The sequence below is a fragment of the Muntiacus reevesi genome, chromosome 1 (genome assembly GCF_963930625.1).
Source record: "Muntiacus reevesi chromosome 1, mMunRee1.1, whole genome shotgun sequence".
Lineage (NCBI taxonomy): Eukaryota > Metazoa > Chordata > Mammalia > Artiodactyla > Cervidae > Muntiacus > Muntiacus reevesi.
Window position 1 is genome coordinate 182023616 of NC_089249.1, and position 69642 is coordinate 182093257.

The 69642-nt window shown below is 56.2% G+C and overlaps 1 protein-coding gene and 1 pseudogene across 1 annotated transcript; both read left to right on the plus strand.

Moving 5' to 3' along the window:
• Positions 1 to 6852: 6852 nt before the first annotated feature.
• WNT9A (Wnt family member 9A) lies at positions 6853 to 32857 on the plus strand. Its single transcript, XM_065917307.1, has 4 exons — positions 6853 to 7014; positions 26381 to 26637; positions 27404 to 27666; positions 29859 to 32857. The coding sequence occupies exons 1-4, from the start codon at positions 6920 to 6922 to the stop codon at positions 30339 to 30341; spliced, it is 1098 nt and encodes a 365-aa protein (XP_065773379.1). The 5' UTR covers positions 6853 to 6919; the 3' UTR covers positions 30342 to 32857.
• Positions 32858 to 37651: 4794 nt separating this feature from the next.
• On the plus strand, positions 37652 to 38462 carry LOC136153504 (protein ripply3 pseudogene; annotated as a pseudogene).
• Positions 38463 to 69642: the final 31180 nt, after the last annotated feature.

Genomic DNA, 69642 nt, shown 5'->3' on the forward strand with positions numbered 1-69642 from the left:
GTCCCCCAATGAACCTTTTAAAAGAAAAAAATCCAAACCTTCCAGCACTAAGTATACTCTGTATGATTGTGTGTAAGATCAGCACACAAAAATCAATTGCATTTCCATATACTTAAAACGAACATGTGGAAATGGAAATGTAAAATACAATACCATTTATAATCACTCTGAAGAAAATGAAATATTCAGTTATGAACTTGACAAAATGTGCAGAATCTTTACGTTGAAGTTACAAAATGATTTTAAAAAGTCAAAGAAAACCTAAATATATAGAGACATTTTGTGTTCATGAATTGGAAGACCTAACACAGCAAAAATGTCAGTTCTCTCTGAATTGATCTATAGGTTTAACATAATTCTTACCAGAATCCCAGTAAGGTTTTTTTTGGGGGGGTTAGGCACAGACAAGTTTATTATAAAACCATGGAAAGGTACAAGACTTTGAATAGCTAAAATGATCTTGCAAAAAGAAGACTAAAGTGAAAGAATAACCCTATGCAATGTTGACTTCTTATATAGTTCCAGAAATCAGTGTGATCCAGATATCAGACAGTGTGGTATCGGCAGAGGGATACACACATACACGAACAGAACACCACAGTGAATCCAGAAATAGCTCCACTCAAATATACACAACTGATTTCTAAGAATAAGGCACAGAAGCAACCGAGTGGAGGAAAAAGCCTTTATAACAAGTGGTACTAAAGCAATTGGACATCCATAGACAGAAAAATGAACCTCAACCTAAACCTTACACTTTATATAAAAATTAGCTCAAAATGTATCATAAACTTAAAGCTGTAAGACTATAAAACTTTTATTTAAAAAAAAAATAGGAAAAATCTTCAGAATCTTGGCCTAGGCAAAGAACTCAGGCATAACCCCAAAAGCATGATAATAAAAGGAAATATTAAGAAGTTTTGCTTTGCAAAAACCCAGGTGAGGAGGATGAAATGACAGATTATAGACTGGGAGAAAATATTTGCAAACTAGCATCTGACAAAAGAATCATACTTATAATATATAAAGAGCATTCAAGGCTCAACATTAAAAAATTCAGTTAGAAAATGAGCAAAAGGTGAACAGACATTTTATCAAAGAGGCAATAAAATCCATTAATGTTCAACATTGTTAGCCATTAGGGAGATGCAAATTAAAACCACAATGAGATACCACTGCATGCTTATAAGAATGACTAAAATAAAAAAATAGTGACAACCCCAAATATTGACAAGGATGTAAAAAAACTAGATTTCCTGTACATTGCTGGTGGGAATGTAAAACAGTGCAGCCACTCTGGAAACTAGTTTGGCAATTTCTTACAAAACTAAACATGCAACTACCATATGACCCAGACATTGCTCTCCTAAGCATTTATCTCAGATGAATAAAACTTATGTTCACACAAAACCTGTACACAACTGTTAACAGCAGTTTTATTCATAATAACCAGAAGCTGGACACAGCCCAGATGTTCTTCAATGACCGAATAGTATATCCACACAGTAGAATCCTATGAAACAACCAAAAGGAAGGAACTATTGGTACACTTGGGTTTCCCAGGTGGCGCTAGTGGTAAAGAATCTGCCTGCCAATGCAGGAGATGCGAGAGAAGCAGGTTCGATCCCTGGGTCAGAAAGATCCCCTGGAGGAGGAAATGGCACCCCACTCCAGTATCCTGGCCTGGAAAATTTCATGGGAAGAAGAGCCTGGTGGGCTATAGTCCATGGGCTGCAAAGAGTTGGACACAGCTGAGAGACTGAGCACACACACATTGATACACTTGACAACCTGGATAGATCTCCAGGAAATCACTCTCAGTGCAAACGCCAATCCTTAAAGGTTGCAAACTGTATGATGACATGCATATAGCATCCCTGAGCTGACAAAATGATAGATGGAAAGCAGGCTAGCAGATGCTAGGGGGTGTGTGGCATGAATGATGATGTTCAGTGTAACTGTGGCAGACAAGTGAACCACCGCATTTAATAAAAATACACAGAAGAAAACACACATGTACACAGATGAGTGCATGCGGCAAGGCCAATGGATTTTGTCAATGCCAGTTTCCTGGCTTGTCACACTGTCCTATAGTTTGCAAGATGTTATCACCGGGAGAAACCAGGTGAAGGGTACAATGAGTCTCTTTATTATTTTTCACAGTTGCATGTGAATCTACCATCCTATCAAAATAAGTTTTAAACATTTGAATAAACATGTTAAAATGTTTATTATGCATCCATCTCCAACACACATCTCACAGAGGGTGAAGTGGTGTGAACAGATGGTGTTCCACTGAAGAAAACACTCCATGTCCACTTGGCATATATCCCGGAACAGGACCTGTGCTGGCCCTGCAGAGAAGGTATGTTCATGCTGGCCTGAATGCTGGCCAGGAAGCTGGCTGGGGTGCTGGGTAAGGATGCTAAGCCAGGATGCTGGCGGGATTGCTAAACCACGATGTTGACTGAGATATTGGGCCCTTCCCTCGCTGACCTGCAGGGGGCAGTCTGCCCATGCAGTACCGTGGCCCACAGCGGAGGCTCCACACCCAGTGGAGAGCCGGGCTCGGCTTCTGAGTCCCAGCTGTGTGACTACCAGCTTTTTCTCTCTTCTCTTCTTTTCCTCCCCCCCCTTCCCTTCCCTCTCTCCACCTCTCTCATGCACACACACGCACGAACACACTCGCGCGCATACACACACACACACACACACACACACACGCATTCATGTGCGCCCCAGAGTCCATGAGCTCATTCTACCTATGGCTGGCAGGCTGGGTGGGATCATTTCTCCTTAAGCTCTTTGTCCGGCTGTTTCAAATGACTCATGAGTGGCTTTCACCATCCCCCCCAGGGAGCCCCCCTGCCTGGCCCCATAAACCTTCCTAGTTAGGCCCCAATTAGGCAATGTTTTCTGATAAGCAGCTGTTCACCCACTCCTTCCAGACCACCTGAGAGAACTGTTCCTGGTTCTGGGCAGCATCAAGGGCAGTGAAACCTCCCCAGCCTGCCCCTCGAGATCCTCCCCAAACCTCATTCTCATCTTGCTGTTGGCTCGGCAACTCAGGCCTGATGAGTGACTGAGGCATAGGTGGGCATCAGCTGGGAAGGTGGGCCTTCTCCTGTCTTCTATGCCTTCTCTCTGGCTCTGGCCCTGGGAGGAAGTGACTGAGGGGGTCACTGAACTGACAGTTGAGGCCTTGCTGCTGCATCCAAACCTGGCCTTGAAGGTGTCAGGTGGGCCTGACCTGGGAAGGTGTGCCGCTTGTGCCCAGCCTAGGGTCATGCTGAGCACTCTAGCTTTGCAGGAGTTTGCTGTCATGCTGAGACCTGGGCAGCGCCCTCTGTCAGCTGGGCATCAGCATGCTCTGGACCTGTTGCTGTGAGTGATTCTGGCAGTTCACAGGGCTAGGCTCTCCACGAAGTTGGATGTTTGCAAAAGTGTCAGTGAGCCTTCAGAGCTTACCACCCTTGTTTTTCCCCTCCTGGGGTAGGCTTTGTTTCAGAGCACACACCACCCCTGGTGCCGATATAGTCCTCTTGGAGCTGTGTCCATCAGCCCCTTGGAGACCATAACTCTGGTTAGGAACATGTACAGGTTGGAGACCATGCAGACAGCCTGGACCACTCCGTGCTCTCCCGCACACAGGGGCTGTGGCCACCCCGTGCACTAGTGACAGCTTGTCCTGCCTGGTACTCAGGATGTCCTTTCCCAGACAGCATGCCAAGCAGACCTAGGTGACTGTGGCAGGGGAATAAGGAAGCCTCAAGCCCAGGCTTCTCAAACAGAAATATGGGACCACTTTGCCATTGGCCAGAGCACACTATGCTACAAGAAAAAGCTCTGACTTCCTGAGATAACACGGCCTTCTCATGCTGTGCTGAGGCCAGTAAGATCACCTGTGAGGTGGCTCAGCTGGTAAAAGCATGAGACAGGGGTCAGGCATTCCTTCTCCCACCCCTAGGTTGCTTTGTGTCCTTTGGGCTAATTTGCTGGGTTCTCTGGGCCTCAGTTTACCACCCAGTGTCAACCACACCATATGCTTGTCTGTTAATGACTGTTCCACATTAACTTGCCTTCCTTCTCCACACTGGGCACAGAGAGGCCAGGCCAACACGGAATGGCTAGGGCAGGTGTTGCAGGTGACCAGAATCTGCAAAGGTGGGTTGGGGCTTGTGTGCGGGGAGGCAGGAGATGGGGACACAGAAGTGGGAAGCACCTGGCCCCCTCTGAAGAGGTCTAGACTGCATGGGTGCCTTGAGGTCCGTAAGGAGTAGGGCCACCTCGGTTTTTGTCTGCAGTATAGGAAGGCCCACCAGTGGTCATGGCGGAGGTAAGAATGCAGGCAAGGGCAGGGCAAAGTGGTCAGACCTGATGGAGAGGTCTAAGGTCTGGGAGACTCCTGGGGGAGGCAGCCAGGGTCCCCAGGTCCAGCTGGAGTGGTAGCTAGTGGCACCACCTCAGTTGCTGCCATCACTCCAGGGGCGGCCCCACCTAGACCTTCAGGTGTATTCCCAATGTTACTATGCACCACACACTGCCACCCACCTCACCCTTCTCCCATGTTGCACGGCCTAGGAAAGCCTGGTCCTCCTATTCCCTGGACTGAAGGTGTCTCTCAGAATCCCTTCCCTGCTGATACGTGGGGGAGGCTTAGCACTCAAAAACAGGTGCTTTGCGCTGCTCAGGCTGGCTGTGCTAGCACCCCAAGCTGCTTGAGTTGGCAGCCCCTGATGAAAACCCCCATTCCTCTTCCACAGATGGCACTCGTCTTTCCAGCCCCCGCTGCACCAACTGGGGATCCCTGCCCCCCACCAAGTTGTTGGCTGGAACCTCAGCTGGCCGCCTCTTTCTCTGGGACTTGCTGGGTGGCCAAAAGAGAACCCTCCACTCCCTATGGAAAGAAACTCTATTAAGGCCTGCAGCGCCTTCCAGACACATTTACAATCTCACATTTCACTTTTTTTGGATGCAATCTCTGTGCCTTTAAAGGTGTCATCAGTCTGCATCCCCTCGGCTCATGCCTCACGCTTTCGGGGTGTGTGTGCCAGGACTTCAGGTGGAGGCCTTGGGGGTTGAACTCAGGCACTTGGAGGTGGGGCAGGACAGGGTGTCCCCTAGCCCTCCAGCCTGGGTGGGCTGGAGCTGCTGTGGTGTTCTCTTTGCTGTGCCAGCCCTGTTGAAGTGGCTGAGTGTGGTGTGAGCAGACGAGAGTGTTGGAGAGCTGCCTCCTACATGAGGAGTCCCTGGGGTAGGGGATGACGTGAGGCTGGTCACACCCACAGAAGCAAAACCATGGGTGGAGGTTTCTGCAGCGTGACGTTACAACTTAGAAAAATACATTATGATTTCCTAGAGTTAGATGCGTCTCGGATGGGGAAATTGAGGCCCAGAGCGGAAGTGATTCGCCCACGCCCCATCTCCTCTCTGCCCTCTTTTCACCAGCCCAGCACTAGGAGGCCCCTAGGGAGGATGGGGTATGCTCACCTGGGTGGCCTTCTAAGAGAGGTGGAAGCCCAAGAATATGTCCCGCTCCATAAGCCACTATCAGGGTAGCTTCTTTTGCCCTCCTGTTTGGCCTTTCGGTTCTTGTCCTGAGACACGTCACCAAGCAGACCTTCAGAACCCATTAACCCAGCCTTTGGAGGTGCTCAGACCTCCAGACCCTGCGTCACTCTGCCCAGAAGCAGCAGCTCAGTTCAGACGGCTGATAGAAAGCTGTGCTTTCCCCTGCAGGCCCAGGACTTGAGGGCCCCCACAGTACTGGCCAAGTGGACCCATGGAGCCTCTAGGGTCACCTGAAGGCTGGCATTTCGTGGACACTTCTCCCATACCCTGAACCTCAGAGCTCTCCCCCGCTGTGGCTGTTGACATGGAGAAGCCCTGGTCCAGGGGTCTCTAAGGATTCTCCTTGAGCCCACCTGTTTTCTGTTGATTTGTGTTATCTGTTTTAATCTGGGGTTTGGGTTCTCGGACCCTGACTTACTTCAGCAGTGACTCTGCATCGTCTCTCCTCCCTGTCCCTGGCAGCTCCTACTGCCTCTCCCCGTGCCAAGCCCCCTTCGTCCAGCCTCACAGTAGAGGTTCTGAGAAGGAGGTCACCCGAGGATCAGCGCTGGCAGTGACCTCAGCCAGCTCCTCCTTCTATTTAAGAATAGGGAGACAGAGGTCCCAAAAGGTTGATCTACCCGGCCGCACCATCCCTGATCAGGTCGCCTCATTCCCAAGACAACAAACCAGGGAGCAGCGCCCGTCTGGCCTCGCAAAGGCAGGGGCATCACCTGCTGGCTTGTCTCCCCTTTCACGCAAACTCCTCTGGGAGCCGACAAGCGAGCTCCAGCTCCAGGCTGACACCCGAGTCCCCCGCCGCACCACCCGCTTGCGTGCCGGCCAAGAGCTCCGCCCCGGCCCCGCCCCAGGTCACACCCCGCCCCCGCAGCTGCACCAAACCTCCCACTTCCAGATTCCCCCGGCGTTCCCACTCGCTCGCTCCCACCCGGCTAGCCGCCCAGCGCCAGCCTCGCCGTCTTGCCCCAGGCCACCAACGCTCCGACTTGGCTCCACCCACGCCCACAGCCGCTCGGGGGCTCGTTCCCTTCTCCGGGCCCCCGCCGCGCTCCCGCCCCTTCCGGCCGCCCGGGTTCCCACCCGCCCCTCGCGTGCCTCGCTTCCCACGCGCAAGGCGCGCCCTGAGACCCGAGTGGCCCGGAGGCACCAGGGCTGGGCGGTGCGCTGGCTCGGATTTCGGCCCGCCCCCGGCGCCGGCGTGACCCCTCCCCGGGCGCGGGCGGGGCCGGGCCAGCTGGCCGGCGCCCCGCCCCCGGCCTGGCGCTCCGGGCGCTATAAGAGGGCGGCGGCCGCGGGGCGCCCAGCGCGGGGCCGGGAGCGCGATGGTCAGCCGCCGCGGCGCGGCAAGATGCTGGATGGGCCCCTGCTGGCGCGCTGGCTGGCCGCGGCCTTCGCGCTGACGCTGCTGCTCGCCGCGCTGCGCCCCTCGGCCGCCTACTTCGGGTAGGTGCCTCGGCTGCCCGGCGGGCGGGGCGGGCGGGCCGGGCCCGAGGCCGGCGCGGGCGCGAGGGCGGGGGCGATCCAGGTGCGCGGGGCGCGGTGCCCGGGCTAGCGAGGGGCGCCGGGTTGCCTGGAGCTGTTTGTTTGCGGCGCCCGCGTCGCTGGGTTCGGGAGTCGGTGTCCCTGTGGCGCGGCTCACGGAGAGGGGCCAGCGTGCCCGACGGGCTGGCGTGAGGCCCCGGTCCTCCGTGACCCCGGAGCCGTAGTCCCTGTGGCCGCGCCCGCGGCCGTGCGCGAGGCTCCCTGCAGCTGCGGGACCAAGCTCTGGTTATCGGCTGCCTTTGGCTGGGATTTCTTGCCAAACGTCTGGAGCCTCCCCGGCCCCTGCACACCCACCCGCCTTGCAGTTTCCCCCTCCTTTCTCTCCCGGAGAAGTTAATTTAACAACAACAAAAAAATACGTACAAAATCCAGATGTTCCTTGCACTGAGCCCCAAAGGGGGAAAAAACTCCAGGCTGGAGGAATTTTATTTTTCTTGCGCTTTGCTTCTGACGTTCGCTTGGGCCGCGACCCGCGGGAGCGCGTCTGTGGGACCTCTCTGGTGCGCCGGGCCCGGGCGGGCTGTGAATGCTGCCTCCAGCCGCCTGCCGGGTCGCTGCCCCGCGCGCTTCTCCGCAGCAGCAGTTTTTGTGGTTTTGGCTCGTCGCGCCCCATCGTTCTTTCCTACCTTTCCTGGTTGCTCGCTCCCAGATCTGGGCTGTCCTGCCAGGCGAGCTCTGGGGACCCTCGCAGTACCCTGCAGCTGGGCCCCCGAGGTTTGCGTGGCATCGTGTAGGCAGCCCTGCGGCTCTCCCCAGCCGCCCCGCCTCCTGCCCCCGTGCCACTCCTGGAGCCGAGGGCAGCCTCGAGTCCCGCCCAGACCCCGTCCTGGGTGCCTTATGCCCGTTCCGGGCTGCCGCCCTGCACCCGTTGTCACCTGTTCCCTCTCCCGTGGACCAGGCACCGGCGCGCAGCGGCCTGGCCGGCAGAGGGCCCCGTTGGTCCAGAAATGTGGCACTGCCAGGGCGGGGAGCGGCCGACTGGGCGAGAAGCCCTGCAGGTGTATCCTGTTCTCAAAGAAAATAAAATATTTTCATGGGAAACTTTCCCTTTGTGTTTTTCTCCCCCCACCCACTTCTCCTGTTCCCTTCTCCTGGGTTGTCTTCCAGGGTCAGCTCCTTGTCTTCTTAGCCTGGAGACCCCATCCCGCAGCCAGGGCTGTGGCTCTGAGTCTGGCCTGCCTGGGGCTCAGGCTGTGGAGAGGCTGGCACGCCCCTGCATGCCATCTGTGCAGCCTTTGCCTCACCCTCTCGGGCAGAGGGAGGGTCAGAGGCTGGCTGTCTGGCTGCAGGTCCACGGTGAGTCACGATGGCCTGTCAGCCAGCTGTGCCTTTGCGCTGTCCAGGCGCAGCCGTGGGTCTGCTCACCAGGCTTCAGACACACCCTGGGCTCGTCTGCACCACTGTGCTCTGCTCGGAGTCCTTGCTGCCAGCTTTTACTCTCCGGGAAGATCGGATCCACAGGGTGGTTTTCAGGGTCCTGGCTCCCATCCTTCACCACCACCCCGGTAGCATCCCTCTCTTTCTCCATCTTTTCTCTGCGCTTTGTACCTCCGGGGAAGTCTCCTTAGCTCCCTTGAAGAGAGTAACCCCCAGGGGCTGTGTGGCAAGTTGAGAGGGCTTGGTGCCCCTGTGGCTTCTCCAGCTAGCCCTTTTGACCCTGCTCTTTAATCCCAAAGGTCACCTCAAGTGGGCTCCTCAAGTCCCACCCCATGGAAGACTGCCCCATAGGAAGAAGTTGTGTTTCCTCTGCTGGGGGGTACTCCCCCTCTGTCTCCTCCACGCCGGGCAAGAGAGACAAGACTCAGCTTGGTGGACGAAAGTCCTGGAGGGTGGCAGGCTCTGCACCAGCTGAGCAGGCAAAGGCGGGAAGGGACCTGGTCCTGGAGTCCACTCAGGATAGCCCCGGGTGTAAAGACCCAGCCTCTGGCCGGCAGTGAGCGGCTGAGCCTGGGTCTGGGGCTGTTTCTCCTGGCAGGGGGAGGCGGAGATGGCCCAAGGCGGGCAGGGCCAGGCAGGGCTGGGCCAGAGCCAGGGGGCCTCCCTGTGCCTTGTGCTGGGGCTCCCCTCCCCACCCCGAGTACCGAGGGAACAGGGGGAAGGCGCTGGGATCCAGCCCTCCTCTCCCTTCCCCCACTCTGAAAGCTCTGCCTGGCACCGGGGCGCACAGGCAGGGCAGCTCCAGTTACAGCCCAGAAACCCGGAGAGGCTGGCCTGGGGGAGGATCACGTGGGTGGTGGGAGCCCGCCCGGCCTGCCCCCCACCCCCCCTCAGCCTGCAACCCAACCCGCCCGGCCTCCGCAGTCCTCCCCAGCCTCTGGCCACCAGGCCGGCCCTCCAGGTCACCTGCCTGCCACGGAAAAGGGGCTCCTCTCTCCTCCTGCCGGGCCTGACCCTACTTTTCGGCGTGATTAGCAGGTGGTGTTTCCATGATTCTCCTGGGGCGACAGAGGTGTCTGTGCTCTGGGGGCCTAGACAGCTTGGCCTGATGCCCCTTGGAAGGAAGTGGAGCCTGGCTCTAAGCAGGAAGAGGCTGTCCCAAGGGCTTGCGGCACGTTTGAGATACAAACTTGGACACCCCTCCCTGCCACCAACGACCTTCCCCCACTCCCCCTGCCTCCCTGTTCCACTCCGTAGACCTGGGTGGGCTCTCTGATACTCAGCTTCTCTCTTGGTGTTTTCCTCAGGTGAGAATATGGAGGTAAAGGGTGGGCCGTGTATGCTGAAATCTGCCCAGGAAGGCGATGCCCCAGACCCTAGGGCAAGCCACACTTGTGCTTCTCTGAGCCTGGAGTTAGGGGCTGGGGCTGGGATTTGGGGATCTGTGCCAGCCAAAGCATTGCCTGGCCTCCCTGGTGCTTTACTGCCTTTTTCTTAGAGGTCCCATGTGCGGAGCCAGCCCCCAGCAGAGGCCCCTAGGGAAGCTGCGAGACAGGCATCCAGGAGCTGCCCAGGCGAGTGGAGGCCTGAGGCTTCCAAGGTGATTAATCTTCAAAAGAAGCAAGAAGGGGCACAGTGAGCGCTGAGGCTCTTCCAGGTGTTGGCCTCCGCACTCCACATTATACTGGAAGCATTTGCAGGTTACGGAGGGGGAGCAGGGCACTGCTGTGAGGTCTGTGGTTTTGTCCCAACTTTCTGTTCCAGGCAGCCTGGAGGCCTGCATGGATGAGGCAGCACTAGGAACGGCATTGAGGGCTTCCCTAGTCTATGAGAGGTGCTGGCAATCAATTTAATTGGCAGCTGAGGTGCTCTGGACTGTTGCGAATGGGTGGGGGGGCAAGTGCTTTTTGTTACTGAGATGTAACTCACATCCTCTCAACTTATTAGTTGATGCATACAGTTCAGTGGTTTTTAATACATCCACAAGGCTGTGCAGGCAGCACTGCTATCTAATTCCAGAACATTTTCATCACCCCAGAAACCTTATATCCCCCCTCCCCCTCCCCCAGCCCCTGGCAACCACTAATCCACTTTCTGTTTCTGTGGATTTGCCTGTTCTGGACATTTCATATAAACGGAATCATACCGTATGTGGCCTTTCGCATCTGGCTTTTTTCACCGAGAATACTGTTTTCAAGGTTTATTCACATTTGTAGGATGATTCAGTGTATCATTCCTTTTTGTGACTAAATAATATTCGACTGGATGGGCATATGACGGTTCTTGTCCATCTTTTCATCTGTTGATAGGTACTTGGGTAGTTTCAACTTTTTGAGTATTGTGGATAATGGTCCCGTGAAAATTGGTTTACGGTTTTTTGGTTTTTTTTTTTTTTGTAGATGTATGTTTTCAGTTTTTCTGGGTATATACCTAAAAGTAGAATTGTTGGATCATGTAGTAATGCTGTGTTTAACTTTTTGAGGAACCACCAAACTCTTTCCACAGCATCATTTTACATTCCCACCAGTAATGCATGAGGGTTCCAATTTCTCCACATCCTCACCAATGCTTAATTCTCTGATTTTAAAAAAACACTTTTTTTTTGTTGTTGTTAAAATTCTGGCCATCCTGATACACTTGAGGTAGTATCTCATTGTAGTTTTCATTCACATTTTCCTAATGACTGGCTTCCACAGTGTCTCAGAAGGTAAAGAATCTGCCTGCAATGCTGGAGACCCAGGTTCAGTTTCTGGGTTGGGAAGATCCTCTGGAGTAAGGGAATGGCTACTTACTCCAGTATTCTTGCCTGGAGAATTCCATGGACAGAGAAGCCTAGCAGGCTATAGTCCATGGGGTTGCAAAGAGTCGGACATGACTGAGCGACTAACACTTCCCTGAGAGCTAGTGATATTGAGCATCTTTTTATGTGCATAGTGGCTATTTGCAATGTCTACTTTTGGGGAAATGTCTATTCAGTTTCTTTGCCTAATTTTTAGCACAGTTGTTTGTCTTTCTGTTGAGACGTCAGAGCTTCTTAAATGTTCTAGATCTCTTCTTGGACCGAGGCGAACCTGCTTTCTTGACCTGTGAACCAGCAGGCTGCCTCTCAGCCCTTCCTAAAGGTTTGCATCCCTGGGCCGTCACAACAGACCTTCCTGCTTGGCCCCCAGGGGACTGTGTGGGGGCAGGGGTGAAGGTTCGCTTGCTGGGGTCTGGTCTGGGTTAGGGCTTTGCCGCAGACTGGGGCTAGCTGTGGGCCCTGGCATTGTGCTTAGGGGTGCTCTCATGGGGTGCGGGTGGTCTCTGAATGCAGGTCAGGGAGGGTCAACCTCCTCCGCTTCTCTGAATACCCCCACACTGGGGGTCCTGTGTGGCCACATGCCTGCTGGCTGCTTCAAGAAGAGGCTTCCAGCTGGTCCCTGGAGTAGAAAGGAGGAGAGAAGGCTTCCAGGGCAGGAGGAGCCGGCCTGACGGTAGAAGGAGGAGGCTGCGTGGTGAACCAGTGAAGTGGGCGGGGGGCGAGGTGGAGACCTGCTGAGAGAGTGCCACAGCCCTCGTAGGGGCAGGGGGGGATGTGGGGGGCTCGGGAGACCCAGAGTCCGCGGGGGTTAGGGAGGGGCTGGCAGGGTGAGGTGTCCCAGGTGATCCCCTGGCCAGGAGTGGTGGTGCTGTAAGGTAAGTCGGAATTCGGAGAGTCACGTGAGCTTGGGTGGCAGGGCAGTTGCTACCCACAGAGACCCACCTCAGGACAGATGTGCCCTAAGAAGGCTGGCAAGGCAAATGGCCTCTGGGGGAGAGGCCACGGGGAGCAGTGCGCTTCAGAGGGTCAGGAGAGAGTCAGCCTCCACTGTGAGCTGAGGCTCAGGCGATGGGGCCCTATCCACAGCGTGCAGCGCCGCTGAGGGGCTGGCAGAGAGATTGCTGACGCCTCTTGGAAGTCGCCCTGCGGGTTACTTTAAGTGTTCTAGATCTGTTCTCAGACCGAGGAGAACCTGTTTTCTTGACCTGTAAGGCAGCATGCTGTCTCTCACCCTTTCATAAAGGAGCTCTTACAACTCAACAGATAAACAGCTGAGCCAGTAATTAGGCAAAGAAAGAGAATAGACATTTCCCCCAAAGAAATGTTCTGCAGCGGGGGATGGGAGCTGGGGGTGGAGGCAGCAGGCTGCTGGAAGGGCCTGGCGATGTGGGGAGGGCTTCCAGGGACAGGAGAGGACGGAGGGATGTGGTGGACGGGCCGGGCTTCCTGCCCGCAGAGGAAGGGAGATTCTTTCTGGACTTGCGGTCTCGGACCTCTGTGGCCAGCAGAGGGACCAAGGCATTCCAGTTCCCCAGCCTTCGGGTCCAGGGCGGACATGGGGAGGCAGGTGGAAAGAGCAGGTGGGGGAGGCAGAGGGGATACCCTGATGGGCTGACTGCCTGTTGCATCTCTGGTCTCCAGAGCCATCCTTCTCCTATCCACTCTGCCCTGGGGGTCTGTGGACTCCCAACCCATTGGCTCCTGCCTCCCTCATTGTCCCCTTCTGCAGGCTCCCGTGGGGGCTCTGCCCCGGCCCCCTAACACAGAGGCAGGCGGGAGCATCAGGGCAGGCCTGGGCCTCGGGGCTGGGAGCCCATGTGCACAGGCGGTGGGGTCTGAAGCCTCCTGGTGGGGCCTGAGGTGAGGAGGAAGCCGCCGCCATCTGGCTCCCCTCAGCTGTGTGAGCAGGTGTCCCACCACAGCCGGCGGCCGTCTGGACGGGAGGACAGCTGGCCTAATCTCACCCTGTCCTCACCACTGTGGTCCAGGACCTGAGTCCCGGGCCATGGGCACTAGCAGGATCCTGCCCAGCTTCCAGGGTGGCCCCAGCCTGAGGCTGGTGCCCACCACCCACCCCAGGGGCCTTGCGGTATCAAGGACAATAGAAATGTGTGGGTATTTTTTCTCCTGGAAAAGCATGCATGCACACGATTCCTCCTGGGGGGCAGTGGGCCCTGAATTTGGGGCAGAGCGATGAGCTGATAAGGGGCCTGGCGTGGCTTTCCTGGCTGCAGAAAAGTGACACCTGTCAGTAGGGCCAGCACTCAGTCCCCTTAATCCCAGCCTGGGGGGCACCAGGCTCCCATTGTGTATTGTCCCGGTGGTAGGGGTGCCCCTGCAATGCCCACCCTGGCTTAGTAGGCTGCAGGAGGTTTCAGAGGAGGTACAGTTGTCAGGGAAGTGAGTGAGGCCAGGTCCCTGCCTGGAGGTCAGCCTCTGGTGGGTGGGGAGCAGGGCCACCGTCCTCACGGGCCTGCCCATCCTCCGGGGTTGCCTCAGCTGTTGCCTCTTTCAGGAAGCCACAGGACAGCCCAGTAGTATCACCCTATACCTGTGGTGTAGGTCCCTTGTGGTGTCTTCTGCAAACTGTGCTGGGCTGGCTCTTCGGAGTCCTGTGAGGGATCCTGTCTCCCTCCTGCTTCCTGTCTCTGCACCCAGGAGTCTGGGGTGGGGTCTGAGGTGCTCATTCACCAGGTGGCCTGGCTCTCTGCTCCCCCAACCTCTACCACGCTGTACCCATGCTTGCTGACTGGACCACTGCACCTTCCAGCACACGGATGGTGGGCTGGGTGTCGCAGACTTGAGACACTGGGCCCTGAGTGTTGGACAGAGGCTTCGTGGGCCATTACTGTGGGTGCTGTGCTGAGGGCAGAGGGCTCTGTTGGAGCGCCCGGGGGGCAGGAGGGAAGCGGAAAGTCCTGTTGAGCAACGGTTGCGGAGGTGGGGGCAGGTGGTTGCCCAGGTCACGTAGCAGGTCTGAGCAGGTATGTGGAGTGGGGCTTGGTAGCATGGTCTGGGTGATGACCAGCCTGTCTTCCTGCAGGAGCTAATGATTAAGGGACATTCATGGGCTGGGCCAGGGTCTCCAGGGGAGGACAGCCCCACTCTGGACAGTGTCGACCTGGGTGGTTTGCTGGCCATCTGGCTCCGTGACCTGCAGGCACAGTCCGCCATGCTGCCCTGCTCCTCCCAGTGAGGTTCCTGGCTGGCCTGGCGCCCCTAGCCACAGGAGGAAACCCGGCCGCCCAGCTGGCAGGCCTTCTGCCTCGAGACCAGCCGCCGGACGAGGGAATGGAAAAAGGCAAGCCTCAAGCTGCGTTTGTTTTTCTTAGCGATACCTGAGGTAGACGTGGCCAGGGAAGTGGTCTGGCCCGGGAGTAGAGGCCGCCAGGGGCTCCCAGACCAAAGCACAGCAGCCTGGCTTCCGCTCGGACGGAGTGCGCAGCAGTGGCTGCCCCAGGCCACCCCAGGGCGGGGTGTTGGTGCCGGCCGTCCCAGCGTCCTTCCTTTGTGTCTGGCGTGGTGCTGGGCCCCCGGGAGGCCAGCTCCGGGAAGGAACCTGGTCACCACGTCGGTGCTGGGAATGGTGGGGCGGGGGCGCCCTGGGATTCTCCCAGCACCTGCCCTGAGTCTCCCCTGTCCTTTGTGGCAACCCCACCGTGAGTCCACAGCCATCTCTGAGGCCTGCGGAAGTGGTGGCCAGGACACAGAGGTGCGCTGGCCCCTCCAGTCCCTGCATGAAGCCATTGTAGCCCGTCTTCTCCTTGCGGCAGGCAGTGTCTCGGGGGTTGCAGGCAGCCTTAGTCACTCTCCTGGGGGCCTGCAGGCCCACCCTTCTCCAATGGGGCTCCATCATCCTAGTCTGGGAAGGGAACCGTTGTCTGGTGACCCTTAGAGTCTGGGGGGTCCCACGAGTTCTGCTCACTTCAGGAGCCAAGGGTGGATGGGGGCATTTCTGTGAGGCTGGTGGACGCCAGGCCTGGTGGGCAGTGCTCCGGGTCGCAGGTAGCAGAGTGCTGAGTCCTGGGTCTGCCGGCCGACTCCTGGGGGGCCAGGCAGTTCCCTGGAGTAGCCGGTCGGTGATGGTGCCGGGGACCGACCAGGAGCTCTTTGTGCCTGGGATGTTAGGGCCCCCTGAGACGGGGGACGCAGGGCCGGGTGCTTCTCTCTGCTGACCGAGGTGACAGCCGTCATGGTCACAAAGTCTCTGTCGCAGTGTGACCTGTACAGGGGGCTTCCCTCCTGCGCTGCTCACCCGTGTCCCTCAGCAGGGTGCCGAGGGAGGGTGGCGCTCTCGGGGAGCCCTGTGCGCTGCTGGGGTCTGTGCTCCCTCCACCCCCACGTGCTTGGGTAAGAGGCAGCAGGCCACGGGCAGATGGAGGGTTAATCTCAGAACCGGTTCTCAGCGCTGGAATTTGTTTTGAATTTGATTCACACAGAAATTAAATGCTGTCTGGTGGGGCTGAGGTTTCCTTGGCAGGGCGCTGTGGCTTCTGGAGCTCTGGCCTGCTCTCCTTCCGTCCGCCCAGCCCAGGGTCTAAGCTCCCCATGCCCCAGGAGCTAGGTTTGCGGGCAGGGTGGCCCTTGGGGTGGCTGGGCCTGCTGGCAGGAGGAAGGGAAATCAAAATCTGTGCCCACCCCCGGCCATGAGTGGGCAGGAGTGAGGTGTTCTAGGGGCTGAGTGCTGTAGGACCAGGGTGGCCCCAGTGCCCGCGTGGGCCAAATCTGCACACCCCTTCTTCCAACAGTGCCCGTCCTGCCCCCTGGCTGCCCTGGAGGGCAGATATGAGGATGTGTGACTGGTGGGGTGCTCAGAGGGGCGGGCCTGGTAGTCTCCAGGGCATAGTCTGGCATGACAGTCTCAGGCTTGGTCCAGAGGGTGTTGGGCATCCCCAGCTTGGCTCTGTCTGTTCTAGGTTCTTTCCGGCTCCCCCAGGGCTGGAGTGGGGGACTCTGCAGAGCTGGTTGGGATTGGATGGTGGGCCCTCAGCAATGTGGGACCTAGTCCAGGATGATCTGGTCTCAAGATCCTTACCTTGATTACTTCCACAAGGACCCACATTCCAAATAAGGGACATTCTGAAGTTCCAGGTGGGTGTGAATTTTGGGCACCTTTATCCTCTGCTTCAGGTTATTCCTACAGACAGTTCCCAAATATGGTGACCAGCACATGGACAGAGATAACTTGGTGTGTGAGCAAGTGCAGCCAGGGACTTGCGGAATTGATGGCAGCAGACCAGTAAACAGAGTGTCCCACACTGAATAAAACAATTCTCGCTGTGCTTTCAGGAGCAAGATAAGCTAGGGATATCTGTCAGGAATGAGAAGCCACAGAAACTGACCCAGCAAGTTTGGAAAAACCAAAGAGAACTGGGGGAAAATTTAAGTAATAGACTGATTTGAAAGCAGGTTAGAAACAATTGAAGCGAATTAGAAAATTGTAAGATAGGTCAAGAGAAATTACACAGAGTATGGCCTTGGCAGGCAGATATGTGGTCAACAGAGAGGACGGGAAACCTAGGAACACAGTGAGGAGGTCCTGCACGCTCCACCAGAGGCCCAGAGGTGGAGGAGGGGAAATTAACAGGGTGAGATCTGGAGAGAATGGTTGAAAATTTTCTGAAACTGATCAGAACAATTAAGAAGATTCAAGAGGCCCAATGTCTTTCTAAGCAGGAATAAAAAAATCATGCCATAACATAACAGATTGCAACTGCAAAACACCAAAGCAGTCTCCAAAAACAAAATATAGATCACCTTCCAAGGATTATCAGGCTGACAGCTGACTTCAGAACTGAGAGCAAAACCAGAAGACGGCGGGACCATCCCCTTGGTGCGTGAAAAGAAAATGACTGCCAGCCAAGAACTCCACGCTCGGTGAAGATTACTGCAAAATGATGGTGAAGTAAAGACATTTTCAGGCAAATTGAGAGTCGCTCTGAAGGAAACATTGACAGTGCAATTTAGGCATAGGAAATGGCCCTGCGTGTTCCAGACATAGAAAGGAGTGAAGAGCAAAGAGAAAGTCAAAAAGAAGGAAGGGATAAGGGAGCATTGAACAGCTTCCTGTTGGGTCCTGAATGTAGAACTAACATACCCAACAGCATATAATTCCAGGGAGTCAACAAGATTGACTCAGGGCTCATGTTACTGAGAAGGGGACAGTCCTGACCAACATGGAACATGTGTAACTCACAGACTCAAGTTGTAATTTTGAGGGTAACCATGAAAATAATGGAAATATGACTTCAGGTTAACAAAAGGAAAAGCAGGGTAATAAAAATAACCCCAAAGAAGGCAAGAGAGGAGGTAAAAAGAAATGGGAAGACGCATGGCCAGAAGAAAGGATAAACAGACCCCAGGACCCCAGTGGATGAAAAGTTCCAGGCATAAGACTGCAGTGATTGGTGTTGTGGTAAGGTCCTTAGTCTCATTATGGGATCTGGGTAAGAGATACATGATGTCAGGGTATAGAAGATAAGAGGATGGGGGAGAACACACCAGCTCAATGGGCCATAAGGGAAAGAGGGAAATAGAGAGGATGTGCTGTGACTCAGCTCAGTATAGTGACCTCAGCTGGTCCCTGGAAGGGCTGTATCAGGCTCAGTCTGGTGACCTGAAGCTGCCCGAGTGGTAACTAAATACATATTTTAGAAGTAGAAAGACACTTGAAAGGACTCAGCAAGTGCCCATCACCAAAGTGAGGGAAAAAAGGTAAATTGAGAGAAATTTAAAGTAGTGCAGAAATTGACAAACAAATGTGCACTGAAGATGAACAGACCCCTTTCTGGGACGAAGGTCTCAGAAGCATCTGAGGAGACTAACCCAGTGAAGAGGAGGCTCAGAGTGCTAGGGTCTGGCGAAGGGAACATTATCACGGATTCTGCAAGCAAAAACAAGGGAATATAATGAGCAGTTCCATGCTGATAAATATGCAAATGCAGAGGAAATGGAGAAAACAAAAAAAGTAACAGAAACAGATTCAAGATTTTAAAATATTGGCTAATGTTATAGTAATAAAAAAAAAGTTGGGATTGTAAAATGGTATATAGCCACTGTGGAAAGCAATCTGATTGTTCCTCAAACAATTAAACATGGACTTGCTCTAGGACTCTGCAGTTCCACTCCTGGGTATATACCCCTGAGAAATGAAAACATATATTCTTGAAAAAATGTGTACTTGAGTGGTCACAATGGCATTATGAACAATAGCTAAAGAGCGAACAACTCACAAGTCCATCATTTGAGGAGCAGAAAAATAGAATGTCATGTATCCATACAACAGAATATTATTATGTGCTACAGCATGGATGGACCTTGAAAACATTGTGATAAGTGAAAGAAGCCAGTCACAAAAGGCCACACATTGTTTGATCGCATTTTTAGGAAATGTCCAGATCAGGCAGACCACAGAGACATGAAGGTAGATTAGTGGTTGCCAGGAGTTGGGAGAGGGGAATAGGGAGTTGATAGCTAGAGAGTACGTTATGGAGTTTCTTCTTTTAAAAAATAATTTCACTATGCATTTATTATTTTTGGTTGCACCGAGTCTTCCGTGCTTTGCACGGGCCTGCTCTGGCTGTAGTCAGCAGGAGCCACGCTCTCATTGCTGGGCCCGCGGAGCTCACTGCGGCGGCGTCTCTCTGCACAGCACAGGCTCTCGGGCTTCAGCAGTTGGGGCACGTGAGCTGAGGTGCTGCATGGCATGTGGAGTCTTCCCGGACCTGGGATTGAACCTGTGTCCTCTGCATTGTAGGAGGATTCCCAACCACTAGACCACCAGGAAAATCCTATAAAGTTTCTTTTTAAAGCAATGAAAATATCCTAAAATTGACATGGTGGTGTTTGCACATATCTGCAAATGTACTACAAATGGTGAACTGTATACTTTAAATGGGCAAGTTTTATGGTAAGTGAATTATATCTCAATAAAGCTGTTTTTAAACAAGAGAAAAAAGAAATTGGATCAGAAAGAAAATCTTTGCACCAGGAAAACATCAACCTGCATGGTTTTGTGGCAAGTTTCACCAAGCAGTCAAAAGGGCATGGTTCTAATCTAACAGAACTCTTCTAGGAAATTAAAAAAAGGGCAGCTTTTGCTAAGGCACCAAAACTCAGCAGGAAGAGCATGGGAGAAGAAAATTACAAGCATGGATGCAAATATCCTAGACAAAACATGATCAAGTTACATAGCAATACAGAGAAGGGATAAAACCCATCATGGCCAACTGGGTTTATTCCAAGAATGCTTAATATCTGACATTAGAAATATCAATTAGTGAAATTCCTCAGTTTAACAGATTAAAGGAGAAAAATCACACACCAAAAGATGCATAAATGACATTTAATAAAGTCCAGCATCCATTTGTGATTTTTAAAAACACTCTTAGCAAACTACAAGCAGAAGGGAACTTCTTTCACTTGCTACAGGGTGTCCAGAAAAACAGCTGACCTCATGCTTAGTGGTGAAATGGCAACACCTTCCCTTTTATGACGAAGAGTCAGACAAGGATGCCTGTCATCAGCGTTGTCTGAATCTGAATGATGCCAACTGTCTCAGACCCTGAAGTGTGGTGGGAGTTGTTTCTCTCACGTAGAAGTCACATTCTGGCTCTGTGAGGGCACTGATTCCTGGTCTCTGGCCCCATAGTACCAGCTGTTAGGGTGCTCTTATGTCTGGAGTGGGGGTCTAGGTGGAAGAGACATGAGTTTGGGCTTGTGGAGGGGAGATGAGCAAGGATGGGGGTCCCCACTTCCTGGTGGTGTTGCCCAGGATTCTCTCCTTCACCTCATGGCCGCACATGCTGGCAAGGGCACTGGAGAGCTTGTGCTGGCTGGTGGCTCTGGAGCTGGGGGTCAGGAGGTTGGGCCCCAGAGGGTAGTTGGCAGATTCTCCACAGCTGTGCTGATAGCCCTAGCCAGCATAGGAAGGCAGGAAGAATCACGTAGTAAGAAAATATAATAAAAGTCTCTGCAGACTGCATGATTGTACACGGAGCATCTGAAAATCATCAGAAATGAATTATAGCATGTAGCAGGGTCACCAAATGCCAAATCAGCATAGGGTCAGTTGGATTTTTTAGGTCAGCAACAGAGAGAAGACTGACTTTATAAAGATACTTTATTTTTACACAAATGCTACTAGTGGTAAAGAGCCCGCCTGCCAATGCAAGAGACATGGGTTAGATCCCTGGGTCGGGAAGATCCCTTGGGGGAGGTCATGGCAACCCACTCCAGTATTCTTGCCTGGAGAATCCCATGAGCAGGGGAGCCTGACGGGCTACAGTTCATAGGGTTGCAAAGAGTTGGACATGACTGAAGCGACTATGCTCACACGCACCCTGGAAAACAGACTGAGCCTAATCCAGGGTCACCCTTTCGGGGTCTGTAAGTCTGCAGACTTCAGTCGGGGAAACTGTAAGACTTCAGAGAGAGGCAGGAAGGAATTCTGAGTAAATGGAGAGAGACTGTTCTCCCCAGTGGAGAGTCTCAGAATTGCACACACAGCAGTCACAACCGCCCCAGCAAACCCTGCCACGTGTGTGCAAATGCAGAGGCAATGCATGACCTTGGAATCTATTGGAAGGAGCTCCTGAAGGAATACCAGTAAAATAGCAGTCTGTGGACAACTAGCCCGGCAGGGGGGAGTCTGGGAATGAGCCCCATGTGAGGCTGCTGTGACGTCACACAGCAGTGAGGAGACAGGACCTTTAGGATCCTGAGGGACACTGGCCCCACCAATTCTTTTGGGCAGATGTTGGCATCAGCTGGATGGAGAGCTGGATGTGTACAGCAAGTTGGGGAGCTCTTGGAGGGTGTTTGGGAGCTTGTTTATGACGCTGGTGGTAGGAGCTGGAGTGCCCGTGCATAGGGCTATTGTTTGAGCTGCGTGAGAGTCGTTTTCCACAGTTGTGCTACTCCCTTCCACGTGTTTACTGTATCTCTTGAAAATACTCGAGTGTTGTGAAGTGCCAGACCAACATTTATATCTCGTTGTTTCTTCCCGGGAAGTAGGTCCAGCGTTGGAAGAGGCCAGTGGGATGGAGCAAGGGCAGCCAGCCTTGGCTCAAGTCCTCCATGGGCCACCCGGCAGGCTTCTGTGGCCATCCACTCACCTGTCTCAGCCAGACATCGGGGGTGGGAGGGGCGGCTCTGTCAGGCCCAGTGGCAGGCGTACCGGTACGAACAGCTGGGTGTTTGGGGGAGCTGCGCTGTGCCGAGTGGCCTGGGCTCTTTCTGGGCTGGAGACGGGCTGCAGGGCTGAGAGCCTGCTGGGGGGGCTTCTCCAGGCCCCTGGTTTGGACTTGGTCATTTCGAATAGGCCACATGTGCACGGGCCAGCATGCGCGTGGCTCACAGGCCGTGGGGAGAAGGACGGGTTTCCTCCACCCCGCGCCATCTTCGTCTTGGGTCACCCCGGGCACCCCCACGTGCGCACACAGGTCCTCTGCAGATTGAGGCCCACACCTGTGCCCCGAGTGTGCACAGCAGGTGGGCTGTGGCTCTGAGGGCTGCTGAACACCGGAGTGGACAGGTCCCATTCATTCATTCAGCCTGTCTCCAGTCTTTGTGAGTAACAATCAGCGCTTTCAGGGTTTCTGCATGATAGCATGGGCTTCCCTGGTAGCTCAGCTGGTAAAGAATCCGCTTGCCATGCAGGAGACTCTGGTTCAATCCCTGGGTCGGGAAGATCCCCTGGAGGAGGGATAGGTTACCCACTCCAGTATTCTTGGGCTTCCCTGGGGGCTCAGACAGTAAAGAATCTGCCGACAACGAGGGAGACCTGGGTTCGATCCCTGGGTTAGGAAGATCCCCTGGAGGAGGGCATGGCAACCCACTCCAGTATTCTTGCCTGGAGAATCCCATGGACAGAGGAGCCTGGTGGGGTACAGTCCCTGGGATCGCAGAGTCGGACATGACTGAGCGACTGAGCAGTATTGCATTGGGTAACACATGAGTGACATATGCTTGTACATTTCTTTCTTCTTGCTGATATTAAATTTTTTTTGACTTGTACTTTAAAAAAATGTGAACCATTTTTAAAGTCCCTTATTGAATTTGTTGCAATACTGCTTCTGGTTTTTTGGCCACAATGCATATGGGATCTTAGCTTCCTGATCAAGGATTGAACCCACAACCCCCTGCATTGGAAGGTGAAATCTTAACCACTGGGCTATCAGGAAAGTCCCTGCCTGTACATTTTAAGATAACATGTTAATATATGGAGGCTGTATTTCTAGAAAGAGATTGGTGGTGAATTTTTGTAGGTGTGTCCAGAATTCCAGCCAAGGAGGAACACCTCTTTCCCTGTGTCCTTGACATTATCTTGTCAGATACTGATTTGCACTTATCTGATGAATGAAAAATAACTGATCAATATAGTTTTATTTTGTGTTTTTTTGAGTGAAATGCAAATGTTTTTAATAGCTAGCTGTATTTCCTTCTCTTGAACTGTATGTTCATATCCTGTATTCAGCTAACAGTTAATCCCCTAGTTATTGATCTAGAGGAAAAGATACACCTGTGTGCACACATGCACATACCCACATACAAGCAAAGAAATTTGGCCCTTGGCCTGGGATCTGAATGCCGCATTTTCCCTGGTCTTTGTCTGTTGGTCTTTGGACTCTACTTTTTTCTGTGCAGAGATTCTTGTATATTTCGTCAAATGTATTAAGTTTTCAAGGCATTTTGGATTCTGAGTTGCTCTGACAAAGGCCTTCCTGATTCTAAGAATATTTTATGAACCTCTCATTTTTCCTCCAGCACTTCTGTGGGTCCTCTTTGTGGTGGGGTTTCTGTCCTGCAAGACCTGTTGCTTGTCCCTGGCGCCTTCTCTGCTGAGCCCAGCTCACCTGATGGCCGCCCTCCTCCCTGCACCCCACACATGGTCCCCGCACCCCTAGTCCAGCACCTGCATGAGGGCTTGTCTGTCGTTGCTGCGTTCCAGGCTGTAAGCTCACAGGCTGGCCACACCATGTCCACTCTGATTGTTAGGGGCCCTGGAGCCCTCCTTGAAGAGGTGGGGTGCCAGGGGATGGAGCAGTGTTGCCCCATTGGGTCCTAGCCTCATGCCCACCATGGGAACTGGGTGGTGGCTCAGAGGAAGGCCTGGCCCTTGGGCCTCCAGCCTCTGCCATGTGGCTGCATGACTGCCAGATGGACATTCCTGGACCTGGACATCCTTCTGCCCAGAACAGATGCAGACACCACCTGGCCTCAGGAAAGGGTCAGCTTGCCTGTGGCTGTGTTTACGGAGCCGCCTCTGACCCCCTGATGGACATGCTGACATTAGATGGGAGTGAAGCTACCTATAGCTCTGCAGGCTGGCCCTGGGTGTGGGGGACCCCTGAATTAGCTCCCCATGTGCAGTGTGGACACAGGCTAGCACTGAGTGGGTGGGAGGCCCTGACTTCCGTCCCCTTGCACAGAATTTGGACACAGGTGCTCCCACTGCCTCCTGGAGAACTGGAAGGCAGCATCACCTGCTATTTGTCTCCCTCTCCTCGTCCACACCTGCAGCTACTCTTCCCAACTCTGCCCTACGTTCCCCCAGGATGGCTCTGGCAGTCGGGGTCCTCTTGGATGCCGAATGTTTTGGCAGTGGTGGGAGCTCGGTTAATCTGGGAGAATCCAGCCTGGGGGGGTGTGCTGGTGGGACGCTACAGTGCTTTAGCTGTGTGGCACGCAGTTCTGGGCACAGCTGTTAGCATTCCTGTCTGGGGACAAGTCTCCACCGTGTGCGCTGTCTTTGTGTGAGGAGTGGGGCTCTCCCGGCCTCCGGCCCCGGGTGCTCGGGCCACTGCCTACTCCCTGCCCTGGCGTGGCAGCTGTCCTCAGGCAGGGGCCTGGAAGTCCACAACCGTCCTCTGATGTCAGCTTCTGCCCCACCCCCGTCTTTTTAGGCATGACGTCCTAACACTTGGTGAGGGGTGCAGGTAACCAGGGCCTGGGGCTGGCATGGGCCGCTATCCCACCGATGCACTGTCCCAGCTCCAGGCTCCTGTGTCTTCTCCCTGAAGGCCTTGCTGCTTCTGATTCCCACTGCTGCTGAGTGTCCACATCTCAGGGACCTTTGGAGCTTCTCTCCTAGCCAGCATGCATACCCAGGAGCCTGCTGGTTCCGAGTGTTGCTCACGGAGAGAGGAACAGGCTCTGCAGCACAGATTCGAACTGGCAGCGCTGCTGCTCACCCACACCCTCAGTCGCAGGGTCGGGAGCAGGTGCCACCTCTGCTCACTGGCACAGCAGTTCTCAGCACTGTGGGGAGCAGTGCCGAGGTGGGAGGCGGGTCTTCTCAGGGTGCCCACCACGGCCTTGCTCGTGTTGCGCCTAGGTGTGCAGGGGCGGGGCGTAGCGGTCCTTCCTGCCGCACACCCCTAGACCTGGCCAGTCTGCTTGGGTGACCTGGCGGCTGCCTTGCCCAGCTGCTGCCTGGGCCTCAGCACCCTGCTTTCCTGTTCTCAGGGAACTGATCAGCAAGGCTGAGACGGGCAACTCCTTTAGGGCCTGGGGTCCGGGGGTCTCAGAGTAGGGTTGGTTCTGCTCTGCACAAGACCCCACCCTTATCCTAAGGGTACATGCAGCGATGCCCCTCTCCATGAGGCAGGGCAGGGCCTGCGGAGGCGTGTGTGTGCAACTACAAAATGTGGTACCCCAGGCTGTTCCCAGAGGAGCCTCAGCCTGCTGCGTGAGTGCTGGTGTCTGCTCGAGGGTGGGGTCTCGGTGGCCCCGCCCACCTCCCTGCCCCTGCAGCTGGAGACCCCGCCCACACCCTGTCAGCTGCAGAGAGCTGCAGCTCTCTTTGTCAGCCCAGGGCCAGCGTTCCCCTGAGGGAGTTTTGGAAGGACAGCAGCAGTGGGGATGGGGCCAGGTGTGGGGCTCTAGTATCTGTGGACTCCTGCCAGCCCTGTTTCCTGGGTTTGGCTGGCGTGAGAGATGGGGGGTGGACTTGTTTCTAATGATGCTCTAGTAGGGGGCGCTGAGCCCCGTTCGCATCCAGGTGGGCAGTTTTCCCTTCCAAGGGCTGAAGGTCTGGGTGGGACTGGCTTGGACGTATCTGGATCTCAGATGTGCAGTTGTCTGTCTGGGGACGCTGAGACCTGTGCTTCTGCGCAGAGCAGGCAGAAGGCCAGGGCCGGTCAGTCCCTGGATGGAGCTGGTGGTAAGGTGTTAGGGCAGGAAGGCCAAACGGCAGAGACCGGCTCCGGCCTTGGCTCAGCCAGGAGCGGGGATGGAGGTGCCCCAAACCAGCAGCTCCCTCCTGAGCGCAGCCAGGGTCCTAGGCTGGGAGCCCTTACTGGTGCACGTGTTCCAGGAGACTCGGCTGGAACCATGGGGAACACCTGCACAGGCTGCAGGAGGACAGGGAGGGAGCAGGACCTCCCCCAAGGGTCTGCAGGGTCGGTGGGGGCACCCCTAGCTGGAGATGGCAGAGGCTGGAGGTCTGGAGCAAGCTGAGTAAGCAGACATGGGAGTGGGTGGCGGAGGGTGTGGTAGGTGCCCATCTCACGCGGCCTGTGACTCCCGTCCCCTCCCTGCCCTGGTCGTCTGTGCCTCTGGCTAGTGCCCCGGGCTGGGCAGCCCTCCCAGGTGTGTGTGTTTGAGTTTCTAGCTCTCTGTTCCTTCCCCTGTCATCAGACCTGGGCGGTAGGCTGGTGCCAGCTGGGGTGTTACTTTCTGACAAGTGTTGCTGGGGAGGGCTCAGCAGCCATGCGGGTGCCTGGGGCCTGCTCCCGGGGCAGCCCGAGTAAGAGCCCAGCGCACACAGGGGGCTAGGCTGGGGTCCCTAAGCCATCGGCAGGGCAGGGCGTGAGTGATAGAGGGGCAGGTGGACGCAGAGACGTGCCTGGTGGGCAGGGGTCCTCCGGGCTCGCCCCCTCCCCTGCTGGGTCTCTGCGGCCTGCCTAGCCCTGTCCCCGGGCTCGCTGCCCTTCCTGCCCTCCAGGGCGGCCCGCCGGGGCTCCCGTCCCGCTGCCACCATGCTTTCCAGAAGCCAGGTTCTGCTGCCACCGCAGCATCTGCAGCAGCTCACCCAGCGCCGACGTCCCACCTCTGGAGCAGGGCTCATTTTGGCCTCTGTGTGCCCAGGCTGACGGGCAGTGAGCCCCTGACCATCCTCCCGCTGACCCTGGAGCCGGAAGCCGTTGCCCAGGCCCACTACAAGGCCTGTGACCGGCTGAAGCTGGAGCGCAAGCAGCGGCGCATGTGCCGCCGGGACCCGGGTGTGGCCGAGACGCTGGTGGAGGCGGTCAGCATGAGTGCCCTCGAGTGCCAGTACCAGTTCCGCTTTGAACGCTGGAACTGCACCTTGGAGGGCCGCTACCGGGCCAGCCTCCTCAAGCGAGGTGAGTGCGCCAGGCCCCTGGATGGGCGCCAGGGGGCGGGGCTCCAGCCAGGGGGCGGGGCTCCAGTCGGGGGACCCTTTGCGTCTCAGCCGAGTTCAGGTGGCTGGGCGGTGTGTGGGATTCGAACCCGCAGCTCCCCCCCCCGCCTCCTGCCCTCTCCCCCACCCCTGGCCACTGCTCACACCTGCGTGGAACAGTTGTTCGTGGCACAGGCGCATGTGGACAGCTGTGACAGGGCCCGAGGCAGCTCTGACGGCTCTTGCCACATGGCCGGGACTGAGGCCGAGAGCCTGGACGCAGGGGCAGGGGTCCAGCTGGCGCCCTAGTTCCTAGCATGGAGTTCCTCTTTCGTGTCTCCTTCCGTATGAGGGTGCCAAGGGGGCCTCTCATCTGAATCTCTCAACAGCTTTGTTTGAAACCTAGGGACCCGGGGCGCAGGGCATGGCAAGGCTTATGGAGGCCCCTGGCCAGTCCAGTAGGTTCGAGACCCAGAGGGATGGGGTCTCTGAGTGCTGGGCACCGCTGTGGCTGCAGTACACTCCGCGTTCTCTGCCCCTGAGCGGTCCTGTGTCTGGGGCATGAGAGGGTACCTCCTAACCCCAGGAGCGCATGTCTGCCCAGGTTCCCTGTGGCCCGCACCCTGGAGGATCCTTCCCACAGACCCTGCTCTATGTGGAATGTGCGCGCGGGGAGACTGTGCTTTGGCTGCACCCGAGTGAGATGGGGCCGCTCTGGCCCTCTGACCTGCCCCTGCCCTCACCCCCAGGCTTCAAGGAGACAGCCTTCCTTTACGCCATCTCCTCCGCTGGCTTAACGCACGCGCTGGCCAAGGCCTGCAGTGCAGGCCGCATGGAACGCTGCACTTGCGATGAGGCGCCGGACTTGGAGAACCGCGAGGCCTGGCAGTGGGGTGGCTGCGGAGACAACCTCAAGTACAGCAGCAAGTTCGTCAAGGAGTTCCTGGGGCGGCGGTCTAGCAAGGATCTGCGAGCCCGCGTGGACTTCCACAACAACCTCGTGGGTGTGAAGGCAAGCCGGGCGGGGCGCGGGGTTGGGGGTGGGGAGGGGGAAGGGTGCAGGGTCCAGGGCCCGGGGCAGGGCAGGGCATGGTGTGGGTGCAGTTAGCATGCGCTGGGGCTCAGCGTGAGACAGTGTAGGCGGTGGGCAGGGTGCACATGTGTTTAAGGGGTGGGGGGCAGGGGCTGAGGGGCGGAGCACCGGTCTGGGAGAGGGCTGGGAGTCGGAGAGGAGGTGAAGGTGGCTGCCATGGTGTGTCTGTTCCAGCCTCTGGGGACAGCTGGGGCCTCCAGCCCTTCTGCTTACAAGGCTCATTACTAGGGCAGGGTACTAGTTGTCGTGGGGAGCTCTGTGGATGGGGTGCCCCACGGTCTTGCAGGGTTGGGCAGAGCCAGAAGTCCTGCTTGCTGCTGGCTGGGGAGCAGGAAGGGGCGTCCTGGGTGGTCAAGGCAGCAAGGAGGGTCTCGTCTACTGGGCACCATCTAACCAGGTGGAGATTGGACTAGACCCTACCTGTTAGGGCTGAGGGGTGGGTGGTCCTGTCACCAGGGACCTAGGTGAATGGTAGATGGGTCAGTGTGTGGTTCAGGGGTTCTGGGGAAACGCTAGGGGTGCAGCTGGCCCAAGCTGGGGAGGCTGCTTCTGCCTCAGGGGCCCTGTCTGTGGCCAGGACCCTGTTCTGAGGAAACTCGAAACAGAAGACTCAAGCTAGAAAGGAGTGTTGCCGCTCTCTTGCTGCAGGCAGCCACCCTCTACCCCAACCCGCCCCCCGGCAGCCCCTCAGCTCCACACCCTGGAGGAGGCTTCGGGCCCCACCACCTTCACTGTGCACAGAGCACCCCACCCTCTTAGCCCCTGCACCGCCTGGACAATCGAATGCCTCCCAAGGTCTGGGCTGTGGGGCCGTCAGGGGCGGGAGTGGGATCTGCGTGCTTGTGGGGCAGCCCTTGGGATTTGGAGTCCCAGCCTGGGGGCTGGAGGGGGTGATGAGGTAATTAATACCAGCCCTTTTCTGAGCCCCTCTTTATTGAGAAGCCAGGGTTCTGAGGTATGGGCTTATTAAAGAATCAATTTCCCCCTTTGCCACAGGAGCTCTGCCTGTCCTTCCACCCTCTGGGGAGGGGTGCAGGCTGATTAAATCCCCCAGGGGAGGCCCTTTCTTTTCCTCTGCACTCGCCCTTTTGTGAGCTATTAATGAAAAGTCAGAATATGAAAGTGCTCCATTAGCTCCACTGGTCCTGGGTAAGCCACATTTTAATTAAATTTGTCCAGGTTTCTCAGCAAAGTATCATTAAATGTGACTCTTCTGTTGCCTGGCTGGAGGGCAGCTATGTTTCTTAATCCCCCTTGAGTTGGCTCTCCCTGGGGGCTGTGTGGGAGCTCAGGCCTGGCTTGGGGCCCACTGGGAGAGGAACCTCCCCCTTCCTTGCCGTTCCTCTTCCCCACATCCCTCCTAGGACCCCAGTGTGGGAAGTCAGACAGGAGGCCCTGTGGGACAGCTGGCCTGACTCCATGACTTTGCACGTGGGACCCAAGTCCTGTGAGGGGAAGGGCCAGCCTGAGTCTTGGGCGGCCCCTGAGATGCAGAGCAGGAGGCTGGTGCTGGGCCGCGCCTGCCCCCGCCGTGTGCGGGGGTGGGTGCAACCCTCTCCTCTCTGCTCCTCGCTGGAGGCTTTCTCCCTCCGTCTAAGTTCCGCTTAGCAGGGTGGCAGCTGGTGCCTGCACATGCAGTTGCATCTGATCCCTACGCCCAGGCAGAGACATGGTCAACTCAGAACGTACACTCTGGTGCCCAGTTCTGTCCACTAGGCATGCTGACTTGCTTGTCCTTAAATTTTCGAGGAACAGACTGCTGAGGACAGACTGTGTGGTCCTGGGGTCACTGACAGGAGGGCTCATGGGGAGGGGTGCCCTGCCCTGGCGGGGGACATCCTGGGATGCGGGGATGGGAAGGGGGCGCCTCGGTGGTGCAGGGTGCTGTGGTGGCTCCTCTGGAGTTGTGCTGGCTGTGGGATTTCTGTCCTGGGTGACCCATGGCTTGGAGAGGAAGGGCTGTTTGTGGGAGTCAGGAAGCCTGGGTGATAAACAGTGGTGGCGCGCTTGGCCATGAGGTCTGGCAGCGCCAGTCCCTCTGCGAGCTGCCTCGGGGGCTGGTCTCATCTGCTCAGGGGGGCCCTCACGCCCACCTCCCCCCTTCTCGCCAGGTGATCAAGGCCGGGGTGGAGACGACGTGCAAGTGCCACGGCGTGTCCGGCTCGTGCACCGTGCGGACGTGCTGGCGGCAGCTGGCGCCCTTCCATGAGGTGGGCAAGCGCCTGAAGCACAAGTACGAGACAGCCCTCAAGGTGGGCAGCACCACCAACGAGGCCACCGGCGAGGCCGGCGCCATCTCGGCCCCGCGGGGCCGGGCCGCCGGGGCGGGTGGCGGCGACCCACTGCCCCGCACGCCGGAGCTGGTGCACCTGGACGACTCCCCCAGCTTCTGTGTGGCCGGCCGCTTCTCCCCCGGCACCGCTGGCCGCAGGTGCCACCGTGAGAAGAACTGCGAGAGCATCTGCTGCGGGCGCGGCCACAACACGCAGAGCAGGGTGGTGACCCGGCCCTGCCAGTGCCAAGTGCGCTGGTGCTGCTACGTGGAGTGCAGGCAGTGCACCCAGCGGGAGGAGGTCTACACCTGCAAGGGCTGAGCCCCGGGCCTGGCCAGGCTGCTGCAGGGGCTGTGTGCGTCCCTGGCCTGGGCGCCCCCAGCACGCTTGGCTGCAGGGCGGGGGCGGAGGCCTGGGGGCCGGCTGAGCGGGCCGTCTCCAGCCCTTTGGCTCTGCCTCTCAGAGGCCCAGTCTGGCCCCTGCGTCCTCCCTGCTTGTCCCGCCCCGTGACCTGAGAGCTTTGCACGGATGCTTTCCAAGTTGTGTCCCCCCAAGTCACCAGCCGCCTGTCGTGCGCTGGATGCCCTCTGAGGAGCGGCGGGCACACCTTCGTGACCACACGACCTCTGTGTGGGCTGACCTGCAGCAGCACTGGCTTAGAGTCAAACCACTAGGAGAGAGAGCAGGCGCCTGGCCGCCCGACTGTGGGGGGTATTCTGCTGGCCCCTCTGACATCACGTACTTCTCTTTGGAGTAGTATCAGTGACTTTTAAGTTATTTTTATTTAACTAATATATAATATTATTTTCTCCGTCCCTGCAGCCTCCCAGGCTGTGGCTCCTCCCCTTCCCAGTAGAGCCTGGTCTGGAGGAGCCCCTTCCTCCCTCCCCTCCGAACCCCCTCCTGACCTGTTTGCCTGATCTGCTTTGTCGTTTGAAACCACTAAATCAAGAGAGACATTGCTGTTGTTGTTTTTAAAGAAGTAAAGCAAGCTGTGTCTGGCCACCACCCTCAGGGTTTCTGGAAGCCAGGTCCCATGGTCCAGGTTGGCTACCCGTAGCAAGGCTGACCAGGGAGGTGGACGGGCCCTCCTCTGCACCCCGAGGGCACATGGATCCACACTCGAGACTCCTCAATGCAGATTCTGGGACTGGGGGTGGCAGAAGGCGGCCTGTTCTTCCCCCAGAGGTGGGCATGGGCAGAGGGTCAGGGCCAGCCTCTTGGAGGTTCATTTCATGAGGAGGTCACAGCTTGTCCTCTGTCACTGTAGGGGAGGCAGGGTGGGGGCAGACATGGTGGAGAGAGTTTGGAGATAGGATTTGGCAAACGGAAAGTGTTCTTGGTCATGCTGTCGATTTTGCAGAGGAGGGAAAAGTATGGCCATCACTGACCTGATTTGATCGAGGGTGTGTGCACACATGTGTGCATGTGTGTGTGCATGCATGAGTGTGTGGCGTGTGTGCATGAGCATATTTGTGTGAATGCATGAATGTCCATCTGTGAGTATGTGCTGTGTATAAGTGCAGATGCATGCTTGTGTGTGCGCACATACATGTTTCCACATGTGTAGTGTGTATTCGTGCATGAGAGTGCATGTCTGCATGGGTGTGCATTACGTACGTGGGTGCATGTGTGTGTGTGTGACCATGTGCGTGTGTTTGTGCATGTGTGGTGTATGTGCTTGCGTGTGCCTGTGTATGGCGTTGTGCTCATGTGTGCACGCTGTGTGGGTGCGGTCAGTGGTTGGCTCGGGCGCTGTTCCTAGGTGTGGAGCTCTCCTGCCTGTGTTGGTAGGGCCTCTAACCCTGGCCCCGTCCTGCTCAGCTCTATGACTCTGCCCAAAGGGTGTGCACTGGGGTTTGGGCAGGCACGGAGCTGGGGCAGGCAGTGTGGACGCGGGAACTACTGAGTGAAGGGATTCCTCGGAGTCCAGGGGGGGCTTCAGGAACCCTGGAGACTGTGTTTGTAAAAGAAAACCTATTTATGTGGATGTGGGTCTCTTTGTCCCTGTTCTATAGTGTAAATAGTAGAGTCTTTTCTCCTGTGGTTCAGAAAATGTCCCCGTGAAGAACTGCGTGGTGACAGTGGGGCAGCCAAGGCATGTCCCCCGGCGGGGAGCTGGGGTGGGCTCTGTGGCCGTGGGAGACGTGGGCCTGCAGCCTGGTCTCCTCCACACTTGGCTGGAGGGCGGGGAGAGGCGGGGGCGCGTCCCAGTTGTCCCCAAGCATTCCCACCTGCTGGGGCCTGGAGCAGGCAGAGCTGGCCGTGTTTCTATGACAAGACTGTAGCTCGGTCACTACTGGGTTGGAAGGGCAGCAAGTCAGAGGAAGGAGTTTTTCTAAGTCAAATACCACATTTAGCTCTATGTCATAAATATTAAGAAAAGTATTTTTTTAAACAAAGCAGATTGAAAACGTCTGCTGGCTGTTTTGTTTATACATAAATATATATCAGAATGTCTTGCTACGCGAAGGAGCACTCCCGCAGAAGGAGCCTCTTATTAACACGCTTCTTGTCTGTACAGCAGAGGATCTCTCAAAGAACACATGTCTGTGGCGGGGTCCAGACCCCCAGCCCTGGGGCCGCAGGGGCAGAGCCATGCTGAGGGGCCAGGCAGGTCCCGGCCACCTGCTCTCTGCTCCACGTGCTCGATCAGGCCGGGTGGAGGCGGGCGGGAGGAGAGGGGCATTCACACACGAGAGAAGTCTTGTGTGAGCCTATCGATTTCTCTACCTCATCTGTATAGTGAGTAGGTGTGTACTCGAGTGACTTGGAGAATGTATTTATTTAATGGCCTTGTGTAACAGAACAGAAACAAATGGAAACACTAAATAAATGTATTTTTAAATTATAGCCTCCTCTCCATGGCTGCCTTCAGAGGGGTCCCAGGGGCCCTGGGGAGATGGGCCTGGAGGAGGAGCAGGGCCCAGGGAGGTAAGAGGGTTTACGGAGTAAAGGGGTCTCTCGCAGACTGAGTCCAGCCCAGCCCTGCCCGAAGGTGGGAGGGGGCGGTAGCTCCCAGTCAGCATCCAGAAAGGCAGCAGCTCTCACGTGCAGAGGCCGTGTCCCAGGTCCCCAGTCACCGAGTGGCCCCGCGGATCCGCTCATAGGCTGGTCCTGGAGGACCAGGTGCCCAGCTCCATCTCGCTTGGCCTCTGTCCCAGCACTCCCTCAAGCAGTGAGCCCCCGGGCCTCTGCTTCTAACAAAGTGCCACACAGACAGGGACTCTTCCACGCTTTGCCCTGGAGAAGGAGTGTGGGGACAGCTGGGGTGCTTTGCTCCCTGTGTTAGTCAAGGGGCAGGCATAACAGATGACCACAAGCAAGCTGAGAGACATGGCTTACAGCGACAGGGATCTGTTCTCTCCCAGCTCTGGAGGCCAGAAGTCTGAGATCAAGATGTGGGCAGGCCCAGCTCCCTCGGGAGGCTCCAGAGGGTGATCCTTCCTGCCTCTTCCAGCTGCTGGCGCTCCCAGCATTCCTGGACTTGTGGCTACATCATTCCTGTCTATGCCTCCATCTTCATGTGGCCATCTTCATGTCTTCTTTGTCTTCTCCCCTTCTGCCTCTTATGAGGATACCTGTCATGGGACAGGTATCTAGACAGTCCATGCCCTAGACAGGGCATGTCTAGACAGTCCAGGATGCTCTGATCTTGAAATCACAGGGGCTTTCCAGCTGGTGCTCATGGTAAAGAACTTGCCTGCCAGTGCAGGAGGGAGACTCAAGTTCGATCCCTATGTCTGGAAGATCCCCTGGAAGAAGGCATGGCAGCCCACTCCAGTATTCTTGCCTGGAGAATCCCCATGGACAGAGGAGCCTGGTGGGCTACAGTCCATGGGATCGCAGAGTCGGGTATGACTGATGAGACTGAGCACACACACACATAGGTAACTAAGTATATCTGCAAAGACCCTTGCCCAAATAAAATCATATCTTGAAGTTCGTAGGAGGAAAAGGAGTGTGTTTTGTGGGAATGGAGCAAGGATGGGGCCAGGCGCTGTGGTGGGCAGGACAGAGCACGCCTCCTCCTCTTGCCTCGTCAGGAAAGGCATTCTCTTTCTGGGTAGTTCTTCCCCCATCACCTCAAGGCCTGTGTCCTTCAGGGGCAGCGGGCCAAGGCCTTGAGGCTGCCGGCAGCGCAGTTCACCTTGCTATGCACGCATTAGGCTCCTGCCTTGGCTGCCGTCTCTCTACCCCAGGTGTGTCCCCCTCCGTTGTGTGGGGCCCTTGGCCAGCTGGAGGGCGCCTCTGCTTCCTCTCAGGGAACCTCCCGGACACGCAGGTTTCCCTCCTCCACCCTAAGCCTGCAGCCTCTTCCAGAAGCAGTTCCCTTGTGCTTCAGCCCAACGCTGAGTAGCAGCACTGACATAACCTGTCCATCTGTCTGTCCACCTGCTCTGAGTGTGGGGCACTCTGGGTCCAGCACAACGCCCTCCCCTTGCGTTTGTCTCCAGTCCCTACCCTTCTACCCTCCCCCCTGGCCTCTGTCTTCCCACCCCTGAGGTGTGCCTGCTGGACCCCCGGTGGCCCCTCTCCTGGGAGGTCACCTTCCTGCCGTCCCGGGTCTTGTCCATGTGTCTCTGGACACCCAGGAGAGGGGCTGCCCCCTGAGGAATGTGGAACCGTCCGCCTGACACCATGCTCAGGAAGGAGGGCTACAGCACCCCCTCTCTGGCCTCCTGAGCACTGCCCTAGAGACTGAATGGTTTCTCCTGGTGCCAAACCCTCTGCCAGGCTGCAGGTGACCTGACCTAAGAGGCCCCCCGGCCGGGCACCGGGATCCACAGGTGAGAGACAAGGGTGGGTGGTAACAGGGCAGAGGGGGGCTCAAGGACACCCCGCTACGGGTGGGATCCGCGGGGGTAGGGGACCCACGGGACATGGGTCCCACGTCCTCGTTGCATGTTGTGAACACAGACCTCCCCCTCTGGCACTGCAATGAAGTGGCAGGCCAGGGACTCAGGCCCCTGTGCCCTGGGTGGGAGAGGGTTGCAAGCTGCCTGGGGTAGAGAGCAGGCAGCCTGAATGGGGCCATTCTTCCATGGTAAAGGGTGGCTGAAACTGTAGCCGAAACCAACCCAGGTACATACTGCAGGCTGCAGGCGAGTGGGGGCTGCAGAGGGGAGACGGGTCAGTCAGGATAGCATAGGCTGTCCCTCTGCACAGCCTCCTGCCACGGCCAATCTCCTCCTGCTTCATGCAGCCCCCTGCAGAGTATCCTTGTCTGGACACCCAGGTCTCCCCTCCAGCCTAGGTTCATAGGAGATGCTGGGATAAGCTCTGTGGCGAATCTTGCATGTGCCTGTGTGTGTGCACGTGTGCAAACGTGGCACATGGGGGCGCTGGGTCCACGTGCCTGTGCATGTGCGTGCGTGTGCCTGTGTGTCTGCCTGCACTTGTGTGCATGCCCATGCAAATGTGTACATGCTTGTGCATGCATGTGCCTGAATGTGCACACAGTGAGGACAAAGTGCTGGGTTATCCCTCTCCTTTCCTGCCACCTGCTTTGCCCAGTGGCCACAGTCTCTCCTGCCTCTGCGTCTGGCCTCCTTCAACTGAGGCAGGGGAAGGCCTGTCCTGTCAGACCACATCCTGGGGAGCCAGCCCAGGACCACAGGTGGCCAGAGGCAAGTCTGGGCTCAAGCCCAGGTTGGCCTGCTGGGTTTGGGGCAAGCACAGGAGGCAGGAGATGGCTGGGGGATTAGGTAAGAAGGTACGGTTAGGTAACGTCTCAGACGGGCCTGCACATTGGGAAGGTATTCAGCTGGATCCCACCTGCCTTCCAGGATGACTTCAGAGACAGCATGAGGGGGAGAGGCAGATGAAGGGGGAGGGGAGGAGCAAGGAGATGGAGAAAGGGGCAGGGGGAGGAAGGGAAGAAAGGGGGAGAAAGAAAGGGGAGGAGGCAGAGGAAGATGAAGGGGAGGAGGGAGAGGAAGAAGAGGGGGAGGGAAAGGGTGGAAAAAGTGAGGCCAATTTACCATGGCCAGATAGCCCAGACAGGCAGTGGTGGGGCCCTGTTTCATCTTGCTGTGAGACCCTGGAGGCCCTGGGACCGCAGGGACCACAGGAAATCATGCTCACTGCCCTGTCAGGGTCGGGCTGGGCCACACACAGCAGGTGCTCAGGGAGCAACCCTGAGCGAGAAGGAGGCCCCCAGGAAGGCTGAAGGCCCAGAGCCCCGAGGTACCGCAGGCTGGGAGCCTGTGGGTGGGTCAGGGTGGGTGGGTCTGGACCCCAGCCCAGTGAGCACGCAGCCCCCATTCCTGGCCTGGCCCGAGCCTACCCTGCCCCTCGCAGGCCTGCCCCCAGCTGCGGAGGCTCTTGGCTGCTCCAAAGACCCCTGGACAGATGGACGGTGGCACAGTGTGCGTTGGGCTTGTGTGCTGGTGCCCTGGACACACAGCCTGGCTTTGACTCGCCTCCCTGCTTCCCCCTCTCCACCCGGCTGCCCGCCGTTCCCTCTCCGGTGCCTGGCCCCTGCGTCTTTTCTGGAAGCAACCTTGCCCTCTGAGTCCCTCCTTGATCACTGCCCAAGTCCTCTTCTCTTGGGACAGGACCCTCCCAGCCCCCTGTCAGCACTGAGGTGAGGGGCCGGATCCCCAGGCAGGACAGAGGCTGGACAGAGTTAGAGCCCCTGCTCTGGGCAGTGGGCTGCATGCCTGGGGCCCATTTGACCCGTATCACCTGAGCTCCCCGGCAAAGGGAGACCTCAGTCTGGCCTGGGGACCAGTGTCCTGATGCTGCATGGACTTGCCTCTGCCTGATTCTTGAGCCTGTTTCCCTTGGAGGTGGAGCTGGGGGCTCAGGGGCAGCTTCATCCCTTACACCAGCAAACACCTCTGTGGATGGAGTGAAGGAGGTCTAGCAGGTTGCCACAGAAACAAGGCCAAACAAATAGTCCCCCCAACAAGCCTGCAGGGCCCCTGTGGCAATGACCTCATCTGCCACCAACCCTGTGCTGTGGGGGGTCCTGGGCTGGCAGTGGGGAGCTGCAGCATCCTGTGTTTGTGTGGGCCCTCGTCCATGGAAACGGCTGGAGCTGGGGAGCAGAGCCGGGAGGCTCCTGCTGTGGTTATTAGCTGGGCAGCCAGAGGCCCACCTCCCAGAGCAGGGAGAGGAGGGGAGGGGACAGAAGGGGAGGGCGGGGAGGGGAGGGGAGAGGAGATGGGTGGGAAGCAGAGGGAGGGAGGAGGGGGAAGAAGGCAGAGGAGGAGGACGGTTGGGAGGAGGGTAGGGAAGGAGAGGTTGGGGGGCAGAGGAGGGGAGGAGGGGTGGGGAGGGCAAAGGAGGGAGAACGCCAGGGCAGTTGGGGTTTGATGATTCTGGAGTGGGCAGCAGGAGGCCCTGCTGCCATGGGAGATGAGAAGACAAGAACAGCCCACTAGGCAGGTGGGGCAGCCTCACAGCCTGCGTGGGAAGAGCGGGGATGGCCCAGACCTGGGGCAGCTGGGTCAAGGCCTAGAGTGTGCCCAGGTCCTGGGGGCAGGGCAGGCTGGGGCCAGCCAGCAAGCTCGAAGCGTGGATTTTAACACAGGGACAACTGTGCATCGCCACATGATTCCCTCCCCAGCTTGGAAAGAGAATTTGCGGCCCTCCTACAAACAGCAGCCGTCATCTGCTGTTACATGGAAATTTTCAGGAGCTGTGCTTTAAAGCCCAGGGCCAGAGCGCCCTCGCCCGAGCGGTTAAAGGCGCGGCCGATCGCGGGCGCCGTGTCTTCCGAGGGCACCATGAGACCCGAAGCGGCGGCAGGAGCCCCGGAGGCGCGGGGACGCGTCTGTCACTGCGCGGTGGACGGCCCCCGGGGACCACCGGCGCCGCGCGGGCCCGAGAGCCAAACTCCATGGAGACCTTGGACCCTGACCCCTCAGGAAGCTGAGCCTACCAGACCTGGAAGTGAGCTTGAGCCTGGGGGTGATCAAGAAACCTTTGGATCGAAGGGGGCCTTTGGGTTTCAGCATCCTGTCAGACTCTACTTGCCCATCTCTAAGCGTCAAGAGTATCTGCAGCGCTCCGGGGAGAAGGTGCTGGCCAGTTTCCCCGTGCAAGCCACCATCCACTTCTACAACGATGAGTCCGACTCAGAGGAGGAGCCGGAGGAAGACACCCAGCTCTCTGCCCTGCAGCGAGAGGAGGTGGCCGATGGCTCAGAGGGAAAGGCCGGAGACGGGGTGGCAAACCCAGCACGGCGACCCGGGGGCCTCGATGGGGGGGGGTCCACCCCCCGACCCTGGCTCCCCCGAGGCTGCTGCCTGCCCCTCACGCGTGTAAGTCTGTCTGTCCGGTACCAGCCCGCCTCGCACATGCCCTGGGGACAGCCCTGCGGGACAGCCGCCCCAGGACACTTCGCGTGTCCACTGGGTGTACAAGGACTTGGCTGTCTTTGGCCAGCACCCCACCAGCCCCCAGGACCGGCTTTTACTCGTCCTCCTCTGAGTGATTCTTTGTGTCTCATTCATAGCTTCGAGAGAGGATTCTACATCCAAGATGTTTGCATTAATGCAGGTTGTTATCTGATAGGGCCCGCCTTCAAAGCACACCCAGCAGTGTCACTGTGCCGATCAAATGACAAATCATTCCACATCAATTAGTACCCTGCCCTCACCTCTTACTTAACCTGAGACCCCTCATTTGGCTACATCCACGTTTGTAAACAAAGGTCCCACCAGCCGAAGCTATGATTTCTCCGGTAGGTTTCTCCAGTAGTCATGTATAAATGTGAGAAATGGACCATGAAGAAAATTGAGTGCCAAAGAATTGATGGTTTTGAACTGTGGTGCTGGAGAAGACTCTTGAGAGTCCCTTGGACTGCAAGGAGATCAAACCAGTGCATCCTAAAGGAAATCAGTCCTGAATATTCACTGGAAGGACTGATGCTGAAGCTGAAACTCCAATCCTTTGGCCACCTGATGAGAAGAACTGACTCATTAGGAAAGCCCCTGATGCTGGGAAAGATTGAGGGCAGGAGGAGAAGGGGACGACAGAGAATGAGATGGTTGGATGGCATCACTGACTCAATGGACGTGAGTTTGGGAAACTCCAGGAGATAATGAAGGACAGGGAAGCCTAGGGTGCTGCCGTCCAGGGGATTGCAAAGAGTCAGACACGACTGAGCAACTGAGCAACACCAACAACTTTTATAAAAATTAATTATTTTCAAGGTTGATATGATTGTTTAAGCATTCTGAAAAAAAGTTTATGAAAAGCACATAAGCACACTGAACAATTTCCATAAGAGTAACAAAAATAAAAGATCAGAATTTGGGGATGGGAGACCATTCTGGATAAAAATGTCTATGATTCTTGTCTAAGGGCTGTGTGTATGAACAGAAGAGCTTACTAGCTCTTCATTGAGGACTGCTTTGGGCTTTTTACTTGAATAACAAAACACTGTTTTCGATCAAAGTACTTAATGTAATATTATTTTCAGGTTTTTATTTTTTGATGACCAAATGAGTGTATTTGTCAGTTTTTTACAGAACTATTTTACATGTGATTGTCTTCCTAGTTTCTACCTGAAATAAATATTTTGAAAGACAAAATCATTTGATAATCACCTTCTGTTTGACGTTTTACATTAAATTGGTTCCTGCTTTAAAGTTAAAAAAAAAAAAAAAAAAAAAATAAAGCCCAGGGCCAGGGGTCACAGGACTGTCTGGGAGTCTACCTGCCATACTCCTGTGTATCCTACACTGGTCCAACAGTTGTTAATTAACTCACGTTTACTTTGTTTACTCTCAAAAAACATGGCACATCTATTTTTACCTTTTGAGAGTATGTTGGTGACATCCTGACAGTCTGCCCTTGTAATTCTCCAGTGTATCTACCTGCAACATGGACCTCCCTCCTGTCTTCACCCTGACCGTTCAACATCAGTGGGACAGCGTCGTTTCGTAGCTGTGTTTGGTTTGTTTGTGTGGGCTGTGCTGGGTCTCTGTTGCTGCTCCGGCTTTTCTCTAGTTGAGTCGAGCACGGGCTATTGTCTGTTTGCAGCGTGCTGGCTTCTCATTGCAGTGGCTTCTCTTGTTGTGGGGCAAGGGCTCTAGGTACGTGGGCTCAGGAGTTGCTGCACACGGGCTCAGTCGTTCTGTCCCTGGACTCCGGAGCACAGGCTCAACAGTTGTGGCACACGAGCTGAGTTGCTCCGAGGCATGTGGGATCTTCTCAGATCAGGGACTGAACCCGTCTCCTGCACTAGCAGGATCCTTTGCCACTGAGCCACCGGGGAAGCCCTGCTTTTGTTTTCTAATCCAGGGCCAATCAAGGATGTAGCTGTTCGCCCCTGTGGGGATCCCGAGGGTGACCCTGAATGAAGCAGTAACTGCCCTTTCTCTGGCTATGTATGCATGTGGTCTCCCTGTGACTGGTGGGCAAGCCAGGCCACCAGCAGTCCTGGGACTCATGGATAGTCTGCTCTGAGTAGTGATTGCTCTAGTGCCTGTGAAAAGGCAATTTACAAATTCTATCATTCCTGCTGCATTTATTACATGTCACTGTTCTGTGAAGAAAATTTCCCTCCCCAATTTTTGCTTGCTTTTTCCCATTGTCAAGAACGTACAGATTCTTTTTTTTTTTAATCCAGAACATCACAATGCCATGACATTGTTACTCTTCTTGTATTCACATTTTTCCAAATTTGGCTAGGAGGAACCCTCCCGCCCCCTGCCACCACGCTGTCTTCTTTGTCCTACCCATCTATGCAGACTTCTTTGCTTTATGGATTCCAGAATTTTTAAACAGAAGTGAAAGTGTTCAGAAAGTCACTCTGGGGACTCAAGAGACATATTCCTAAAAAATGTCATCAGGAAAAACAGAAATAATTGGGCAGAGAAAGGAGTTTTAAATTAACTCATAAGTATCATTAGAAAGATTTGTGAAGAAATTACATAAAAGAGGAATAGAATCTATTGGAAAAGGAGCACTAAAAATGAAAGTGAGCTATTGGAAATGAAAATATGGCTAGTGGAATAAAAAATCTTTTTAAATAAAAAATGAAAGATAAAGTTCGAGAAATCTAGTGAGGGAAGGTCAACTTCTTGTTGAATATCTTTCAGCCAGGTTGGTCATCTGTTTTGGCCAAGGAGATGTGGTGACAAGTTCCTGTGGAGAGGATTCGGGGTTCTTTCTCTAACAAAAAGGAAAAGCTTGCTTAAGAGAATGCCCGTTTTCCTCATCACCTGCATATCCTTCCATCCTCTTCCTTGCTCAAACACAAGCTGTGATGGAGGAGTTGCAGCAGTCATACTGGGATCATGAGTATAGAAGCCACACCTGAAGGATGAAGGGGCAAAAATAGAAAAGGCTTAGGTCCCCAGTGACCTGGTAAATCTCTAACTCTACACCTGCTCTGCCTCTTCTATTTCTGTTGCATGTATGTGATTTGAAACAAATGAACTTGGGAAGGTAAGATTCTGTCCTTCTACTGCAGTGGGCATGGGTTCAGTCCCTGGTCAGGGAACTAAGATTCTACATGCCATGCGGTGCAGCCAAAAGAAAAAAATGAGTAAAAATAAACAGATAAGTAAATAAGTAAAAATAAATAAAACAAATGAACGTCTGTTTGCTTAGGCTCCCATTGATTGGGTTTACTTATCTGCTACCCAGGTCATTCCTAGCTCGTGCACACATAGAGCCCAGAGGATTGAACAGATACTGGATATCATCCACAGTGGAGGGTGCTAGATTGAAGTGGAGCCGTGGCTTTCAAGCTCTCAGGGATAGTCATCTCCAACCTAGAAGTCCACAGCTAGCCAAGCTTACATAAGAAAGCGACCAGAGGCATTTTGGGCAGGCCAGTTCTCAGAAAGTTCACGTCTGTTACACACCCTTTCTAGTAAACTATTTGATGTGCTTGCACAGAGCAGCCGAAGGGATGCAGAGAACAAGGCTCCACCCAAAGAGCGGCAGGAAACCTTGGGAGGGCTGGAGCTGGGGCGGGGGGGACCCAAGAGGCGTGAGCAGGGTGGGGTACAAAGAAGATGGCAGGTGTCCCAGGACTGATGAAACTCAGGATGTGTGGGTCCTCATGAAAAACAATACAAAACAGGTCCGCTGCTTGTGACTGGATCCAGCCACTGGAAAGACAGCTTCCCTGGTGGCTTAGCAGTTAAGGGCCTGCCTGCACTGTAGGAGACACAGGAGATGCAGGCTCGATCCCAGGGTCGGGAAGATCCCCTGGTGGAGGAAATGGCAGTGCACTCCAGGATTCTTGCCTAAAAAATCCCATGGACAGAGGAGCCTGGTGAGCTACATTCCCTGGGAGTCACAAAGAGTTGGACACGACTGGCGTCTGAACACACACACTGGAAACACAAACCAAAGTACAGAGCTTAGAATGCGGAGATTTGTGGTCAAAAGCACGGGTTGAGGGGAAGGTGTGAGTTTTGAGCCCATTGAAATGTAAGCAAGGAAGTGCGGCAAACTGTAGAAAGCTGGCAAAGTCAGGAGACTCTGGAGGGGACACAAGGAGTGGGCCAGGTGCAGGGACAGACCCTGCTCAGACGCCAGAGCTGGCGAAACGGAAACCAGCCTGATGTCTTCATTTGCATATTCTCTCTCTTAATCCTAGAAGGATTATTTAGAAACATGCACGTATCTCATGGGTTGAAGAGACATTTATCCCAAGTTCAGCAAGTAAATCTTTGCGTCACATTGCCTCACTTGGCTCCCCCTTCCTCCTTTCTCCCTCCCTCCTTCTCTCTATTTTCTCCCTCCTCCTTCTCTCCCTCTTTTTCCTTTCTTCCTTCCTCTTCTCTTCATTTACACAGAAAATAATTTTCACAGTTAACACTATCAATTCAATTAGGCTATAGATAGTTCTGCCTCTGTGTTGATACCTGGACTGTGTGTGTTGCCTGGAAATCTACTTTCTGTTAACAAGGTTTACTTTTGAATGAGGAGTCTGGGTTCATGATTTACTTTCCCAGTACATTTTAGTTTTGCTTGTTTAAAAAAGATACATTGCTTTAACCAATCTCGTCTCTTTAAAAAGACATCCTGAAAGTGAAGGAGGTATGGACGATCTCACCGATGCTCTGAGGTGACAAGAGAAGAAAGGAAGGGCAGGCAGGTGGATTTGGCCCCAGCAAGTAAGTGGCCAGGCCACAGGGGGCTTCCTGGGAAAGGCTGAGGGCCAGTGGGGCAGGAATGCAGTCCCCTCGTGGAGCCAGGCTGGGAAGAGACACAGCGGGAAGAGGGTCGTGGGGTCCAGAATTTTCTTTAAAGAATCTTTACTCACGCCTGCCTCACTCATTCACTCATCGCACAAAGCCTATTGGGCGCCTGATATGTGCAGACACTAAGGATGTAAACATTAGAACCGAAGCCATCAACTTAAGGGAGGAAAACGTGTGTGTGAAAGCTTTAGGGACACACCACAAGATCACAAACCATAAGGAAAAAACAGATGGCTGGTTGTATCGGAGAAGCATCTCTGCTGGCCACTGTGAAGAGAGTAATGGGAAAGACGTCTCCAGTTTCTGCCCGCAGAGGAGCCCCTGCCAGTGCCTGAGGAAGCATACCACCCAACGGGAAACAGGCCTGCAGTGCGAGGTGTGGAGATGTTCGCGGGCCTGGCCCAGTGACCTCCCCGGCACTGCTCACCGTAGGGAAGGACTCACACCTGAGTGCTGGTCACAACGCAGGTGAGCGGGCAGTTGCAGGGGCAGAGAGTGAATGGTGCTGTTGTCTCTTGGGTCTGCACTCTGCCAAGCAGGTCCTCAGAGAGCCCGCCCCACGGAGCCCAGTAGCCTGGACCGGAGGAAAAGGTCAGGTGTAGAGCAAGATCCGAACTGCAATACACACGTGCGGACAGGATATCCGTATCCATGACCACGGACCGGGCACACTCCGCACAACAGCAGCCTCGAGGCAAGGGCCCAGGGAGAGAGGGCCCCCACGACTGTACCACGTTCTGGATGAGAAGGAAGAAGAAGGCAAGAGAGAGCAGCTGGTCCTGCCGGAGAGAGCCCCTTCTTACGACTCAGCTGTGGGGAGGGGAGTGGGGATAGGAGAGGGAATCTGAGGAGGAGGCGAGGTGGAGGGCTGCTGCGTGAACTTGTGAATGTGCGTGAGTGTGTGTAAGAACGTGTGCGACTGTGCATGTGTGAGAGTGTGTGAGTGAACTGCGACTACTCAGAGGGACCTGGGACACAGGGCCGTGGGGCTGAGAGGGGCAGGTTATATGGCTCTAGAGCTGCTGTTAAGTCAGCGCTTCTTAGCAGATCACTAGGGTTTGGGCCTGGAAGCTTCTGACATGTGGAGTTGGGTAGCCTGCCTCCCGTGGGCCGTACACGCAGGGTTACCCAGGGGCTGGATGGTGTGGGCCAGTGTGGAAGAGCAATGGAGACCCAGCCTTGCCAACTCAGAGTCTGGGCCCTCAACCCACAAAGCCTTTGAAGAGTCCTTGCCCAGGGAAGGGCGCTGGTCCTGGAGGGGTGTGGCCTTGAGTATCACCTGGACCAGTTTTTCTTCGTGGCTGTAATTTAGCATCACATCCACAATCCTGGTGCTGCTACCTCTCCCGTGTGTCTCAGAGCTCGCCTGTGGGGTGTGGCCAGATGTGTGTGTGTGTGCTAAGTCGCTCAGTCATGTCCGACTCTTTGCGACCCCATTGACAGTAGCCCGCCAGGCTCCTCTGTCCATGGGGATTCTCCAGGCAAGAATACTGGAGTGGGCTGCCATGCCCTCCTCCAGGGGATCTTCCCCACCCAGAGATTGAACCCACATCTCTTGCATCTCATATGCTCCCCAGAGTTCACACAGCAAATGAGGGGAGTGGATAAGCCCCTGCTCTAACCAGCAGGGTGGGGGGTGGTGGTAGCCACAGCCAGTGACATTTCTGTGGCCCTAAGGGGAAGGGCGATTTTCACGCCAAATAGCTTGCCGTGGTCTCACCAGATGAACATGTGACACAGGGTGACGTGGAGGCTGTAAAGGCTTTATTACCGGGCACCTGGGCCCATGTGATCTTCCCTGCGGCCTGGGTCTGATTTCTGCCAAGTATGTGATCTGTCGTGCTGGGGAATGTCTCAGCAGCTGAGGCTGAGCTGGATTCCTTCATCCCCTCAGGGCTGGGAGGGAGCTGGGGCCTTGCCTCTGTTCCCCTGACCCTGCTGAGAGGGACTGATAGAGTCGGTACCAGCGTGCAAGCTCAAACCTGAACAGGGTGAACCTGGACGCCAGGCAGGCCCCAGGGAAGCTGGTCCTGCTATCGGGAGGCAGCTGTGAGGGTCCCCCAGCCCCCCACCCTCCACATATTCATGAAGGGAGAGCTGAAGGCAGCTTGGAGCATGCCAGGCGGGGCACACTTCTGTGGGCCCCCAAGGAGCCTGCCCTGCCCTGCCCACAGATGGGGGAATCCTGGCACCACCTCTGCTGGCAGTGACACACCTTTCCAGGCTGGGTCTGTGTCTGTGTGTGGGGGGATGGTGGCAGGGACTGTCCCCTACAGCGCCCCACAGTTCCTCCCCTCTCTGTGCTATGGCCCAGGTGGCGGGGCTCTCCAGAGCAGCAGCTCAGGCGAGGGCCCAGCCTTGGAGACTCTGGGGCCCAGAGCGTCGGGAGGGTGGGTCCTAGCCTTCTGTGGGAAGTTCTGGAGTAACTGAGGCTTGGACGGCAGCGGGGACATGCTCCAGTGGGTGCTGGGAATGCAGGGCCTGCAGACCAGCCCACAGTGCGCTGGCTGAACCCAGCCCCTCCCCGGGCCCTGAGGCTGGGAGCCACCCAGGTCATGGCCAGGAAAGGGCTTGGCTTCTGGCTCAACTGGCTCTCTGGACCAGCCTGCCATTAGGATCATCGCCAGGGCCACAGACCAGATTCCAGTGCAGGAAGGGCTGTGTCCGCAGACCCAGGGCAGGGCTGTGTCCTCTAAATCAATCCCCAGGGCAGAGCTCCATCTCCCGCATCCCCATCCTCAGGTGCTAGATTCTCTGAGGCTAGCTTTTCCTGAATTTGCAGCTCTCCCAGGTGGTATCTGAGACCCCAGAGGTCTTGGAGAGGTGAAGGGCGGGCGGCATCGGTGGGCCTCCCTTCACTCCACAATGCCTTGAGTCTCCTAGTCCCTCAGCCTGGTACAGCTGTAGCTGTCAGGAGGCTTTTCTTGCTCACTTAGGGCAGCCCCAGTCCCTTCCGGGGGCTCACACACTCCTGAGATGGCACTTCTGTCTTGGCCCATGTAGCTGCAGCCAGGAGTTCTGGGTGTGACCCAGGGTGGCCCCTCCTGCTGGGGGCCTCTATCCCCTGGGAGTATCAGGCAGTGAGCACTTGGGGCCACCCGAACCCCCTTGCTCCTCTCTGCTCTTCCTCCCACCCTATCTCCATCCAGGGGTCTTAGCTGCCCTGGTCTCTGAGGGCCTGGGGGGATTCTTGCCCCTGCAGTGTCTGCAATAATGGGCTCTCTTCTGTGTTGGCCCAAGACTCTTGTCTTGAAGCAGTTCTGATGGTTCCAGGACAAACAGAACCCTGTCTACCTATCTGGCTTTGGGACCTGCCGGAGGATCCTTCCAAATCTTGCATAGGGGAGAAATTCAGGCCCAGAGGACTGGAGCCCTCCCAGGCTTAAGACCCGGGATGCCTCAGCATTTTGGGCTCCAGGCCCAGACAGGCCCTCATCTCCTCCAACTCTGGGTGAGTGGTGTCAGCAAAGAACACTCAGAGCTGACCCCTCCAGTACCCACATAAACTGTCATGGCAACCAGGGGGAAGAGGAACCAACTTGGAACTGATGGGAAACAAGCGCTGAGATCCAAGGGGGATCCTGGTCTGGATGGTGGCTGGGAAAGGTAAATAGAGGGAAGCAAACACAGAGCAGGGCTCCTCCCACCATGACTCTCTTCTTCCTTTCCTGGTGGATGGTGGAGAGAGGGGTTAGTCAGCTGGGCCCAGAGGCAGCAGGATGCCCTCACCTGCAGCCCACACTGGGCTTCTCTTCTAGGCAACCGCTTCCATGCCACATCTCACTGGTCATCCGCACCTGTGAGGAGGTTGCTACGGTCGTTCAGTCGCTAAGTCGTGTCCAACTCTTTGAGACCCCATGGGCTATAGCCCACCAGCTTCCTCTGTCCATGGCAAGAATACTGGAGTGGGTTGTCATTTCCTTCTCCGTGGGATCTTCCTGGATCAGAGACTGAACTCATGTCTCCTGCACTGGCAGGTGGATTCTTTACCACTGAACCACCATCTCTCCCCACCACGTCTTCTCCCCAAGGCCCCAGATGCAGAAAGCTAGAGGCTGTCCCTTCCCTTGTGGGTCAGCCCAGGGCCACACCCAGCTGGAGCCTAAGGCCAGCCCTGATTCTCCGGCCCTAGTGGCCAGTGTCCCCTCCTTTCCTGTGGCCTGCGCCCCTTTAAGGCCTCTGAATTCTGCCTGCCTTCCTCAGCCTCTCATCACACAAGACTGAAGGCTGCTGCCTCTTCAGAGGTCTTCTTGACTGCCTGCCTCAGGCCAAGGTGCCTCCCCTGAGCAAGAATATTTCTTTCCTTAGTGGGATGGGTCCGTCCTTCAAGCCCACAGGAAGAAGGGGACTTTCTGGGATCAGGGTGAGTTGACCTTAAAAGAGAATGGTGATGGGGCCACCGAAATCCTGGCATTCTGCCCATCAGAAGCAGTGCCTCTCCAGTTGGACTTGTGTGTGGGGGTGAAGCCTGGTTGGCCCCATTTGCAGCCTGAGAAGCAGCTTTAGAGGGAGACGGAGGTTTGGGCTGGCTGCCTGGGGCTCAGAGTGGGTGGGTGGGGGCTGAACAGCCCCACAGATTGCCTGCCTGCAGTTCTGCACTCCAGTTCCAGGGGTGGGGGAATATTTATGTAAATACTGCATGCTGCTGGATTCTGGCAGGGTGAAGTCATCCTTCTCTAGCTGGGGGGAGCAGAGCTGGCCAGGCGGCTGGGAGGGCCCAGGACTGGACCAGACGCACCCTGAGTGGGGTCCAGCAAGGGAAGCACTTGTGCACCTGGAGTGCCAGAGGCAGAATCTAGAGAAGGAAACACAGAGAGGCAGCCTGCAATGAGAGCATCCGGACAGAGAGGAACTTGGAGGCGGGGGCCCCAGACCTTCTCCCACAGCCTGTAGGGCTGCTCACCAGGGTGACCGGGGCCCTGCTGCCCGCCCCGTGCCCAGTCAGACTCCTGAGTGACTTGGTCCTTTTCTAGGATACTGTGAACCCAGAAGTAGGGACCCATGGTTGTTGGTACTCCATAACTGCACAAGGATGAATGAGTGAACCGCCGACCTAACGCCCAGAGTCAGCTGGTATAGGGCCTTAATGCTGATGCAGTGGGAAGATTGGGGATGTGAGTGACAAGGCTGTGGTGCTGGGGAAGGGTTAAGAGGGGCCTGGGGCCTGAGGGAACCCACAACTTGGCCACACCCTGCAGGGCACACATTTCTTACTGCCTGGCTGCTGACTGGCCTTTTCAAAGCTGCATTCTGTAGATGTGAAAACTGAGGCCCAAGGCCTCGATGTGCATGCACCTGGACAAAGACCACAGTGATCGTCTGAAGGCAGCTCAGAGGAGAGAAGAACAGACAGCTAGCCTCATGCCAGACCCAGTCAAGGGTACCAACCAACCTCAGGGGAGAATGTTCTAGACGGTGACTGGGACTCAGGAGCAAAGGAATAAGTAATTCAAGAAATAGGTCAAGAAGGGAGAAGGCTGGCTGCCTCATATGCACTTGGACATAAGGATGTGTGGTTACCCGATGTGTACTCCATGGATATAGCTATTTGGTTCGTGCTCTCCGGTGGCACGGAACCCAGAGGGGCTCCCCTCTCTAGAGCTGTGGGTGGATTACTGCCCCTCCTGCCCAGGGTGGAATTCGGGTCTCTGACATCCAGGGCTCGATGGGGAGCAGACAGGGTCCCCCTCCTAGGCTAAATGCCTGGGGTTTGGACTTTGCATGCAGAGAAGTTTGCAACAACAACAGAGCATCATGTGGGATCTGCTAGCCACCACACTGCACCCCTTTCCATTGTCTCTCAGCAGAGAGAGTGAGAGACAGAGTCAGACAGACACAGTAAGCAAGCAAGCAATGTGTCAGGTGTTGCTGACCCAGGAAGCATTACCAGGAGAAGCTGAGGTGATAGGGTGGTGACAAAGGTCTGGTCCTCATCGGGATGTTGGCAGGGGCCCCTAGGAGGTAGACTGGAGAGAGTTGAGTTGGGTGAGGGTCTGTCTATCACTCATGGGCTTAGTGGGAGCTTCTGTGTATAGAGGGGTGTCTGGAGACCTGGGGCTCTGTGCTCTGGCCTCCCACCCAGGCCTGGGTCCTCATATTCCCCAACCTACCTCCCTGCATCAGCAGTTCAGGTGGGGGTGTTTTTGTCCTGGGATCCAGATGTTCATGCAGCATGTGGGAGCTGAAGACTGGCAGCTTCTCCTGCCTGGGCCCAACACCTGCGGGTCTCTGTGTCCCCCTCCCCTGCTCTCCCAGTCCCTCTCTGCTACAGTCAGTGATGTGAGGACTGGCACAGAAGTTAGCATAATAGATGCTCATAGAGTTTGCTTGGTGGGTGAAGGGTAGTCTAAGGCAAGCAGAAGAGGTGGTAGGCGAAGAGGCTGGGTCTGGGAGCTGTGTGCTGAGCTGAGATGGACTGGGAGCATGTGTGTGTGAGCATGTGCACATGTTATAGGAGCTACGTGCACACCACAGCACGTGTGCATGTCTGTGTGAAGGAGTACCGCATTCTGAGTCAGATGCTGACGGGGGAACTGGAGGCAAACTAAGTGGGAGATGGTGAGCACGTCGTGTCCCTTGGGGAAGTCAAGGATGGGCCTCTGTGCCCATGCCCACAAGCCCCCCACGGAAGCTTTGATGCTCTGTGGTTTCCCAGAGGGTGGGGACCGCGAGTAGTCCACACCTGTGCATTTCCTAGTCCACCATCCCTCCCCATCCCCACTCCCACTCCCAACCCAGCTTCTACCCCCAGCCATCTCACCTCACACCCCACCCCCACTCACTGGTCTCTCACCCCCTGCCCATCCCCACCCACCTTACTCATCTACACTTGGCCATACAGAATCTAAGCCTTCATCACACACTAGTCCTTCTGACAGCCCATCTATCTTCTACTCAGCTGCCAGGTCTGGCTTGCTGTGGGCCCCAGGATGTGGTCAGTGGACTCGGGCCGACTGCAGACCCCGGGCTTCCGTCACAGGTGTCCGTCTCCAGGCAGGCTGGTGCTCGAGGCTGGTCCTGAGCTTCGTGCTGGAAGGATTTTCTTTTTTTGGTTTCGTTGGGTCTTCGTTGCTGCATGTGGTCTCTCTCTAGTTGCACAGAGCGGGGGTTACTCTCTAGTTGGGTGCATGGGCTTCTCCTGTTGCAGAGCATGGATTCTAGGTGCATGGGCTTTAGTAGTTGGGGTGCACGGGCTTAGCCACCCCACGGCCTGTGGGATCCTCCCGAACCAGGGGTTGAACCTGTGTCTCCTGCACCGGCAGGCAGATTCTTAGCCACTATACCACCAGGGAAGTCCAGAAGGGTCTTGCTCCTAATGTTTTCACAAGGCTCACCTCCTCCTTTCTCTGTGATGTGGCAGCCTCAGTATCTCTGCTGTCACCTCAGGGCGCTCCCTCCCTCAGATGGTAGGTTCCCCAGATAAGCTGGGCCTATGCTCACCCGGTATCCACCTTAGCCTGGTGGCCTTCTATAACGCTCCTGGCAGAGAGTACTAGAGACAGGAAGGGTCCTGGGAGAGGCTAAAATCTTGGCATGCCCTGTCCCCCAGGCTGTGGGCCCAGCAGTTGTGGAGGGCTCTTTGAGAGGATCTCAAATCTCCGGATTCTAGGGGAACAGACCATGAAGTCTGAGCTCTTGATTGATTCAGAGAGCAAGTGGCCACATGCTGCCTGGTCCCGCATCCTGGCCCCTGGGGCAGCAGGCAGTTCTGCACATCTAGGGCAGAGCCTTGGAGCTGTAGGTGGCAGGGAACTTCGGTGAATGCTTTCACAGCCCAATGTGCACCCAGGACAAGGAAGCTCAGAGGGCCGTGTTCACTGCCCCAGTCCCCTTGCAACTTACTGCCACCATCTACATCGGGAGGCCCAGCTCTCATTTACTCTTGAGCCATCAGGGAGTGCTTCCTGGAGGAGGGATCACAGAGAACTCAACTGCCTAACAGAGGGGTGAACCCTAGAAAGGTGTGACAGAGGGAATGGGCTGGGTCAGGCTAGATTGGAGGACAGCATGGGAGGCCTGACAGCATGGGACCGATTGAGTCCCTGCACTGGGGGATGCAGAAGAAACCCTGAGTTCTCTGATGTGTGTGCATGTGAGTGTGTAGTTTTTGCACAAGCGTCTTGTGACTGACAGAAGGTGTGGTCATGTGCAATGTCCTGGTTTTGTATGTAGATTCCTGGCCCCATGTGTGGTTTCTGCATGTGGCTTTGTGGTTCCATGCGTGACTTTGTAGTTTTGTGTGTAGCTCCATGATGCTATGCATGGCCACATGTCTGTGTGTATATCTACCATCCCCTTTAGGCAGCCCTAGTGGGGACAATTACTTGGGCCCACTTTACAGGTGGGGAAACTAAGGCACCAGGAGGTTTATGATGCATGAAATCCCAGGGGTTTTGAGGGTCGGCTCTGCTACCTCCTGCTACCCCACTTCAGGGTTAACAGGTGAGGAAGGAGACCCATGGGCATGCATGCGTGTCCAGGGCTGGCAGGAGGATGGGCTGGCCTGCAGATGGAGCCTTGGATCTCCTTCAGGGCATGTACCTGGCTGCTCCTCAGGCAGGAAGCTGGGCTTTTTACTGGCTCCCACCTGTTAGCCACCCTGACCCCTTGTGCCAGAAAGTATTTGCTAAGGAACAGATGTTTCATTCTCAATTGAACAGATGCTTCATTTCTTCATTTATTGATTCATCCAGTCACCCATCCATTCATTTATCCATTCATTCATCTACTCATTTTTTCATTTGTCCATCCATCCATGGACCCATCCATCCATTCATTCATTCATTTGTTCACCCACTCATTTATTCATTCAATCATTTGTTCATTGTCTAGACTGCTATGAGGCTGACATTGAGCTCTTGGGAACAGCCAGGCTGGGGGTCACTCAGCCTGGAGAAAGGACGTGATTTCCACCTGAGGCTCACAATGTGGGTCTAGCCCTGGCAGAACTGAATGGGGGACGGCCCCCCCAGAACTGTGGGCTACTCTGGGAGGTAGGGAGCTCCCCATGGTGGGGAACATTGCAGGGATCTCTGGATAGGGTCAGCCAGACACAGAGTCCCAACACCCCAATCATCTGTGTGTCCCCATTCAAGGGCCCCCACTTCCTCTCCTTGCTCTCAGCCCCTCACTCCTTCGCTCAGGAAGTAAGGGATTTCCCACCACATGGCAGATGGTTTGGAATCTGTCAGTGGTTGGCAGGCCCTCATCCCCAGTCCTCACTGACCCTGAGGGGCAGCATGGGGACGTGAGTCATCTCTGGCCTCCAAGCCCGGCTGGGGAAACCTGTGGAGGGGAAATGTGTGGCCAGGGCTCCCTCCTCAAACCACAGGTCCTGCACTGCGTCCCTCTCCCCCTTGCACATTGGGATGAGGGCTCTGCGGGCATCTAATGCTCTGACCCTTGCAGCGGCCCCAGTGACTCGCCTGCTCCAGTCTAGGGCCTCTGAGCCTGCAGAGGGCTGTCTGCACTCGCATTGGCTGCATGGTCAGACCCCGGCTTGCTTCCCTCTCTCCTCCTAGGTCCTGCTTCCAGTCACTGGGGACTCAACAGGTGCCTCAGGACCTAGACAGGGCCTGGTTTCCTGCTGTGTGTAGGAAGCCCAGAGTCCAGCCTCCCATGCAGCATATTGGCAGATAAAGCACACGTTCCCAGTAGAGGGGCCTCAACATGGCTACAGGCACACAATGGGTGGTTTCGCGGACTCTTGTTCAGGTGGATCCCCGCCTGCCCACTCTGGAATGCCCCTTCCCCTTGGCCCCTTGCAGCACCCCACCCCACTCCCTGCACCCCTCAGATCCAGGTCATCATGTCCTCCCACAGCTCCCACCTGGGACTCTGCAGTGCTCTGCCAGTCTGTGGCCCCAGCGGGCCTGGTTTGACTCTCCCTCAGCACCCCCTGGGATCCTTCTGTCAAGGGTCATCTTCTCAGGGACATTCTCCCGAACCCGTGTCATTCTGAGCCCTGGACCTGCGGCCCTGGGCCTCACTGAGGAGGGGCAGCGGCCCGCCCACCCCACCTTGGGTCTTGAGGCTCCTGGTGGGGTCTCTGTGGCCAGAGATGAAGGCAGGGGTTGGGAGGAGGCCTGTCCCCCTGCCTGGGTGAAACTTCTATGAGAGAAGAAAGGGTCCCCCTGTGGCCCATTCTGTCACTTGTCCTCATTCCCTTCTTCTGACCTGGGACAGAGACATGAGACTCAGCATGCGGCCGCCGTCTTTGGACCACAGGGACAGGGCTCAGCCGCTGCACTGACCTGGGCCTTGCCTGGCCTGGCTTAGCCACCTCTGTCCCCTCTAGCAAGACTGGATGTGTGTTGCTGTGGTCCCTGCTGTTCGGAGTGTGGGCTGCACCCTGATCTCACCAGGCTCTCAGCGCCCCCACACCTGGCAGTCAGAATCTGCCTTTTGACACAGGCCTGGGGTGGGGTGGCAGAGAGTTCAGTGTTCCGTCTTCTACGTCCTTTCTAGCCGGAGGAGGATGGGCACTCTATTGATTTTCCATGGGGAAGTGCTGCCTCTGTGAATCAGGACTTTCTGCTTCCTTCTAGTCCCATGCAAGGGAGATTTTAAGAATCAAATTTCAATGTTTTTAAAGAGAAAAAAATGTAGTTCATTAATGCTTCAAATTTGGAGGTGTTGAGTGGTAAAAGGGAATAAATGAAAAAGGAGTGTGAGCTCAGGGCTGGCTCGGCTTCTTCTTAACTTGGGCAGTTTAGGGCCCCCACTTGTGCATTCACTCTTCTAGGAGGGCTTGGGCCCCTGGACAGAGGGTGGGCATGGAGGGGGCATGGACATCACACCTGGTGCCTTGGGGTGGCCCTTGTCCTAGTCCTAGTCCTGTGCGGTGGCCTTCATTTGCCTATTTCCTGGGTGCATGCATGCATGCTAAGTCACTTCAGTCATGCCCAACTCTGCGACCCCATGGACTGTCTAGCCCGCCAGATTTCTCTGTCCATGGGATTCTCCAGGCAAGAATACTGGAGTGGGCTGCCATGCCCTTCTCAGTGGATCTTCCCGACCCACGGACCAAACCCATGCCTCTATGTCTCCTGCACTGGCATCCAAGTTCTTCACCACTAGTGCCGCCTACGACGTATTTCCTGGGTGAAGACATTGACCCCTTCAGAGTGAGAGTGGCCCCAAGGAACAGGCGCTGCAGGTGGGACTCGGAACCCTGCTTGGCCTCCTTGAGTGCAGTAAGGGGCTCTGTGAACAACTGGGGTCCCTGCAGCTGCCCCAAAGGCCAAGAAGGACCGTCTGAACTCCAGTGGTCCCCAGACCTGTCCCTGAGCAGAAGGCCTCGTCCTCTTGAAAGGGTGGTGAGGTGGGACCCCTTGGGACAGGCTGTGTGGGGCAGAGCCAAGACCCTGGGTGGCGTCTTTGTGTCCTCCATGGGCTTTGGTGAGGCCTGCATGTGTGGGAGGTGTGGGTGGGTGGGCCAGGGGCCACGGCTCTGGAGAAGCGAGGAGGGATTTTTGCTAATGGAGTCTCACAGACTCTGCCCTTCCTACCACCCTCGGGAGCTGCCCAGACCCTTCTGACCCTCATTCTGCCGTGTTCATTTCTCCCAGGTTCAGACTAAAGCCCCTGACCTCCAGGAACCATCCTCCTTCAAGTCCCCCACTACCCAGAGGATCCTTCCAGCTTTGTGAACTCCTATTTGCACTGCAAAGCCCGTCTCAAATGCCTTTTGCCTGGGCTTCCTACCCTGACTACACTCCCTGGAGGGAAGACAGACTCTCACCCCTAGGTCAGCATCTAGGCCCCCTGATGCTATTCTGTCCTGGTCTGCCCCCACGTGCCCCAGGAACTTGGCAGGGACAGAGTAAATGAGCCATTTAGTGAATGAATGAATGACTGAACTGATGGATGTCAGGAGGACATCCAGGTAGGGAAACTGAGGCTTGGAGAGGGGAGGGAGCAGGCTCAGGCTACACAAAACCCTTCCATGCCCTTCCTCTCTCCTCAGCCCCAGACAAACATACTTCGTCCTCTCCTTTGCGCTGGTTGACAGCTCAGGCACTGTGCTTGGGGCACTTGACTTAGAGGGGCAACTAGATACCAGCAACCAATTTCCTTTGCCCAGTGAGGCTCTCAGTGAGGACTGGGTGGCCAGCCCAGAGACACTCAATGAGAAGAATCCTGCCTGTTAGATCTAGCTCTTGCATAGAGCATAAGAAATGAAGCCTTGGGAACCCAGATGGACTTGGCCCGACAGGCCAGCCTCATTCTACCGCTGAGACTTGGAGGACGCAGAGGCTTGGAGTCCCGGATGGGTTCTCCTTACAGGCTCCACATGCCCACCACTGCCCATGGAGTTGCTCCTGGGAAAGGAAGCTGAGATTGGAGTTAGTTGAGATCCAGGAAGCCAAGGGGCTATGGGGGTGAGCATCAGGCCCTGCCTGGGGAGCTTAGGGTTCTAGTCCACCATCCTTGGAACTGAGAGTGGTCACAGTGAGGATGGCCAGGTGCACCTGGATGGGGAGAGGGAAGGCAGATCCAGGGAACTGCCTGTGTCCCTGAGCAGCGGTCCATCCAAACGGAATGTGCGCCTCATGGCTGCACAGCTCCACAGGGGAGGAGAGGTGTGAACACCTGAACACTGGTCACCAGCTGGACTCTGGGCCTCTGGGCCATGTGGGTTCCAGGGTGGGTGGGCACACAATTCATGAGCAGCCTGGCCGGGGGCTCTGCCCCTGTATCTCCCCCTCCTCCTCCTATCAGGCCTCTTCCCTCCTTGGATCCCCAAGGTTCTTCTGCCTGCCAGGCTCCCAGGGGCCCCCATGTCACTGAGGTGGCTGGCGTGGGCTCCTGAATGGGCGTGCCTGTGCATTCAGACCTCTGAGTGCCCACACATCATGGGCATGAGAGTGTACTTCCTTCCCGACTGGCAGAGAGAAGGGCCCCATAGGTGTGCATGCAGCTGCAGGCTCTACAACCCATGGGAGCAGACGTGTGCACGTGGGGGCAGTGTGTCCTGAATGGACCATGGGTACTGTGCACCTGGATGTGTCCTGGGTGCAGGCCGTGTCTGTGCTGCCAGGTCGTCTGATTCATATTCTGTTCTGAACCTGCAGGCTGCAGCCACCCCGCCTAACCTTAACCGGAGAAAAACGTCATTCTTTAAGCCATGTTTCCAACGCATAGGTTTATTTTTTTAATCTCCAAGAGAAACACGTCCAAGATGCTCCAGGGGATAAGTGGTTTCCTTGGCCTTGTTTCTGAGTTTTGTCTTTGCTGTTTCCAGATTGTGAATGTTTGAGAACTGGGGATGGGTGGACGGAGAGGCTGGGGGAAGGGACCAGCACCAGCAATCCCCATGCTAGAGGACCCCTGGACTGGGTCTGCAAGGGTGGGCATTTGGGGACCCCCTACATGCCCCAGCATGGTCTAGTTCCTAGACTGACCTCCCCCTGCCCCTAGGACTCCATACTGTGCACTCTTCCTGCACCTCCAGGGGTCTCTCCCCACCCCTGGGTGGCTGCTTCAAGGAGGAAGTGGTCAGGGAAGTTCCTGCAGGAGGAGGTGCTGGCTGGACCAGCACGGTGCCCTCTGGGTTTGCAGAGGTTAGCATTGCCAGGAGGAGGGACCCTTAGAAAGCCCTAAATGCCAGGCTGGAGTACTCAAGGCTCAACCCCCGCTGCCCCCCTGCTACCCCCCACAGGCTCTTTACACACCTTCCTCAGGCCCCCCTGCTGCTCGTGGGGATCTCTGTGGCTGAGGCTGCAGTGCTCACCCTGGCCAAGGTTGCCTCTGCTCAGGCTGTCACACTGGACCTGCATGTGCTCAGGGAGGCTTATCGGGCAGCAAGGCTTCCTCCAAGCTTTCTGGGCCAACCACTTGTTGGTCATCCTCTTTAAATATGTCCGTCCCAAACTCCCTAACTAAAGGAGTGAGTTATCTCTCCTCCTAGAGTTTTCCCTGGCAACCATAAGCTCGTTCTCTTAAGTCTGTGAGTCCCCTTCTGTTTTGTAAGTTAGCTCATTTGTATCGTTTCTTTTTAGATTCCACACATAAAGGATGTCATACGATCTTTCTCCTTCTCTGTCTGACTTACTTCACTCAGTATGACAATCTCCAGGTTCATCCGTGTTGCTGCAAATGACGTTATTTCATTCTTTTTAATAAGACATAGTCCTGAGACTTCTGATGGCCCTTGGCCCCATTGCGCTTTCCAGAGCCGTGGTGTAGCCTGTGGAGCTAGTCATTGAGAGCATCCTTGGCCCTGGTTGTGAGTCCTGGCTCCATAGACTTGCCCTGGGACTCTGAGATGTGACCTTGACTGGTTTATCTGTCTCAGCTTTGCACCAGGATGCTGGCTGTATGCCTGATGTCTGCGTCTCACCTCTTCTGCGATAAGACTCCTTCCTCCCTAGACCACTGTGAGGGCCCTAAGCCATCCTTCTCCCTCCCTGTGAACCTGGGTGGGGGACACTGCCTGGAGGCCAGTGTGGGGAGGAGGTGTAAGACCTGAGTAAGGACGGAGAGGAAGCCTGCTGCAGCAGCAGACACAGTACTCTGGGAGCCAGACTTGGAGTCTGGCCTTACCCTGAGGGCAGGGAGCCACTTAGAGGTTAAAAAAGGTTTTGTTTTTTTTTTTTCCTGTTCATAAATGTGATGCAAGCTCTTATGGACTTCAGAAAAGCAGAAAAAAAGGCAAGTCCTGCATAGCTCCCTTGGAGAACCTGGAGTACCTGGAAAAGCCATGCAAGAGCCCTGGGGCGCCCTCTGCCTCCTTGCTCCCCTGCTTTCAGTTTTATTCCCTCTCCCCGTGAATTCCCAGAATTCCTTCTCAATCTCCTTTTCGCTGGGTGTGATCCAGAGCCACAGCCCTTCTCTCCCAGTCCTTGCCCTGTGGCCTCCAGGCTAGGGTCCAGGCCAGCTCTCTCAGTGGTGCCCACAGCCTTCTCAGAGCCAGCACCTGTTGTCGGCCATCTGGTTCAGGACGGGGGCTGTGTGACCCCCGCCCCGGAGATGCAGCTGTTCCCAGCAGCAGCGCTTGTCCTGCTCTGGGTTCTCAACCGGGCAGGAGCTGGTGGACAGCTAATCCCTGCACCATGCGGCCAGGGGACTGGGACCTGTGGGGCGCGAGCACTCCTGAGCTTCCTCACAGCATGGCGGGGTTGGGGGGAGCACGAGAGAGCACAGGTTCCAGGCGAAGGCTGCGTCTCCTTCTTGGAGGTCACCCTGAACACTCCTTCCATGTCTGAGAGCACGCTGACAGGAGAGCCCCCATTTCCTGGCAGGGAAGTGCAAGGGTCCAGTACAGCATGCAGAGCTTAAAATATCAAGGTGGTATTGTGGAAAACTCAGCGGGCCACGTGTGTACAAAGGCAGATCGCACCTGACCCCTTAGTGTCCATACCGCAAAAGCCTGCACCTGCCCTGGCAGTAGGGACCCCGCCAGGGTGAGCTCTGCCAGCTTTCCTTGGCCTTTGCGCCCGTCATGCTTGTCTTTTCTGTCCCACTCTGTAGCAGCGGCCTTGCAGGCAGTTCTATTCTCGTGTCCTTGGAGGGTCCCGTCCCAGTATCTTCTTTTGAAGTCCTGGTTTTTTCTTCTTGGCAGTTATTAGATGTCCTATGAGAATTCCATCCTTGATCTGCTGTCTGACCCTCCACCTGGCCCAGCCCCACCCTGCCTTGGCTGAAGTTCCGGTTGGCTTTGTCACCTCTGCCATCCTAGGACCCCAAGAGGTCTGGCATGTGTGAAGGGCTGGTGAGCATCTGTGGCCCACAGCAGCCCAAGTTGCCTGAGTGAGGGGCCCTCCCATGGGCGAGGCATTTACTGCCTCCTGCAGGGCCGTGTGTGTTTCCGTGGACTCCCTCCAATGCCCTCCCATAGCTTCTTTCTCCTCCCCTAGTGTGCAGGCTTCTGGATGATAGCTGCCTTGCTCACAGACTCCCCCACTCCTGGCCTCCTGAGCCCTGGGGTGCTCAGGAGCCTCACAGAGCCCTCCCCCCACAAATTCAAAGTGGCCTGGGGCAGGCTGACCCCACCACCCACCCCAGCCTCCTTAATGATGCCTCACGCTCCGAGAGGGTCCCCCACCCTGGGCCACTAACAGGCAGAGGTTGAAGGACGCCAGGGTTGGAAGACAGCAGGCTGCCACGACCCCAGGGACTGGACTTGTGTCAGGGACATCTCACAAAGGGCTCTATTAGCCTCTAATCCCCAGGGTCCCACTAAGCTAGGGCCTTCTCAGCTAGGGGCCTGAGCCTGGACTCTGAGCATCTGCAACCAGCCCCACTGGGGAGGCCTGGGGCCCTAGGGGGCAGCCTCTTGAGTCCACCTGCCAGCCTAGCTTGTGTGAGTCAGGCCAACTCCCTAACTCTGTCGGGACCCTCGAAGTATGTGAGACCCAATGTGGGTAGTACCCCAAATTCAGGTTCTGCTAGCCATTGAGAACTCAGGACAACCGGCTGAAACTGACCAGACTGTGCTTGAGGCTATAGAGGTTGGAGCCTGGTACATATGGGGCTGGTTCAGAAAGGCTTCAGAGGACGGGTCCCAGGCCCGGAGAGGTACCGCGTGCACGTGGGTGAGTGGACTCAGGAGCATGTGCTATGCGCACACGTGGTTAGTGGACTCAGGAGCATGTGCTGTGTGCACACAGGATGGCTGCCCTGTCAAATGGTGGTTCGGATCTTCATGCTCTCCTGGCCCTAGAGGGCAATCCCTGCTGACTCCAGGACCTTGCTGGCCTGCGTGCCAAGACAGATGATGCTGTGAGATTTGTGCAGGACTAGGTATTTTACAAGGCTTTGTGCACAGACTCTGCAACTTCCTTCCTCACAGAAAAGGGAGCTGTCCCCAGGGCGATGCCATGGGGAGGATGTCTGCAGCTGCCCCAGCACCCACATCTCCCTGTCTCCCTGCTGCAGCCAGCGGTTGTCAGGAGTTCAAGGGCCGTGTCTCCCTGTGACAAGCCTACCTGCATTGGTTCGGCCTCCTCTGGTTCCCACAGTGGCTGCAAGCCTTCCTCTGCTGCCCGCCCACAGGGCAGCCCCACCTGCAGCACACCCCGGCATCACCCTGGTTCAAGCCATAAACTCTCTGGAGTTCAGGGGCATGCCTGACACCGCCCTGGTTCTGCCTCCCCAGGAGGACTTAGGGCCCAGACTCAGCCTCCTGGCTGCCCAGGCTCCCCGTGCACTCAGCACAGCATAGCCGCTGACATGTGTGTTATTTCACCTGCTGGATCCCGGCATTCCAGCGCAGGGCTGGGAAAGGTCATAAAAACGTTGCGGTAACCTATATATTATTTTTATGCCTGTGCTTAACATGGTGACTTTGACACATGTGCGGGAGCCCTGTTGTAAATCAGGCCCCTGGGCCCACTGTGTGCACACGCAGGGGCCACCCGCACCTCTCACGTGCGCTCTGACCTGGCGGCTGCCCCTGAGTCTTTGGACTGACTCTTGAGGTCCTTGGGCTGGTCTGGGGTCCATCTGCTGGCTGCCTCCACCTTGTCTCTAATAAAGCTTCCCTGAATTCAGGAGCAGGGAGGGGGGGCTCAGCTGGTGACAGATTCCACCAGCTCCAGGCCAGAAATTGAGGAAACACCCATGCTGCACTTGGCAGCCATGGATGCATGTGGGGGCCGGTGTGCAATCTCCTGGGTGTATATGTGAGTGTGTGTTCTCCTGGGGGATGTGCATTCTCCTGGGTGTATATGTGAGTGTGTATGTTCTCCTGGGGGATGTGCATTCTCTTGGGTGTATATGTGAGTGTGTGTGTTCTCCTGGGGGACGTGCATTCCCCTGGGTGTATATGTGAGTGTGTGTGTTCTCCTGGGGGACGTGCATTCTCCTGGGTGTATATGTGAGTGTGTGTATTCTCCTGGGGGACGTGCATTCGCCTGGGTGTATATGTGAGTGTGTGTGTTCTCCTGGGGGGTGTGCATTCGCCTGGGTGTATATGTGAGTGTGTGTTCTCCTGGGGGACGTCCATTCTCCTGGGTGTATATGTGAATGTGTGTGTTCTCCTGGGGGATATCCATTCTCCTGGGTGTATATGTGAGTGTGTGTGTTCTCCGGGGTGGGGGCAGTGTATTCTCCTGAGTGTGTATGTGAGTGTGTGTGTTCTCCTGAGGGACGTGCATTCTCCTGGGTGTATATGTGAGTGGGTGTGTTCTCCTGGGGGACGTGTGTTCTCCTGGGGGATGTGCATTCTCCTGGGTGTATATGTGAGTGTGTGTGTTCTCCTGGGGGATGTGCATTCTCCTGGGTGTATATGTGAGTGTGTGTGTTCTCCTGGGGGATGTGCATTCTCCTGGGTGTATATGTGAGTGTGAGTGTGTTCTCCTGAGTGTTTGTGCATGCATAAAGAGTGTACACACTGAATGTTCATGAGTGTGTGTTCATTTTCCTGGAGATGTGTGCAAAGGTGTGTGAGTGTGCAAGGGTGGCTGAGCGAGGGCATAGCACCTCCATTCACTCTAGGCCAGACTTCACAGTTCTGCATGAGTTGCCCTCTGCCCAGATGGGCCAGGACTACCTTCTCCAAGCCTTACCTGGACAAGGTCCCCAAACCCTCAGGGTATCCCCTAGCTTCCAGGGTCATGGCCGTAGGCTTTCCCTGGACAGACAGATGCACAGCTGCTCCCCAGAGCTCTGGGGCACCATACCAAGTCAGGCTCTCCTCACTAGCTCTCTGGGCCTCAGTTTTCCCATCTGCGCACAGGACTGGTGCTGGCATTGGTAGGTGAGGTAAGGGGGATGGAGAGAGAAAACCCTGTTTCTGAACAAGGAGCCTGGAGAAGTGGAGAGAGGTGGACAGGGCTGGATGTGCAGCTTTGTCAGGAAAAGGCCCTGAGAATGATTTGGCCTTCCTCATGGGTGGTGCATATGGCAGGTCAGGGCCTCGGGTCTTCCTTACCTGGCCCCGACTGTGGGCTCTGTATGCTGCCTAGGAGCCACTGCACTGGGCTGAGGCCCCAGGCCCTGAGTGCTGAGGCCCTTCCTGCCCCTGCATCTCCTGTAGGCTCCTGGAAGCCGTGGCATCCAGCGTTGAGTCCTGAGCCCACTGCCCTGGCGGGTGTGCCCTCGTCCTCTCTTCCCTCCACCTGGGAACCAGCTCTCTTGCACCTTTTAGGGATCCTCATATCACACCATGGCTATGGTACAGGTAGACAGATATCCCTACTGGGGTGATCGGGCATAAGACTGGGAGCTCTAGAACCTAGCAGCTCTGCATGCTGTGTGCCTTGGTGGGCCTGACACGACTCACCCTGAGGATGGCAGACCACACCCATGGACACCTGGAAAGCCACCTGGCCGTGGCTTTAGGGGAAATGTGTTCTGGGTGAGTAAGAAATAGCCCCAAACTGAGCAGCCAACACAATGATGAACAATCACCTACTGCCTGTTTTTGGAGTCTGGTCAGCAGTTCTGACTTGAGGCCTCTCACCAGCAGATGTCTTCCGAGAGGTCTGACTTGTGACTGCTGGGCTGGAGGGCTGGTGGCCAAGGCCTCGGTGTCTCCCCACAGCACTGATTGAGCAACAGAGCGGCGGCTGTCTCCGGGGCAGGTGTCCAGGGGCCTCGGCAGTGCTCATGTCACCTAGGAATCAGTTGGCTGCACGACCACCCCTAGCTCAGATTAAAATAACCCCCAAGGGCATGAAGGCTAGGAGGCCCATCTTGGAGAATGGCTGCTTTCATGAGAGAAGGCTCTTCATTGACTGCTTAGTACAAGTAGCTGGCAATTGACACCTAGCGGATGCTAAGCAGGGTCTGTGACTCGGGGCTAGGTAAGCAGTGGTCTCCTAGAAAAGGTTTCATTTCTTCCCAGTCCTGACCCTGACCCCAGGAAGGATGGCTGAAAACCCCAGGCCCAGTACTGAGGACAGACATGGAGGGGCTGGGGCCCAGGGAAAGAAATGCTGATGGTGCCTTCCCATCTAGAGAGCCCCCAGCTGCACCACAGGGGTCTAGAATTTGCCCGTGTCCCCTCTGTGCCCCCACCCTTGGGAGGTCCTTCCTTTTCCTGCCCTCTCTCCCTTCTGGAGTCACTGACCTTCAACTGGAATGCAAGGGAGGCACCCTGGGGCCTTTGGCCTTGGAAACCAGTCCACAGATTAGGGTGTCCTTGGAGGATTCTTGCCAAGAGGACCCTGGGGGGCTTTGGGGAGGGCTCAGGGACAGCCTGGTCCCAGATATTCTCTGAATGACAGGGGTGAGATCAGAGGTCCTTCCTGAGAATGAGAAGGAGGCGGACAGAAGCCATTCGGGGTAGCAGAATAGCCAGCTCTCTCCATCTTCACCCAGGGGGCAGCAGAGTGGTTGGGATGAGGTTTCCAGGAAACCTTAGGTCAGTGTCACTGAACCTGCGGCAGGGCAGGAGCTTGCTAGGGCTAAGCTTGGAGGTCATAGAGGGAGGGCAGCTTGCCAGTGCCTTGGGGAGGGGAGTCCAGAGGCAAACAAAACAGATGAAGGCGGGGCTCTGAGATCTAGAAGGCAGGCCGAGGCAGGGGCTCTAGGGGCTTGCTGGTTGGAGGGAGGTGGGGGGTAGATAGTTCTGGCTTGGAAGCTGCCACCTAGGAAGGACCTTTCCTGAGTGAGGGTCCTTTCCTGAGTGGGGGACTGGGAAAGGCGTGCTGGCCCTGAGGGTTTGTGGCTTAGGGGAAGGGGAGAGAAGTGGCTTCTGGCCCAGTTGGCACGAGAGTGGCCAGGATGCAGCTGGCCTCAGGGACGCTTGGCTGGGTCCCAGGGCGGGTGGGTGGGTACAGAGAGGAGGAGATGAGAACAGGTCCCCCGTGTGGGTGCTGGGTGCAGCCCCACCTTCCCAGCTCCTTGGTGTGTGGGGACATGCAGGTGGTGGGGGGCGCTGAACTGACAAATAAGCTGCTTGCGCTGAGTGCTGGAGAGGAGGTCCTCTGTGCTGGCAGAAGGACAGGACCCTGGGGAGACAGGCGGCAGCTGAAGGCACACCTGTCAATGTGGCCCTGCTGATGGGCTGAAGTGGATGGAGAGCTGGCCCTGACCCTCCGCCCTCCTGTTCTCTGGTCTGTGGGCATCTAGGTCACGGACACTGGGGCTGTGGACACCTGGAGCCTGGTACTCTGGGCCTAAGGCAATCTCATCTGTCTAGCTAGTTCAGGCACCGCTGTGGTTTGGTGGAGGTGGTATGTCTCCTGCGCCCAGATCCAGTGGGCCGGACTGGGCCTCTTCACACAGGATTGGCTGAGGATGTTTGTGTGGTGGGTATTGGGGGCAGCAGAGATTAGGTCTGCAGGAAAAGCATAAAGCATTATGAAACACATTGACTGTAATTTGGAGCAAATGTTTGATGCTGAGGCTCAGATGGGGGGCCCTCCCCAATCTGAGGGAGGCCTCACATTCCCACCACGCCCCACACGACCGTGCAGGAGCCAAGCATTGTCCCGTATGCCACTATCACCCCACGCGGCAAGCCCTGCGCTAGGGGATGGAGAACAGTCTCCTGCCCAACCTAGTCACTGCCATGGGGTGCAGGAATGACCCCTGAGCCCCAGAGCCCAAGTGTGACTTGGCGCTCCCAGGCCCCAGTGGCATCTTGCAGGGTCCAGGACGGTGGGCCCCACCTCACTTCTGGATTCCCGGGGCCGTCCTTCAGTGTGTCCAAAGCGGAGGCGACCATGCCACCCCCGCCTCCCACTCAGGTCTGCTCTCGGCTGGCCCGGGCTCTGTGTGCACGCGTCTGGGGGCTTCCAAGGCCAGATTTGAGATCCAAGGGGACCCAGGAGAGTTGGGGCAGTTTGCTGCACCGGTGGTCTGGTGAGGGGAGCTGGCCCAGTGCTGCAGCACACATCATGCATTTTAAAAGGAGACAGGAAGTGGTATCTGCCTCCACGCCACTTCATTTTATTAGAAAGAAAGAGAGGAGAAAGACAAACAGTGGCTTCTACAGGGGCCACGCAGGTGGTACAAGGCAGCTGGGGGAAGGGGGTTACAGACTGCTCAGCGGAAAGTAGCCCCCCTGATGATGCTGGCTCCCAACCCCCACAGGGTGGCCCAAGGGTGGGATGAGTGCCAATGGGTCCAACTGGCCGCAGCCCAGGTCTCCACGCTTCCTGTCTACCTGCTGCCCTGGGTTCTGGGACTAAAGCCCAGGGGTCTTTGGGGGTGAGTCTTGCCTGCCCTTACCCTCCTGGCATAGTTATGGTTGAAACCTGACTTGTCATGAGATCTCTTTAGGCCACCACATACCCTCAAAAGAAGGCTCTGCTATAGCCATGGGGCCTGTCCAACAGTGGTTTTGGGGTGGTGCTGACTTCTTCAGGGACCTGCCTCTGACTTCTCACCTCCAGGTCTACCCAGGGGTCAGTTTGCCCCTGGAGTCCAACTCTCTCCCATCACCACCTCAGACAGACCTCAGGGTGCTTTGCCCTGTCTCTTTGGAGCCTACCTACAGGGACCCCAGAAGCCCCAGGTCCTGGGGTGTGTGTGAGAGAGGTTGGAGGCCATCACAGTGGGTAAGGGCTGGAGGGGGCCACAGCCCAACCCAGCGCATGCGGTGGAGGCTTGCAGCCCCTCCCTGCCACCCCTGCCCCCACCAGGTGGCACACCTGCCTGATGGCAGGCAGGAAGGACTGCTCTCCTGCACTGCTGGGAGGAGGTAGGAGGCAGAGACGAGGGGGAAGAATCAGACTTGATGTCCCTCCCTGGGCTGGCCCTGGATTCTGGCTCCCATTCCAGGGACGGTCTGCTCCCAGGTATGGGAGGGGCTCAGGCCACGGCAGGGGATGGCAACCCAGACACCCCAGCGGGGCCCAGGGAAAGAGATGGGCTGAGGACCTGGAAAAAACACTCTCACTGAGAGCGCAAACAGGGCTCACCCTCTGCCAGATGTTCCTGGAAAACGTCTAGGACCTGTATCAACATATGAAATTCCTATCAAACTTTTATTAACCGGAGCCCTTTGCTGTCAATCCCCACCTGATCCCTCTGGACATTCCTGGGAGGGGCCTGAGCCTGGGTTACTGGGAGGGCTTGAGGTAGGGCAGGGCTGCAGCTGCCCCACACTCAAGGCCAGGTTGACTGTGGCTCCCCCGGCTGCAGGAACCAGAACCAGGCCCGCTGAGTGACTGAGACCCGAGATGGAGCAACTGTCGTGACCCTTCGTGTGGGTCATGAGCCCACACTTCCCATGCTCAGAGCAGCTCCTCTCGCACCCACCCAACCCAGGACTGCTGTCAGCTGTTTCCAGAGGTTCTGGATGGGACACAGTGGTGATGCTTTTATTGGGTAGGAGACTCATAAAGAACCAAAAGCCTCACTTAGGAGCTGAGAGCCGGGCTGGCTCCACAGTTGGGGAGAGGGAGGCTTAGGCAGGACTTTTGGGGGAGGAGGTCCTCGGGAGGGAGCTTCTGGGGAAGGGCTTCCTGGGGAGAAGGGTCCCGTGGGGGCTTCAGTCAGCCCCTCCTCTCTAGGAATAAGCCACTGGGACCAAGCCACTGGGACCCCTCAGACCTGGCTATCCACCGGCCTCCATCCCACTTCTTCCCATCCTGCACATGCTCCCTTCCTTTCCAGGCCATCACAGGATGGAAGTTCTCTCCTGTTCTTGGAGGGAGAGGGGCTGGGCTCATTTTGTCCTGGGAGAGCATCCCAGAGATCTTTGTGGGGTGGGGGGAGAAGGAGTCGATGCTGTTATTCCACACAGAAAGATTGGCTGCTTTCTTTTTTTTTTCCATCTATTTTTTTAAATCTATTTATTTTTTTATTGAAGGATAATTGCTTTACAGAATTTCGCTGTTTTTGAAGACGGTCTTCTTAAAGACTATATGCATGTATGTATTTTTGCCAGCTCTGGCCAGGGCCAGGAGATGGTATTGCATGAGAACAGCCCCCACCCCCATCAGGGTCACCCCAGCTGACTCACAGCTCTCTGAGATGGAGATGGAGGGAAGGAACACGGTGTGATCCCCTCCGGGTCTGTCCTGGCTCCCACCTCCAAGTGCCTGAGGCTGGGTCTGTTTTGGGCATTACAGTGTACGTGGAGAGTTGCAGCGGATGGGGAGCATGGGAGGGTGAGGTGCTGTTTTTGTGATCGGCAGGGTCTGTGTGTGCCTGGGCCCCTGGGGGGAGGATCCTGAGAGGGTCCCTCTCACTGAGACCTTGGTGGGTGGGGTGGGCCCACAGAGCAGCCCACATTCCCTTGACCCCCACAGTGCCTGCCTCCTTGGGTCTTTTTTCCTGCTCTGGGGGATGTGGGCCAGGCAGAAAGGTGGAATGCAGCCAGGATTCAAGCTGGGGGCTGGGCGTCATTCAGCTGATTCCCCGACCCCACCTTCCCTGCTTGGGAGGTCCTGAGACTCAGTGGCCAGTGAGACCTTGGACTGTGGATTAGAGGGCTGGCCTGACCAGGACAGAGCTGGGGGTGCAGCACTTAAACTGGGCCTCTCTCTTCAAGAAGTTCTGGGACAGTTAAGGGTAGAAGACCCCCCCAACCCCCACACACCCTGTCCCCCCACCACACACTCTGCAAACTCCACACACACAGGGGTGGTAGGGGAGTACAGACACAGTATGTTGGTGAAGGGATTCTGTTGCTCTTTCCACCCATTTCTCTGGGATCAAAGTCTTTCCTCTCACCCTTCTGAAGGCCACAGTGGGGTGTCAGTCCCCAGCACTTATTAAGCACTGACGGTATACAGCACCCCAGCAAGATGACCGGGAGGGAGGAGAGTCCTGGTAGAGAGGTTCTTGGGTGGACCAGTGGGGTCTAAGCCAGCATCCTGGTCTGCATTCCACCTTGTTACTCATTTACAGACGGGGATGTACAGGCGTTTTTCCGGGACAGACTCCTTCAGCATAAGGGCTGGCAGGACAATGCACCCACAGTAGCAGGCACTGTGCCTGCGGTCTGCACAGAGACATTAAACTTAAATCTGCAGCTCCAAGCCCACCCTGCTCACAGCAACCTCATCCTCTTTGTCCAGCATCCCTGGAGCAGACAGAGCCTGGAACGGAAGGAACCAGGGGAAGACCTTCTTGTGGTGGCGGGGAGGCCCCCAGAGCGGCTGGGAGAGATGAGTGAGGGGCTTTGGCATACAGAGAGTCTGCAGAAGAGGGAGGGGTGGGACAAGGGGAGGAGCTTGGGGGAGTCCTGGGAAGGGGGCCGGGCCAGAAGACCCAGTTTCAGGGGCAGGGGCAGGGGCGGGGGCGGGGGCGTCCCAAGGAGGGGGAGGGGCGGAGCATCCCGCAAGCCTGGCGGCGATCCCAGCCGCATCCGTGGCCACAGCAGCTGGCCAGGGGCGGGAGTGAGGCTGGCTGCCAGGATTCAGATGGTCTCTGCGGTACAGTGGGACGTGGTGTAGGGGTGTGGCCACGGACAGTGCTGACCGCCAACTCAGCCCTGAGCTGCAGCCAGGGGCCTTTTGCCTCACAGATCAGGAGGTCCTGGAGACCCTGGGAGGGGACCGGCTTGCCTGGGCCTGGGAGGGCGTGTTCCAGACCCCAAACCCAGCGTCCTGCTTAATCCAGAGGGAAAGGTATCCCTCCTTACCGGGGCTGCCGACCCACACTTCAGATCCTGGCTGGGTGCCAGGGGAACCAGAAACCTTCGTCGCTTTCAGGAACTTCAGCTGAACTGGCCTGAGGAACCATCCTAGACAGGAAATGCAACCAAAGGGACAGACTGGGGTCTAGTCTGGCATGCTCTCTGTGACCCTCCTGTCCCCAGCCCTGGGCAGGAGCGGGCCTGGTCTGGACATTCATCTCACTCAGCAGGCGGGGGCGGGGGGTGGGTGGGTGATGTCTCCCTGTGAAGTGAAAGGCTTGGTCCTGAGCTTGATGGGGCACAGCCTTCTCCCTGACCCAGGCACAGTTGGACTTCCTAACCCTTGGACCTGATGGAGGGTCTTCTCAGGCTGTTCTGTGAAGAGGGCTTGTGCTGGACCAGAGGAGACCCTTCTGCTTTTGTCTCCTGCTCTGTCCCCACACCTTCTTGTCCATCTGGGCAAGGGCCCTCCCCAAAGGACACACCTGCCCCAGGGACCTTCCAAACTCTGCCTGGTGCGGGGCTCAGTGGACAGGGTCTGGGGAGAGGCCCAGCCATGGACACTGGCTTTGTACACTATTCGTAACACTGAACATGTTACAATCTACCTCACAGGTAAGGATAAAACTTCAGAGAGGTTCAAATAGTTCTTTACACCCAGGTAGTGACAAAACCAGCTTCAGGCTCCCTCTGCGTCCTCTCACCTGTGAGGTACAGCGAGGTGGCCGGCAGAGCCACGGCTGTGAGAATGCAGGTGTGTGCAGGTGTGGGGAGAGAGCAAACTTGCCAAGATGGCGTGTTCAGGCTCTTGTTTTGTAAATAATGACTGTGTACCAGCTGAGCTGATTTGTAGCACCGCCCATGCCCGTCACGAGGTATTCGCTTGGTCATGGACTATTTTGTGCTGTAGAGATATGTGAACTCCACCTAGAAAGTGGTGGCACTCTACTGCTTCAGC

What these genes read in the sequence shown, in the direction of transcription:
- WNT9A (XM_065917307.1), top strand. Translation starts at nt 6,920, where the DNA reads ATGCTGGATGGGCCCCTGCTGGCGCGCTGGCTGGCCGCGGCCTTCGCG. An exon ending in CCCTCGGCCGCCTACTTCGG is followed by an intron (nt 7,015 to 26,380) that starts GTAGGTGCCTCG and finishes CTGTGTGCCCAG; the next exon opens with GCTGACGGGCAGTGAGCCCC. An exon ending in GGCCAGCCTCCTCAAGCGAG is followed by an intron (nt 26,638 to 27,403) that starts GTGAGTGCGCCA and finishes CCTCACCCCCAG; the next exon opens with GCTTCAAGGAGACAGCCTTC.